This window comes from Triticum urartu, chromosome 4, assembly GCF_003073215.2.
Source record: "Triticum urartu cultivar G1812 chromosome 4, Tu2.1, whole genome shotgun sequence".
Taxonomy (NCBI): Eukaryota; Viridiplantae; Streptophyta; class Magnoliopsida; order Poales; family Poaceae; genus Triticum; species Triticum urartu.
The window spans coordinates 64,228,156-64,300,244 of record NC_053025.1 but is presented as its reverse complement, the minus strand read 5'-3'; positions in this window follow the sequence as shown (position 1 = coordinate 64,300,244).

Genomic DNA, 72,089 nt, shown 5'->3' with positions numbered 1-72,089 from the left:
AAAGCAAGGATAGAGCTAGGTATTGCCATCTTTGGTAGGCAATCCATAAGTAGATCTCATAATAGATTCATATGGTAATTTAATTTTCTTTCTAGGGAAGTGTTCCATGCCTTTCCTTAACGGAAATTGGAATCTAATATTTCCTTCCTTCATATCAATAATTGCACCAATCGTTCTAAGGAAAGGTCTACCAAGAATAATAGGACATGAAGGATTGCAATCTATGTCAAGAACAATAAAATCCACGGGCACATAATTCCTATTTGTAAAAATAAGAACATCATTAATTCTTCCCATAGGTTTCTTAATAGTTGAATCCGCAAGGTGCAAGTTTAAAGAGCAATCATCAAAATCACGGAAACCTAGCAAATCACACAAAGTCTTTGGAATCGTGGAAACACTAGCACCCAAATCACACAAAGCATAGCATTGATGATCTTTAATTTTAATTTTAATAGTAGGTTACCACTCATCATAAAGTTTTCTAGGGATAGATACTTCCAACTCAAGTTTTTCTTCATAAGATTGCATCAAAGCATCAACGATACATTTGGTAAAGGCTTTATTTTGACTATAATCATGAGGAGAATTTAGCACGGATTGCAACAAGGAAATACAATCTATCAAAGAGCAATTATCATAATTAAATTCCTTGAGATCCAAAATAGTGGGTTCATAGATATTTAAAGTTTTGACTTCTTCAATCCGACTTTTAACAATTTTAGCATCAAGATCTAAAGACTCCGAATTTTTGGAACGCCTTCTAGGTAAAGGTGGATCATATTAAGTCCCATCATTATCAAGATTCATATTGCAAAACAAAGATTTAATAGGGGACACATCAGTAACTTTTATATCTTCATCTTTATTTTCATGAAAACTAGAAGAACACGCTTTCACAAAACAATCGTTCTTAGCACGCATCCTAGCGGTTCTTTATTTGCATTCATCAATGGAAATTCTCATGGCTTTGAGAGACTCATTGACATCATGCTTAGGTGGTATAGACCTAAGTTTCAAAGAATCAACATCAAGAGAAATTCTATCAACGTTCCTAGCCAATTAATCAATCTTAAGCAATTTTTCTTCAATCAAAGCATTGAAATTCTTTTGTGAATAATAAATTCTTTAATATTAGATTCAAAATCAGAGGGTATCTTATTTTAAAATTTCCATAAGAATTGTTGTTGGAATTACCATAATTATTAGAGGAATTACTAGGGTATGGCCTAGGATTAAAGTTTCCTCTATACACGTTGTTACCAAAATTATTCCTACCAACAAAATTCACATCCATAGATTCATTATGTTCTCAATTAACGTAGACAAAGGCATATCATTAGGATCAGAAGAAACACTTATATTAGCAAATAATTTCATACTTCATCCATCTTTCCACTCAAAACATTAATTTCTTCTATCGCATGCACTTTCTTATTAGTAGATCTTTCAGTGTGCCATTGAGAATAATTAACCATAATATTATCTAGGAGTTTAGTAGCTTATCCTAAAGTGATTTCCATAAAATTGCCTCCCATGGCCGAATCTAAAAGATTTCTAGAAGCAAAATTCAATCTGGCATAAATTTTTCGTATAATCATCCATAAATTCAAACCATGTGTAGGGCAATTATGTATCATTAATTTCATCCTCTCCCAAGCTTGTGCAACATGTTCACGATCAAGTTGCTTAAAATTCATGATATCGTTTCTAAGAGAGATGATCTTAGCGGGAGTAAAATACTTAGAGATAAAAGCATCTTTGCACTTATTCCACGAATCAATACTATTTTTAGGCAAACACAAAAACCAAGCTTTAGCATGATCTCTAAGCGAAAAAGGAAATAGCTTCAATTTAACAATATCATTGTCCACATCTTTCTTCTTTTGCATATCACATAAGTCAACAAAGTTGTTTAGATGGGTAGCGACATCTTCACTAGGAAGGCCGGAAAATGAATCTTTCATGACAAGATTCAACAAAGCAGCATTAATTTCACAAGATTCAGCATCGGTAAGAGGAGCAATCGGAGTGCTAATAAAATCATTGTTGTTGGTATTAGTAATGTCACACGATTTGGTATTATCTTGAGCCATCGTGACAAGCAAGCAATCCAACACACAAGCAAACAAGAGACGGGCAAAAAGAGGCAAATAGAGAAAGAGAAGGAGGACGGAGAGAGAGGGCAAATAAAACGGCAAGGGTGAAGTGGGGGAGAGGAAAATGAGAGGTAAATGGCAAATAATGTAATGCAGGAGATAAGGGTTTGTGATGGTACTTGGTATGTTGACTTTTGCGTAGACTCCCCGGCAACGGCGCTAGAAATGGCTCGTTGTTGGGAGTCAAAATCTTGACTTGACCTTGTGTAAGCCTCCCCGGCAACGGTGCCAGAAATCCTTCTTGCTACCTCTTGAGCACTGCGTTGGTTTTCCCTTGAAGAGGAAAGGGTCAAAGTAGCGTAAGTATTTCCCTCAGATTTTGAGAACCAAGGTATCAATCCAGTAGGAGGCCGCGCACGAGTCCCTCGCACCTACACAAACAAAGAAAATCCTCGCAACCAACGCAATAAAGGGGTTGTCAATCCCTTCATGGTCACTTACGAAAGTGAGATCTGATAGATATGGTAAGATAATATTTTTGGTATTTTTATGATAAAGATGCAAAGTAAAGAAAGCAAAATAAACGGAAAATGAAATAGCTTGTTGACAGAAGATTAATATGATGGAAAATAGACCCGTGGGCCATAGGTTTCACTAGTGGCTTCTCTCGAGAACATAAGTATTACGGTGGGCAAACAAATTACTATTGAGCAATTGTCAAAATTGAGCATAGTTATGAGAAAATCTAGGTATGATCATGTATATAGGCATCACGTCTGAGACAAGTAGACCGACTCCCGCCTGCATCAACTACTATTACTCCACACATCGACCGCTATCCAGCATGCATATAGAGTATTAAGTTCAAAAGAACAGAGTAGCGCTTTAAGCAAGATGACATGATGTAGAGGGATAAACTCATGCAATATGATATAAACCCCATCTTGTTATCCTCGATGGCAACAATACAATACGTGCCTTGCTGCCCCTACTATCACTGGGAAAGGACACCTTAAGATTGAACCCAAAGCTAAGCACTTCTCCCATTGCAAGAAAGATCAATCTAGTAGGCCAAACCAAACTGATAATTTGAAGAGACTTGCAAAGATAACCAATCATACATAAAAGAATTTAGAGAAGACTCAAATATTGTTCATAGATAAACTTGATCATAAACCCACAATTGATCGGTCTCAACAAACACATCGCAAAAGAAGATTACATCGAATAGATCTCCACAAGAGAGGGGGAGAACTAAGTATTGAGATCCAAAAATCTCTTGGCGTAGGGTCCAAGTCCTCTGGATCACGTTCGTTCCAAAAATCACGTTCCCGAAGGTTTCATTCCGTTTGGACTCCGTTTGGTATTCTTTTTCTGCGAAACTCTGAAATAGGCAAAAAACAGCAATTCTGGGTTGGGCCTCTGGTTAATAGGTTAGTCCCAAAAATAATATAAAAGTGTATAATAAAGCCCAATAATGTCCAAAACAGGATATAATATAGCATGGAACAATCAAAAATTATAGATATGTTGGAGACGTATCAGAGGCCGGCACCTATGGTGAAGGTGGCCCCTGAGGAGCCGTCCTCGTCGACCGGCACCTGCTTTATCTCTACCTTGTCTTGGGTGAACAACTGCTTCTTCTTGGTTGGCTCAACCTCCTTGGCCTCGGAGGCACCAGTGCCGACGGGCTTCGTTGCCGCAGCGGTCCTGAAGGCAAGTTTGAGCACCGTCACGGCCTCCTTGGTGTCCCCCTTGATGGTGAAGACACCTTTGCTTCCTGGCATTTTCATGAGGTTGTAGGCTGGATGAGTCGCCGCCATGAACTGGGCCAGAGCTGGGTACCCGAGGATGGCGTTGTACGGGAGGCCGATGCGGGCGATGTCGAAGTCGACCAGCTCGGTGCAGTAGTTGTCGCACGTGCCAAAGGTGACGGGAAGGCGGATCTGCCCCAGGGAGTGGGCAGCGCCACCACCAACTCCTAAGAAAGGCTTGCTGAGGCTAAGTCGCTCGAGCGGCACGTGAAGGAGGCTGAAGGCCTCCATGGAGAGCAAGTTGAGGCCAGGGCCACCGTCAATGAGGGTCTTGGTGACGGCCACGTTGCAGATGGTGGGCGTGCAGAGCATAGGAAGCATGCCCGAGCCAGTGGTGGTGACGGGGTGGTCTTCCGAGCTGAAGGTGAGGTCGGCCTCAGGTGCGGCCCAGCCCGGCGGAGCCCCCGAGCGCGTGGAAGCGGCACCGATCTGGCGGAGGAACGGCTTAATGGGGCGCTCTGAAGGCGGTGCCTGCGAGCTGCCTAGTAGGGCCACGACCACGTGGTGCGCCGATGAAGCGTGGTGCGCCTGTGCCGCGTAGCACACAGTGAAGAGGTCGTGGAGCTCCTCCCAAGACGCCGCCTTGGATCCGGGGAGGTTGAGCAGCCAGGCACGCGGCTCGCCGGCGAGCGCCATGGGAAGCCAGTTGGCCATGACCTTGCCATCACCCTCGGCTTCGAGGACGGCCTCCTCGTACGCCAGCAGGAAAGCTGAGGGGTCTGTCGCACCGTCGTAGCGCGTCGACATCTCCGGCTTGAACTTGGGCAGCCACTTCACCCACCGCAGGGTGGGAGCCAGGGCTCAGAGCCCCCTGGCCCCATCTACAACACTGGCCGTCGGAGTCGGCAGCAGGGCGCCTGCCATGTGGGCGAAGCACGGTGTCAACGGAGCGCAGATCGATAGAAGAGAAGCTACGGCGCACCCCTACCTAGCGCGCCAAATGTCAGATCACGGGTTCCGGCAGACCCTTGAGGTTCGAACACTCGGGTGCGCGTGAAGGTTTTCTCCCTATCGATCCACGCCCTAGCTCTCTAAGATCTTGCGGACAGACTCGACGAACTCACAACACAGAAAGACACAAGATTTATACTGGTTCGGGCCACCATTTTGGTGTAATACCCTACTCCAGTGTGGTGATGGTGGATTGCCTCTTGGGCTGATGATGAACAGTAGAAGGGGAAGAACAGCCTCCTGAGGTTGAGGTGTTCTTGTGCTTGGTGAACTTGTTTGGGTGGGATGCCTCTCGATCTGATCTCAATCTCCTTGTGATGAGGTCGATCATCTCCCCTGTGGTGGCTAGTTCTACTTATATAGTCCCTGGTCCTCTCCCCAAATATTGAGCGGGAAGGGAGCCAACAACGGCCAATTTGAAGGGAGACAGCTAGTATAGCTTATCCTGACAAAAGGTGGTCTTTGCCTGCCAAAGGCTCTGGTGGTGACGTTGTCCTGGGCTCCATGGTGACCTCCGTCTTTCCGTCCTTCTGCTCTTGGTCTCGTCGCACCAATATGGAAACATTTGCTTGATGCCTCGGTACTCTGCGCCCGCGCTTGCCCCCTTGGCACCAAAGAGGAAGCAAGTACACTGCACGCTGGCGCCCGCCTGGTCTCGATCGTCATGGCTCACGTCACGAGGACCTCGTGAGCTTTGCCTTGCCTTGATCTCTCCGCCCCTCGTGAGCCTACCTGGCGAGTCCGCTCCTGAGGAGGTCTTGCGTCATCCACCTTGCAAGGCTTGGCCCCTCGCGAGGGTCTTAAATGCCTTGTTGATGAAGATGGGCCGTACAAACCTGCCAGCCCAGCCACGCCGTGGGCCGCAGGCAGGCAAGTCTGGGGACCCCCGTTCCTAGAACGCCGACACACTTCACATGTGTTGTTGAGTAGCAGGTCACACTTGGGAAATTCACTAAAATGTGCCCTACACCATAAATGTGGATCAATTGCCTCTAAGTACTTATATGCCTCCAAGTCCAGTTCCTTCATATCATCCAGGTTTTTATCCAATCAATCAAGTTGTAAGACCTAGCAATTGCCCATAGCTTGTTCTTTAATATATCTCCCTTCCATTGCTTGTTGAAGTTTTGATAGAGGTGCCTCACACAGAATCTATGCTCCGAGTGTGGGAACTCCGAATTCACTGCATTGATCAACCCCTTCTGCCTATCACTCATAATGCTCAAAGGTGTTGTATTTTGTTGTATTCCAAGATCTTCAATTAGTGTTCTAAGAAACCATTTCCATGTTTCCGTGTCCTCTTTTTCAACATAGGCCATGGCAATAGCAAAAATACAATCATTGGGTTCAAAGCCCACAACTGTCAATAACTTTCCACCGTACTTGGTTTTAATATGGCATCCATCTATGTAAATAATAGGCCCTGCTTTGCATGCATAAAGTGACATGTACAATGAACTGAAGCATCCAGACCGCAACTTCATGAACATGCAACTTCCTGGGTTCGATCTCCTTACCTCAACGGAAAAATCCCACAACACGTCAAATTGTTTTTCTTCATCCCCATGTATTTGCTTCATTGCAATTCTTCTTACTCATGCAAGTTTTCTTCTTGATGTGGTCATGTGGTAGTCTGTAGTCCTGCCGCACAAGGTTTGATTAATTCAAACGAACCGCACGCCCCTCCACCTCGCGTCGCGTCCCCTCGTGCGGTGCCAGGGGACCCCGATCCCGCCCCGCCCGCTCCTCCCCGCTCCTCCATTCTCAGCCGCCGCTGCCGCCGGCAAGGGCCACAGTGGCGGTAGGCCCTGCACTGCTGATCCAGGGCGGGTGGTCATCGCGGAAGATCCTATGAGGCAGAGGCGGCGTCTCACGCGGGAGGCCGGACGGCGGTCAGGGCTGCGCCCTTGCTGCACGGCAGCGATGGGAACCTAAATGGCCGACGGGGTGGTAGCCGTGGGCGCATGGGTAGCTCCGATGGCTGCGGATCTGGTGTCATGTCCAGATCCGTCTCGGTACAACCTTGGTTGGCCGGTGGCGCAAGGAGGACCAGTAAGTGGTGGCTGGAGGCTCCTTGCCGGCATGCCGACGGCGGCCCTCGTCTCCACGGTGAGGCTTCGTTCGGTTCCAGCAAGCTGCAAGGTTGGGGGATCCGACTTCTTGTGAAAATCGCGCCAACTTCGCTCTTGGCGGATGATGGCGGCGTCTATGATGTCGTTCCCTTCTTGAGGCATCATTGTTGCGGATCATGACACCCCACTCGTGATGCTCTGGGGGAAACCCTAGATCCGGATCTACCGAATCGGACGATGATGGTACCTTTGATGTCGTTGTCCCTTCTGAGGGCATTATTTTGGAGCAAGTGCTAGTTGGACGGGACAAGCGGAAGAGCGGTGTCTTATCCACCGCAAGGCCAACGGAGGATCCCGGTGGCATGATGATGCGGAGGTTCAGCGACAGCCGCGTGTGAACGGATATGTGCGGGGTGGTGGAGTTGCCTGGCGTCGACGACACGCTAGGCAAGGTCGATGGGTCAGTTTCTGCTCTAGAGATGGACCGGTGGAAGATGGCGGCGGCAGCCTCTAAGAGTGCCTCGGTCCGGTATGGGACCCAGTCCCGGTGTGTGGCTGGGCTGGGGCATCTGGCTTTAGATGTTAGGGTTTGGTGTGATGTCCATTTGGTATTAGGCCCAAATATTCGGCACACCTGACGGTGTCCTGGACTAGGGGGTACTCACCACGTCGTCTCCCGATCTGTTAGATTGGGCCGAGGACCCCCATGGCCGTATACTCATGGGCCAGTTCGGACAACTGCCGCATACATGGAATATTCCACAAGACTTGGTGGTCAAGACAAGGACTCCTCCCCACCAGCGTATTCGGCTAGGACTCTTGTTATCCTAGGCCTCTAGTGCATTATATAAACCGAGGCCAGGCTAGTCGATAGATCATATACAACAATCATACCATAGGCTAGCTTCTAGGGTTTAGCCTCTCTGATCTCGTGGTAGATCTACTCTTGTACTACCCATATCATCAATATTAATCAAGCAGGACGTAGGGTTTTACCTCCATCAAGAGGGCCCGAACCTGGGTAAAACATCATGTCCCCTGCCTCCTGTTACCATCCGCCTAGACACACAGTTCGGGACCCCCTACCCGAGATCCACCGGTTTTGACACCGACATTGGTGCTTTCATTGAGAGTTCCGCTATGTGTTCAACAAAAGGTTGATGGCTCGCCTGCAGATCAACTACGACTTCGGCATCTTCGTCACCAGCTTGACTGGTCACCTTGGTTCGACCAAGGACTGCGCCTACCTCCGATCGTCATGTTCGGATGAGGGCCTTTATAAACATCAACTCCGATCTCTATCAAGATCATGGAGGAATCATCCAGGGAGCCCGGTGGCTCAACGTCAACATTGCCCTCGGGCGACCGTGTTGCTTTTCTGGACAACAAACTTGTGTCCGCCGCCGCCACCTCCTCAAGTGTCTCTTTAACGATTGCTTCAGTGGAATTATGCAAAATTGAGTCTACAACAACCCTGGAAAATTTCGTCGAGTTCCGATGGAGGAATCTCTGTCAATCCACGATATACCGGAGCCCTGTCAAATCTGGACGGGAATCTGGACGAGTTTAGGGCGTGGTGTCCAGCTTCTAGCTCGGACGTCCTTTGGAAAATCCAACCGTTGATCGGCTGCGGAATTCCTATATCTACCACCTCTCAAACGTTCAGCTCGATCCGATCGTCCAAACTTCGGGAACCTTCCGATTAGTGCATCACTTTTCGGATCTGTTTTCTGCGCGAAAACGAATCCGACCCAAGTTCATCTTTTTTATGAACGGGATTTCGGACATCCTTTTTGAAGGAAGTTTTGCATGGGGTATTGTGTTTTCTTCCCGAACACATCCCACTAACTTTAAGATCTTTTAAACATGATCTTCAACATCATGCTGGTGCCAAACCAGTCCAGCAATATTGCTCCATGGCTGCCGACCTGCACTAGACACATCGTCACTTTGTTGAGCCGAGCTCAATTTCTTTGGATCATCATCTTGGCAAACCGAACAAGAGTCCGGCATCGCGAAGGATAAATCATCACCAACATCGCCGCCCCATGGATTACACGGAGCGGGCATACCGGCATCGTCGCACAGTCGCTTCATCAAGCCGGCATCGACCACGTCACGACCTGCATCGGCAGGGCCGCACTATTGCTTCTTCAAGCTGGTGTCCATCACGTCGACCTACTTTGACTCATCGGCTGACATCGAGGCTTCGACATCTCGGCTGGACCGGGGGCTTCGCTATCTCTTCATCAACCTACTCCGGACACTTCGGCGTCACTAGCCGACCAGCTCCGTCACGTTAGCTGGACCGAGGGCTTTGCCTCGGCGAGCCAACCTTTACCGGCATTGCCATGCCGTCGTTTTCTCGCCCATTAGGCAATGGGTGTGCGGATCGAGTCCCAATTTTCGGAATCACCTTCCTTCGGATTGCTACAACAAATAAACCAGGTGCTATTAATCCCAGTATTTTTTGCTTGTTTGGGTTCATTTTTCCCAAGGAATTATTACTCTGGTTTGTCCATCATATGTACACAGGTCTATCAAATGGTGGCCGCATTAACGACAGTCGCATGGTGGTTTGGTCAGTTTCCGTACATAGTCCGGCAAACGCCGCATCCGGAGCTCGGACCGACCTGTGAATTCGGGCTTTGCCACGCCTTTACCGCATCACGCCGACGCCCTGCATCGACATTGTCTTCGGCGCCAGGCCATATTTATTTTATTACTCACTTTGCATAAATTATTTATTATGCAACATTTTTTTTAATTATTCTTATTACTATTATCTCCGGTTTGCACTATTTTTTGTGCACAGGAAAATGATCCGGGGACTTCGGCGTCACTTTGCCGGTCTGCATTGACCGTGCTATGTCACCACTTCGGCGTGTCGAGCTCTTCGCTCCGCCACCTCGGGACCGGCTTGGGGGATGGAACCTTGTCCCACATCAAGCTCGGGCCGCGTCATCAATACCGAACACATTAACCAGCTAAGTTGCCTTCATGCTCAAAGTCTTAAATTTTTAACTTGTGTTCGGTTCGACCAAGCAATATACCTTTTTGAAAAAAAAAGTTGCTTGTAGAGAATTTCCTTGTCCAAACTTTGTTTGTGACGGACAAATTCAAATACCCCGTTTACTTGGGGGCTCCCTTGATGGAGCTTTACCTCTTGCATATGATTATACTTGTACGGCTTCGTTCCTTGTTCGTGTATTACGCCATAATATGCACCATATTGACCTAAGCGATTCGCAAGCTGGGTTGCCTGGCTCCTGTGCTTACCCCTACATTCCCGATTGTTCGGCTAGGGAGTAAAGGGAGCACCTCTGCGATCGTCATGACCGGGTCCTCCGAGCTCTGACCTCAGACTGGGTGAAGCCGAAAGCTAGCGCTCTTATTGTTTTCAATCATGGTCGGCACACAACGGAACTCATGAGTACAAAAAATCTATTGCACAAGTCTCATAGTAATAATGAGCACCGAAGAAATGTATCGGTGGGGGTACTATTTTCTTCGAAGATGCTTCTTACACTTCGTCTGTAATATAGCATAAGTTCCCAGAGCGCGCTTTGTCTGTTACAGCCTTATGGCCTGGTTGCCTGGTTATCGGAAACACTGTCGATATTCTCGACAGGTGGAGTACATAACACTTTTCGGTCCTTGACCGAAGAGGGAGAAGCCGACGGTCGGTTAAGACGCGTTTAAAGTTCAGTTGAACAAAGATATGATATAAGTACTTCGGTACATACAATCATTATACATAAAATCTTTTACCCAAGTAACTTGGGGGCTCTTAAAATTTATATGAGCTATTTTATAGTAAATGTGTTTTCTTCTTGGTCGTTGCAAAGTCTTTTTCTATCGCTCCTTTTTCGATGTGAGTGTGTGGTCAATAGCCAGATAACCCATTTTCTCTCTAGTGACCGCTCGAGTTTAGTTCGCTAAACTGGTCTAACGAGAAGCACTCCACCTTCGGGATAGGAGGCTGCAGCCGTAGGCTAGCCTGCTTGAAGTCTTGAGATCGGATGTGTAATATTAATGCATGACAGAAGCACAAAATTTTCCCCAATTTTCGGATTGGCACCGAACACTTGATCTTGTTCGGATGTCAAGTTTTTACTGACGTTTTTTTGGTTTTCCAAGCTTATGTCACTTTTAAACTATTTGTGTGTTTTCAGCACAAGTCTCGCAGTGCAATGCCGGACACCTTTATAGATTCGGCAAAAAATTCTCGGATCTCACTATATATGCATTGGTTTCGAATTGTGTCTTCGGTCAATAGTTGGGTTGCCCGGCTCCTGCCCTTGCCTCCTACATTCCGCTTTGTTCGGCTAGGTGTGCCAAGGGAGAACCACTGCGATTGTGCTTTCGGCTCACATGGTTAAGCACCTCAGTGGAGAAAGCCGAAAACTGACTGTCACAATAAGCGTAAACTGGTCAGCAATCCGATGACAGTGTTAAATGACGGGCCATTCATAACAATGGCTGAAGTGTTTACAGCTTGACCTCGACTGTCCCCAAACACTACCGGGGGCTATTAACTGGCCTACCAAACTAAATCCTCGATATTTTGCTCTTACATTAGAACTGAGGTTTCATGATCATGCTCAGCATGACAACCCAAAGAAAGGAACCGATAGCGGGACTATTTTCTTTGGAAGACATTTCTTATGTTCAACAATAATATAACATATCTCTCTACGTACCTTTGTTTATAAAATTGTATGGCCAGATTGCCTTGTTTGTCGTAAATCTTTGCCCTCATAAAGGCTTTATAAAGTAGGACAAACACTCCTCGGCTACTGGCCGAGGAGGTGGAAGCCGATGGTCGGTCAACAAAGTTTTGTACAATGCGGATTCGAGCATTAATGACGTAATGTACTTGGATACATAGAGTCATTACACATAATTTGTGATTTTACTATGGATATTGATCCTTAATTCGGCCACCCATGCCCGCATTAAGGCTCGGGGGCTACTGGGCTTCGGGCTTATTATTTACAAATATTAAAGGGGCACATCGATCCCTTGATCTGGTGTTGCCACCCGACCAGTGTCTCAGGGGCTACTGCATTGCCTATCCAATGTAGAAAATTTTAAGTGCAATACAGTTTTCGAGGAGATTTTAATCCTCAGGTTGGTCGGCCGCACCCAACCTGAGTCTCGAGGATTGAGCACGCCGCTTTTTGTGTCCCGAAGTATCCTGCCGAGCTAGGACTTGATCCTCGGGATGATTTTACAAATCAACCTGAGTCTCAGCGGCTACTGGGATCAGCGGTCTTACGGCATCCTTCAGGTGCATCTCGGGATTTAAACCGATACACACCTTGAGGGATACTGGCTATATATCTCGGTAGAGAATAAATTGCATCAATCAAAAATATTGACAAAAAATCGGCCCACAGTCGGGGTGGTGCACCACCTCGGAAGCAGTCCGGCATAAAGCTCGGGCCCTAGTGGCTGGCTCCATAGAGGGCATTTCCAGCATTAAGCTCGGCTAAACTCCTTCAACTTTTTTGGACCAAGATGATCTATGACATCTTGGATATAGTCCGGCGTTGGAGCTTGGACACAGTCCGGCGTTGGAGCTCAGATACATTCTGGCGTTGGAGCTCGGAAGCGGTCTGGCGTTGGTGCTTGTCTGCAAAAGATACCTCGAATGCAGTCCGGCGTTGGAGCTCAGACGCAAGAGGACACTGCCTCCCGGGAACAACTTCAAACCCGAGGTGTGGCATAAAAATAATAAGGCATTGATAAAGGACGGAAACTTAAAGGGGCTCCTCGGATACCAGACGTATAAACTTGTCGAATACATTTTGGCGATCCTCAAGATCGAAAATGAGAAGATTTGTTGAACCAGTTTTCAAGACCGACAGCCGAAGATGAAGAATAGTTCGGAAGAATCGAGGAGCATCCCTAACTTGAAGACCGGTTCAGGGGGCTACTAACGGTGTCCTGGACTAGGGGGTACTCACCACGTCGTCTCCCGATCTGTTAGATTGGGCCGAGGACCCCCATGGCCGTATACTCATGGGCCAGTTCAGACAACTGCCACATACATGGAAGATTCCACAAGACTTGGTGATCAAGACAAGGACTCCTCCCCACCGGCGTATTCGGTTAGGACTCTTGTTATCCTAGGCCTCTGGTGCATTATATAAACTGAGGCCAGGCTAGTCGATAGATCATATACAACAATCATACCATAGGCTAGCTTCTAGGGTTTAGCCTCTCTGATCTCGTGGTAGATCTACTCTTGTACTACCCATATCATCAATATTAATCAAGCAGGACATAGGGTTGTACCTCCATCAAGAGGGCCTGAACCTGGCTAAAACATCATGTCCCCTGCCTCCTGCTACCATCCGCCTAGACGCACAGTTCGGGACCCCCTACCCGAGATCCGTCGGTTTTGACACCGACAACACCTACATCAATGGTATAGGAGTAGCAACATGTGTTGCCTAGATGGTGGCTTCAAACTCACTCATGTATTACTTTGTATGGCCTCTGTGGAAAATTAATAAGATGGTCGTGTGCATCGTCCAGATGTAGAGGCCGGGGGTCTATCCTCCTTTTCAATAAAAATTAGTGTCATCTTTTCATCAGCTCTAAACTTCTCCAAATACCTCTTAGACATGTACTTGGCTGTAAATTGCTTAAGCTGCCACACTCTCACATGTATACATGCCCACATATCTCTTAACCACAAAACCTTTTGTTCTAATTTTAGGTGCTGCAAAGATGAACCAAGGACAACCTTCGGCATAATGAGCCCTTACTCTCTGTAGATCATTCATTGCATATTTGATGTTTGCTCTATTCTGAATACTGTACTCATTCAGTGTTGCCCTGAGATCAACGACATATGGGAATGCCATGCCAAGTTTGAAGTAAGGAGCAATCAGGTCATCAGCTCTAAAGTTAGTGAACTTCAAATTCTTCTTGTTTCCTTCTTCATCATTAGATGATGGAAGATCCAGATCATCAGTGTCATAATCACTGTCTTCTACACATTTACCTTTCTTCATCTTGTCTTTTACATCACAATGTGCTTCTACACCCTCATCCACCCACTCATCGAATAGGTCATCGTCATATTGGTCAATTTCATTATAATAACATATGGCGTCACAAGAGTCAGTGTCAATATCACTTTCATCTTGCCCTTGCGTCACTTTAGCCCACTTCTTACTTTTTTCATTGTTCCTATCTGTATTTGAATCTGAATACTGTCGAGGCACCTGTTATGCAGATTTAGTTGTGCTCTGCCTAAATGCACCCTCAACATACAGTGCAAAATGCCAAAACTTCGGCACCATGACAGTCATTCTAAGAGTGTCAGTGTCACGATCAATAATTCGTAACCCATCTGCCAAACTCTTCGCAGGCAGAAGCTAGTACACACCAACATTACTCACATCATATCCTAGTTCTTCCACAATGCCCTTAATCCACAGTGGAGACCTACTTCACACTGATCAACATACTTAATGCGGCCATCCATGTAGCACTCCATGCTGCCAAGACCGCAGAAAAACCCGTCATAATGTACCTCTAGCGAGAACAAATCGTCCTTTGGGCCTAACATTCAAAATCCAGAAATCCTAAATCAATTACTTGTACGACTTGAACTAGCAAAGATTAAAATATTACTGACCAATCTCACTACAAAATTACCAAATTAATTTCAAAATCAAATTCGGAAAACAAAGAAAAAACAGGGGGCTGGGGTTTGGAGACTGGCCAAACCGCGGAGGTGGTTCGCCCGGGCACGCCTCATCGGAGCCATCCAGGCCTTGTTGTCGAAGAATCAGGAGATGGAATGCCAAAGCTCGTTGGAGCTCCATCCATCGATGAGTCACTCAGATCCAAATCGTCGCCTCTGTGCTAATCACGTAGTTCTATGCCACTACTCATTTTTATCCCGATGGCAAAATCAAATGAATGACAGATGGGAAAAGATATGAGTCTTCAGTAGTATAGTGGAAAATAGCTTGGATTGCCACCTAAGGATGGGAAATTTACTGATGCTTATGCGAAGAGCCACCGGAACCATGCTTTTATGACAAACATGTAAAAATCAATTCCTGTCAAAGAGCTAGAGAAATGGATGCTAGGTCCTGTGTACTTCCTTCTACCAAGTCTTGCTATGATCAACACCATCCTTGGGTATACACTTATGCCCAAGTCTGGAGATGATATGATGATAAGAGGTTATTCCATCGACATGTTGCACATTGTTGATGAGATTGAGATGTTCAATGTCATGGATTTAATAGTGGAGACGGTGAAGAGGACAGTTGCATATCAGAAGCACTCTTGTGGCTATGCTCCTTATATTCGGATTCTTATCAACTCCAAGGTTGGTGAAAGTGAACTATCCCTAGGTGGTTTTGGTAATTCATAACAACATATAGCTCATTGAGCTAATGCTATTCCAAGATGACTATTTCAGGAAAGCTCAATGATTGGCATGGCATGGATGTGAAAGTGGAACCCTCAAAATGCTAAGGAAAAGGATTGGCTCAAGCTCAAAAGCTCAAGACTCTTCATTTTATATTTTAGTGAGCCAAGATCACATTGAGTCTTTAGGAAAAGCCAATACTATCAAGGAGGGATGAGGTGTTGCTTAATGAGCCTCTTGCTTCATGTGCTTAGTGATATGCTCCAAAACCCTCAACTACCTTCCCATATCCAAATGATCTAAACCCTAAGCCAAACTCGGTCCTACCGATTCTTTCTATCCGGCGCCACCGAGTTTCACTTGTCATAAGCCACTGCCAAACCCTAGCATGGTTCTACCGATAGGGATCTCGGTCTCACCGAGATGGGATTGCAAACTCTCTGTTTCCTTTCGTTAAACTTTTCGGTCTCACCGAAAGAGCGGATCGGTCCACCGAGATTGCAATGTAAATTCAGTGTTTCCTTTTTGTAACTTTTCGGTCTCACCGAAAGAGCAAATCGGTCCCACCAGAGTTTGCCTGACCAACTCTCTGGTTAGCTAATTACCAAAATCGGTCTCACCGAGTTTGTGTAATCGGTCTCACCGAGATTACGTTATGCCCAAACCCTAACCATATCGGTCCTACCGAGTTGCATGTCAGTCCCACCGAAAATCTCTAACGGTCACTAGGTTTACCTTTTCGGTCCGACCGAGTTTGTTGATTCGGTCCCACCGAGATTGGAAAACTGTGTGTAACGGTTGGATTTTGTGTGGAGGCTATATATACCCTCCACCTCCTCTTCATTCGTGGAGAGAGCCATCAGAACACATACACAATTCCAACTCATATGTTCTGAGAGAGAACCACCTACTCATGTGTTGAGACCAAGACATTCCATTCCTATCATATGAATCTTGATCTCTAGCCTTCCCAAGTTGCTTTCCATTCAAATCTTCTTTCCACCAAATCCAAATCCTATGAGAGAGAGTTGAGTGTTGGGGAGACTATCATTTGAAGCACAAGAGCAAGGAGTTCATTACCTACACATCATTTGTTACTTCTTGGAGAGTGGTGTCTCCTAGATTGGCTAGGTGTCACTTGGGAGCCTCCGACAAGATTGTGGAGTTGAACCAAGGAGTTTGTAAGGGCAAGGAGATCGCCTACTTCGTGAAGATCTACCGCTAGTGAGGCAAGTCCTTCGTGGGTGATGCCATGGTGGGATAGACAAGGTTGCTTCTTCGTGGACCCTTTGTGGGTGGTTGCTTCTTCGTGGACCCTTCGTGGGTGGAGCCCTCGTGTGGACTCGCGCAACCGTTGCCCTTGGGTGGACCCTTGTGGACTCGTGGACTCGCGCAACTGTTACCCTTCGTGGGTTGAAGTCTCCATCAACGTGGATGTAGGATAGCACCACCTATCCGAACCACGGGAAAAACATCCGTGTCTCCAATTGCGTTTGAATTCTCCAAACCCTTCCCTTTACATTCTTGCAAGTTGCATGCTTTACTTTCCGCTGCCAATATACTCTTTGCATGCTTGCTTGAATTGTGTGATGATTGCTTGACTTGTCCTACAATAGCTAAAATCTGCCAAGAACTAAAATTGGGAAAAGGTTAAGTTTTTATTTGGTCAAGTAGTCTAATCACCCCCCTCTAGACATACTTTCGATCCTACAAGTGGTATCAGAGCTTTGGTCTCCATTTGCCTTTGATCTCCATAGCTTTTGGTGGTCATAGCCTTGGTTTCACAACCTAGGAGAGTATGGCGTCTAGCGAGGGAAATTATCACCGTAGAGGTCCTTACTTTGATGGTACTAATTTTGCTAGTTGGAAGCATAAAATGAAAATGCATATTCTTGGACATAACCCCGCCGTTTGGGCTATTGTGTGTGTTGGTTTGCAAGGTGACTTCTTTGATGGGAAAGAACCAAACCGTGAAGCTACCGCGGATGAGTTGAAGATGTTGCAATACAATGCTCAAGCTTGTGATATTCTCTTCAACGGATTATGCCGCGAAGAATTCAACAAAATCAGTCGTCTTGAGAATGCAAAGGAAATATGGGACACTTTATTGATATGCACAAAGGTACCGACTCCGTCAAGGAATCCGAGTTGGATGTGCTTCAAAGTCAACTTGACAAGTTCAAAATGAAGGATGGTGAAGGTGTCGCTGAAATGTACTCTAGGCTTGCTCTCATCACAAATGAGATTGCCGGCTTAGGAAGTGAAGAGATGACTGGTAGATTCATCATCAAGAAGATTCTAAGAGCCTTGGATGGAAAATATGATACCGTGTGCACATTGATCCAAATGATGCCCAATTACAAAGATCTCAAGCCAACGGAGGTGATTGGAAGAATTTGTTGCTCATGAGGATGTCACTTAAGGATAAAGAGGAACTTCACACAATCAGTGGTGCCTACAAGCCTCATGTGGAAGCCCCTACATCATCAAGTGAAAACAAAACTTCAATGAAGAATTGAGCTTAATGGTGAAGAACCTTCACAAGTTCTACAAGAGTAGAAGCAAGATAGAAGCTTCAAGTCAGGTCCTACAATGACAAAGATCTTCTAGTCGAGAGCGAAACTAGCTACAGTTGTGGAAGACGGACACTATTTCAATGAGTGTACGGCTCCCTCAGAGAAGAGAGATTCTCAAAAAGAAGAAGCAAAGAATCCACCAAGAGAGAAGGTAGAGATGATCGTTAATGAACGAAGATACTCACGGAAAGCAAGATTCGGAAAGAGAAAAAAATCATCAAGGAGCTACACAAGACGAAGACATCAAGCTCATTGTTGGTGAATGGGTATCCGGCTCCGACTCCGACAGCCACTCCGAGAGAAGTTATCACTCCGACTCCGAAGATACTCAAGATGAAGGTGTTGCCGGTCGAGCACTTGTGTCAGCCAACTCCTACGACATATTTGACTCACCAAATGAAGGAATTTGAAGATGCTTCATGGCCAAAGTCTAAGGTAACACACCCGAGTATGTTGATTTCATAGTGATGAGATGACTTGTTAGGTGATGATTTGCTTGTTGACAACTCTAGTGAGATGAATACTTGATGAAACGTCAATTAATATGCTAATCAAGATTAAAACGAATGACAATGATAAGGAGAAGATTGAGGCTCTAACTAAAGAACTAAACACTCTTAAGTTAGCTCATGAAACTATCTTCGAAGATCATCGAGAACTTTTAAGAGCTCATGAGAAATTACGCTTTGAAAAGCTCAATCTTGAGCAAGAGCATGAGTTCTTAAAAGCAATCAATGATGATCTCCGCAAGAAAAGCTCTTCTTACATTGCCAAGCGTTTACTCTTATCCACTTACATGCCTCAAGTCAAGTCTAGTAACAAGAACAAGAAAGATTCTTCCTCTAGCAGTAACAATGATCATGCTAAATCCAATATTGTTGCTTCTAGTAGTTCTCTTGATTCCACTAATGATTCTCTTAGCCAAGTTACACTTGAGCAAGAAAATAGCTTATTGAAGGGAATTATAGAGAAAGGAGTGTACAAAAGCCTTGCCGGGAGTAAGCAATTCGAGGAAATTGTGCGCAAGCAAGGAATGCACCGGAAGAATCAAGGTGTTGGTTTTGAACGAAAGTTCAATGCCAATGGAGTTGAGTGGGAAGAAGATCAATACCCCAAGACAAAGTTTGTTCCTCAACAAGAGAAGTATGACTTCTTTCAAGGGGACACAAGCTCAAGATGATCTTCCACCACAAGACTACAAGCAAAAAGGCAAGGACAAGCTTCAAGAGGAAATTGATGCATTTGAAGAAGCTCCTAAGACCTTAGTCAAGTGGATTCCCAAGACTACTTCAAGTTCCACTTCATCAAGTACGACTACAACTCCAAGGATTCCCATCAAGATGGTGTGTGGATCCAAAAGAAGAAGAACTAGAGAGTTCTTGAGGGTGACTCCGCCAACATACTTCACTCTTATCATTTTGGCAAGAACAAGTGCAATCAACTTCCACATCTTGCACTAGTTCAAGGAGTCACAAACCCTCTTGTTGGTAAGACAAGGGACAAGGTAACCTAAAAGTTTTCATGGACATCATCTTGTGTGTGCATCACTCTATGTCTATGGATATCCTTGTTTGTTCCTTGTGGGACTAACCCATGTAGGTATTGAAAGTGCAATTCACTCAAATGGATAGCTCCAAGTGATCTACATCAACATTGAGCATCCACATCTTCAACATCTACATGAAGTCATCATCGACAAAACCCGAGGTTAGTTCATCCCTCTAAGGGGGGATATCACATCTAGGGGGAGCTTTACTCTAAGACTTGAGCTAAAGCAACTCTAAAGATGTGAACACAACAATGCTTTATGTAAAAGTGGTAACCCCACTTGAGCTTAAACGATGAGTATGACCTATGATCAAGTGTTCTCACTTGACTCCTAAGTCAATATACTCATATATAGATGACCTTGTCATCGCAAATTGCTTGATAGATGCTAGAATTGGTTGTGCATGCCTTGTCACATATTTCATTTGCCATCTTATTGTGTGAGCATGCTGGTTGCATATTTTACTCATTCGAGGACATCACTTGTTGTTTGATTGTTTGGTTTTATTTTCCTTTGCCAAGTGGTGGACAAGAATGCCTAAGAACCTCCTCTAGCTATCTATGCTTTTCTCGTCTCAAACTCTATTCATGCTACATCACAAAATTTGATCAAGTCAGATTCGAACCACTCTGTGTGAGGAGCGCTCGGAGTCCCCGATTCGTCATAGACTTAAACTTCCAAAACCTCTTTATGATTCTCGGTCTGACCGATACCCTACTTTCGGTCCTACCGAGATCATTAAGTTGATCTAGGTTTTCGATCTCGGTGCAACCGATTTGAACCATTTGGTCACACCGAGTTGCAACAACTGTATACAATTTTACATCTCGGTGCCACCGAGGTGTTCCACTCGGTCACACCGACAGGGTCGGGCTATATATAGTCACGGGCAAAAATTTGGAAATTTCTCCGAACCCCTTCGCCCGCGCGATAGCCTGCTCTGCCAACTTGGTCTCCGGATCATCTCCTCGCCGCCAGCCGCCTCCAGTCGCTGGTCTCCATCGCCGTCAACAGAATTCAACCCTGCCGTTGCCGCCGTAGCGAGTCTCCGCCGAACTAGGTATGGACTCGATCACAGTGCTATTCCCCGTCCGATTCCTAGTACATTGTGTTCTTAATGATTCTTGCCACGATTGAAACACTCCTATCCATTCAATGCGTTCATAGATTAGGTTTAATTCGGAAACTTTAGGGTTAGGTTTCCGCCGAAACCATCTCGGACCCACCGAGTTGAAAAACTCGTCCCACCGATTTGGCTTATGCCATTGCACAAGTGAGACTCGGTCTGACCGAGAATTACTTATCAGTGTGACCGATTTTGGAACTCTGTGAAACCTTAGCAGTCTTGGTGCCACCGAACTGTGACTCGGTCTGACCGAGTTCACTAGTTTAGGTGCCAAAACTGCTTTTGTATCACCGAGTTTAGAAATCGGTAGATCTGAGATGCTTTCAATGGGAAACTAAAACTAAGATTTTGAATCATTCTTTTGCAAAAATCTCTGCATTTTGTGATGCTCATCCACTCTACCTCATCTATAAACTATTCACAGGGTCAGCAGTCAGCTTGTTCATCATGTCAGACAGAGTGATAGCCAGAACATGTCAGAAGAGCAGGTGCCATGAGTGAGGGCACTAGTCCCTCAAGTCTTCAGATGATGGCAGCAGAAGTACCCTAGCAATCTGCCAAAAGCTGCCACCAGACAGAGGAAGAAGAGAACCTCAGAATCAGAGGATGAGGATTATGTGGCAGAAGAGGAAGCAACTTCAAAGAGAGTAGTGCTCGAGAAGGAACATGGCTCAGCTCAAGGCACAAAGCCAGGATTGAAAATCAAAAGGCCAGCAGGTAGGCAGCCTATGCCAAAGGCCAGAGCCTCAACTCAGATTCCTGAAAAGCCTGCAACCATAGAGCCAGTTGCTGCTGAAGGAAAGAAAAGGAAGGAAAGGGTCAAGAAGACCGTAGCCAGAGTGCTTGGAAAGGCTTCCATCATGGAAGAGAGAGGAAGAAGAAGAGGTAGCTGCACCAGCACCTAAGGCACCCAAGCTGATGGGTGATGCCATAAGATCAGGGGCAGCTGCTTCCAAGGCCAAGCCAGCTCCAAAGCCAAAGCCAAAGAGATACAAGAAGCATCCCAGCTGCTGAGAAGAACAAGGCCCCAGTGCCTGACACTGCAGAAGATGATGAAGAAGCAAGTTCAGAAAAGCTCAAGCCCAAGATCCCAGACCACAACGATGCTCATCCTGTGGCTGAGGATATGAAGCTCAGGAGAGACTCAGGGCTGAGGAAGTGGAGAGAAGCAGATCCGTATGCTTCAAGGAGGAGGACTGCTGTTGACTACAGGTTCCACACTAAGGAACAGCAGGACTTCTATGAGACAGTCTTATTGGAAGAAGCCAATTGTCTGTGATATGAGATGGGTTGATTGGCAGTACATCAAGGACAATGAAGAGCACTATCCTGGAGTGCAAGACAGCTTCAATGCTTGTGGAGTAGCAGACTTTGTTGGGCAGAAGCTCACAAAGTGGAACGAGGAACTTATTATGCAATTCTACTCCACGGCACACTTCTATCCAGATGGTAGGATAACTTGGATGTTTGAAGGTACGAGGTACCAATCTACAGTTGCTGAATGGGCTCAGCTGATCAATGCCCCAGAAGAGCAGGAAGATGACTTGGATGTATATGCCAAGAAGAAGATGGACCACAACTCTATGTCCAACATGTACAAGGAAATTCCAAATGAAGCACTTGATACTTTCAAGTTTGGCTCGGTGCATTATCTTCTGTCAGGGCTGCCAACTATCAATGGATTTTAGGCACACCCTTTTGCCCAAGTCAGGTGAATCACAAGATGATCAGAGGCCATGCGATCAATTTGCTTCATATATTTGATGTGCCACAAGGTCATGAGCCTCATGGTAGAGACCATTAAGAGGACAGCAGCAGATCAGAAGAGGAGCTGTGGATATGCCCCACAAATTCAGGAGCTCATTAACTCCAAGATGGGCACGGGCATATACTTATTGGACAAGGAACACCTGCCCATCTGTCCAGATTTTGAAGATAATCAAGTTGCTATGACTGAGAATGAACCATCGTCTGCACAAGCACAAGCCAAGAAGGAAAAGGCAAGGAAGGAGAAAGCTGCCAAGATGCCTACTCAAGAGGAGGCATCTGAATATTTTCTGAAAACCAAACAAGAGCAGCTTGGTTACTTGATTGCATCCACCCTGCGGATTGAGCAAGGACTAGCCACCCTAACTCAGAACCAGGCAAGCTTAGAGAGGATCATGGAACAAAAGTTCTATGACTTGGATGTCAAAGTGACAGAGATTCAGACTGCAGTGGAGCAGCTCCAGGATGACATGCAGGAGAGGAGAGGCAAGACTACAACTGATGCATTTGCCAGAGTGCCAAGAGCTCAGAGATCACATGCAGTGCCAGTTGCTGACACCAGAGCCACCACGTCTCTGCACCAGCTACAGCCTCAGTTCCACCAGCTCCAGCATCTACTTCAGCCTCAACTCCAACCACGTCTACAGAAGGCTTCGTCCTTGGAGTGCTCCGGACTCCACCACCACCTGAAGATCAAGCCTGAGCGTCGATCTAGCACTATGCATTTTCTAGGAACTTTTTGGTAACTTGTTGCCAAAGGGGGAGAAAAATGTATAGATCATAGGCTTCGAGAGAGAGTGTTGCTTTTTTCTCTCTTGCTTTATTTGGTGGTTTTTCGAACTTTGTTTGCTTTTGAGTGCTTGAGATACTATGCCGTTATCTGTGAGACATTGATGATCATGTGTTTGATCATAAGCTACACTTAATGTTTGCTTAATATTATCATCTTATCTATCTTATGTGATCATTCACTATTCTTGGTGATGAGTGCATGTATTTCATTCTTATCATTTTAAGCGCTCCACCAAGATGTATGTGACATGGAAGAGTAACCCATGACTCTAACTCTTTGTGCATTTGCAGTCCAAAGCAAATTTTAAATATGCACAAATTTAGGGGGAGCTCTTACTTATCACATACTTCTCAAAGCGACGATATATTTCATGCTTATTATCATTTGTCGAAGCTTTGATCTATATGTTGTCATCAATTACCAAAAAGGGGGAGATTGAAAGTGCAACTATCCCTAGGTGGTTTTGGTAATTCATAACAACATATAGCTCATTGAGCTAATGCTATTCCAAGATGATTATTTCAGGAAAGCTCAATGATTGGCATGGCATGGATGTGAAAGTGGAACCCTCAAAATGCTAAGGACAAAGGATTGGCTCAAGCTCAAAAGCTCAAGACTCTTCATTTTATATTTTAGTGATCCAAGATCACATTGAGTCTTTAGGAAAAGCCAATACTATCAAGGAGGGATGAGGTGTTGCTTAATGAGCCTCTTGCTTCATGTGCTTAGTGATATGCTCCAAAACCCTCAACTACTTTCCCATATCCACATATGACCTAAACCCTAAGCCAAACTCGGTCCTACCGATTCTTTCTATCCGGCGCCACCGAGTTTCACTTGTCATAAGCCACTGCCAAACCCTAGCAATTCGGTTCTACCGATAGGGATCTCGGTCTCACCGAGATGGGATTGCAAACTCTCTGTTTCCCTTTCGTAACTTTTCGGTCTCACCGAAAGAGCGAATCGGTCCCACCGAGATTGCAATGTAAATTCAGTGTTTCCTTTTTGTAACTTTTCGGTCTCACCGAAAGAGCAAATCGGTCCCACCGAGTTTGCCTGACCAACTCTCTGGTTAGCTAATTACCAAAATCGGTCTCACCGAGTTTGTGTAATCGGTCTCACCGAGATTACGTTATGCCCAAACCCTAACCATATCGGTCTACCGAGTGCATGTCAGTCCCACCGAAAATCTCTAACGGTCACTAGGTTTACCTTTTCGGTCCGACCGAGTTTGTTGATTCGGTCCCACCGAGATTGGAAAACTGTGTGTAATGGTTGGATTTTGTGTGGAGGCTATATATACCCCTCCACCTCCTCTTCATTCATGGAGAGAGCCATCAGAACACATACACAATTCCAACTCATATGTTCTGAGAGAGAACAACCTACTCATGTGCTGAGACCAAGATATTCCATTCCTATCATATGAATCTTCATCTCTAGCCTTCCCCAAGTTGCTTTCCACTCAAATCTTCTTTCCACAAAATCCAAATCCTATGAGAGAGATTTGAGTGTTGGGGAGACTATCATTTGAAGCACAAGAGCAAGGAGTTCATTATCTACACACCATTTGTTACTTCTTGGAGAGTGGTGTCTCCTAGATTGGCTAGGTGTCACTTGGGAGCCTCCGACAAGATTGTGGAGTTGAACCAAGGAGTTTGTAAGGGCAAGGAGATCGCCTACTTCGTGAAGATCTACCGCTAGTGAGGCAAGTCCTTCATGGGCGATGGCCATGGTGGGATAGACAAGGTTGCTTCTTCGTGGACCCTTCGTGGGTGGTTGCTTCTTCGTGGACCCTTCGTGGGTGGAACCCTCCGTGGACTCGCGCAACCATTACCCTTTGTGGGTGGAGCCCTCCATGGACTCGCGCAACCGTTACCCTTCGTGGGTTGAAGTCTCCATCAACGTGGATGTAGGATAGCACCACCTATCCGAACCACGGGAAAAACATCCGTGTCTCCAATTGCGTTTGAATTCTCCAAACCCTTCCCTTTACATTCTTGCAAGTTGCATGCTTTACTTTCCGCTGCCAATATACTCTTTGCATGCTTGCTTGAATTGTGTGATGATTGCTTGACTTGTCCTACAATAGCTAAAATCTGCCAAGAACTAAAATTGGGAAAAGGTTAAGTTTTTATTTGGTCAAGTAGTCTAATCACCCCCCCCCCTCTAGACATACTTTCGATCCTACAGTTGGTAACACATCTATTTGCTAGAGCACGTGCATTTTCCACTACAGTCAGAGCTTGGGGAGTGCACCGTCAGCATGGATCCAGCTGATCCAAGCTCAACTACTGCACATGAGCAAAGTCTAGGCTACTAGAGCTCCTTCTCAGGCTAGTGGGGCAGGTACATCTACTGCTCATGGCACCTTTGAGATGCCCAAGTCTAGGTCAGACCAGATGGCATTCCTATCTCAAGTCAGTCACCAGATCGAGCAAGGCTTAGCTTACCTTGTGAAGAAACAAGAGAGCTTTGAGGGGATTGTTGAGTCCAGGTTCCATGGCCTTGATTTCAAGATGACCCAGCTATCTACCGACTTTGGGAAGCTGAATGAAGCTTTTGATGCACATGACTATGCCTGAACTGATGACTCGGGGGAGAGGACTACCACTCAGTTTCAGACCCAGACCTTGGACCTCCACCATGTTGTCATCCTGGCCTTTGAGCTATGGTATTTGGTATTTTCTAGGGTAGGGCTTGGCTTGTGGGTTGGTCATCTAGACATGAATACATGATGTGTGTGTGTGCGTGTGCATGCGTGCGTGCACCTAGTATTTCGAGTCGACGAGTTGTTATGGGGTAGAGACTGTTGACGATTCGTGCCTTGCCGATCGACTAGTCGAGGTGTTTCAGTCGAATTCTAGTTTGTCTCGAAAAACAGTGGTGCACACACGTGCGGTTGGTGAGAATTGTACAACCTTGTCAAGCGAAGAAGCTCATTTCCACTGACCTTGAGTTGGGTACTTGGATGTGAACTTGGTGTTCATATTCCTAATCTCTATTCTTTGTTCACATTGAGTAACATACAACCACTCATTTACATAGTTATAGACTTGTAGATTTAGTCCCTTGATGTTGCTATGGTTACTTCACCTTGTGTTCCCATAGTGTTTGTCCAGAACTAGTTCCATTTGGCATCATGCACTTTAGGTTGCTGGATGATGCCATAGTGGTTGTCCAGATTTTGTTCTCTAGCTACTTGGCTATGTTGTTGCCTAGTAGCTCTTGCTTTGTGCATTGTTTGTTTCATGGTGTTGCAAAACTGTTGGCTACCATTGATATTGATGGCATTTACTCCTTGTTTATCTTTTATCCGCAGCCATGGACTTTGCAATGCAATGAGTTGTTCAGCCTGAGCGGTATGCCAAAGATGCTTATCTTGTTGGACTTGTTTTTTAGTTGGGATTTTGCTTCGAGACGCCAACACACTAAACAGAAGGATCTCGATGGTGCCGACTATAATCAAAGACACGAAGTTGCAGTTCTGAACATGGTTTTCCTGGTAGTTTACCAGGATGTACATTCTTACCACCATATAGATTCTTGCACTAGTAAATAGTACATTTGCTCACTGAGACAAAGTTCTGTACATTCCTTCTTCTTCATGAATGTAATTTTGGAATGAACAAGACAGATTGATTCTTTATTGAATAAAATTGTACTGCTAGTTTTCATGCGATTCTTCCAGACGTGTTATGCTACCGAAATTTCTAGTCAATATCTCCCGACTTGTAAAAATCTAGGCCTTTTGTGAAGATTTCAAACCACGGGGAGGTTTGCCGCAATTACTAGACCCTTTATTGTGAAGATCTCAAACTCTAGGGGGTTCTTGGCAAAGAAACTACGCCCTATTCGTCTTCCTTTGTTCCTTTTCCGAATTATCTCCTATACACACTTCTTGGGTATGGGGAGACTGCATGTGCTTGATGGTTCAACTATATCGACTCAATTGATACTTGTGTATTATTGGTAGTAAACCAAATCATGATAGTTCGTCACAAAAGCCAAAGTAAAATTTACCATTTTAAAGAAAAGTGACAGCATATAGTATGTTGTTCCTAAACTGCAAAAGGAAACATCTATCATGTTGAATAAAGTTTCTAATCTGCAAGTTGTAAGGATAAAATATAGAGAGGATGCAAGCATTGATAAGTAAGAAGAAGAAAAAAATTAACTCGATTGGGATGAAATATGTGAGCATGTTTGAGTTTTAAGGAGATTATCACTACAAAAAATACACTTCCGTGATGATACGTGTTTGTCACAGTAGGTCATGTTTTTTTCATGCATGTACATCCATGACGATTTTATGACAGAATCAAGATAGTCATACATGTGCTGTCGTAGAAGTGATCCATGACATTACCAAAATTATCATCACGGAAGTGTCCACTTCCATGATGATAAAACGCACGTCATAGAAGTGCTTTCGTCAAGGGTGACCAGCACGTGGCATCCACCGTAACGGGTCACCGTTAAGCTATCGGCGTCCGGTTTGGATCCGATAACCCGTTAACAGCCCGGACCAATGGGGATTTTCCACATGTAAAATCATCATTGGCTGGAGGAAACACGTGTCTGCTCCTCGGTGGGCCAGATGTCGTTCGTCCAATGGAGGAGACATGCCTATGATACATCGACACGTGGTAGGGCCCAATAGAGTCCCATATAGGTTAAAAAGTCTAGCCCAGTCAAAGGCACGTAGTACTTACTTAGGTACTAGTGGGCCAGCCCAATAATGGCATGTTTAAACATGGCCCATTTACGGCCCGAAGCCAGATCTCGCCCGTTAATTGTTCGCCGAATATCTGGGTCCAATTATGGCCTAGTGACTTTCGGCATATTAGAGGCCCATTGTAGACATGGGCCCATTTCAGCCCGGTGTGTCTTTTGGCCTGGGAATGGCCCATGGGTCATATATGGTCCGCCATGATATCTGGCCCACTAACGGCCCATGATAAAGGTGGCAATAGTTTAGCCTAACGTGACTTTGGGCCTATTAAAGGCATGTCGTATAATTTGGCCCGTTGATGCCTGTACTAAGCTTTCGGCCTCTTAAAGGCCCATGATATCAGTGGGCCAACTAAGGCCCGAGATATGTTTCGGCCTGGTAACGGCCCGTCATATAACTGGGCCAAAAAAGGCCCGGTCTACATTTCACCCAGATGAAGGTGCGTCAACGACTAGTGAAAATTGAGGCACAACATGCATTTCGGCATGCTAAAGGCCCATGGTTTCTTCTGGGCCATAACAGGCCTGCAAAATATTCAGCCTGTTTATGGCCCAAAGCTGCATGGGCCCAACTGAGCACTGGGTCCACTAAAGGCCCAACTAAAATTTGGGCCGAATATAGGCCGGCGTAAGTTGTGGGCCTGGCGCAAAGTGTGAAGGCCCCAATGGCCATTCGGGCCCAAGAAAGATGCAGTCCGACCCAATTGTGGCCCGCTAAAAACCCAGGCCCATTACAGACGAATGTTTTGGCCCAGTCAACTACATCAGATTTTTTCAGACAGCGAATGATGGCAGTAACTAGTAGGAATTAAGAACAAACCTACTCTATACAATAAAGAAATTACGACATAGTAACTTAGAATAAACCTACACTATGCAGTAAAGGATTTATGGTATATTACATCCACTAGGCATCAAAGTTCGCCACCAATGATCATAAAGCGCAACGAAGAAGCAGATTACAAAAACTGGGCACCATCGCAGTGTAACAAAATAATACTGAACCGAGACCACTTCCAAGACAGATCAAGAAAGGTTAGCCTTGCACGGGAACTGCCGCACAAGCTGCTAAGCAAGGCTGTGAGACCGGCCTAGCATGTCGGTCATAGCTTCCAGGTGTAGCTTTTTAGCAATGAGGTTCTCATTGGTGTTCTCCGCAATCTTTCTTAGAGATAGGACTTCAAGTCGAAGTTGAGTTGCAGAACGCCTTTCTGCTAGAACTTGGGACTGAAGAAGTCGAATTGATTCAGACAGTGAATTCTGTGAGCTTGTCTGACTGCTAGTCTCAAGTAACTTGAACACTACATCAAGACAAGACTTTGGGGTTGTCTCACTATCTTCAAGATGTTTTGCCTTCTTTGTAGCAATATATGTTGGGTTTGTCTCATAGCCTTCAGCAGACTTGTGCATGCCATTAGGCATATCACCCCGAAACAAGCAGAGAGATGACAGGTTTTGCACATGTATAAACAAAGATGATAATTGTGATGTCAATTCCATCCAATTTCAAATTAGAAAATAAAGAGTAAGTTCAAAATATCAATAGCATAATTTGGCATTGTTCATAATGCGGGGAGCTTCACCACACTACTGGATTACCATGTCAACATAACAAGCATAGATGAAGGGCAAAGACAACCATTGTATCTATTTTGGTTAATGTGCATGGCATGTTGTTCATATCATCAGCCACATCAGTAAGATAAAACAGGAGATGACAAGGTGCAAACGTGGCTGCTTCACCACACACTAGATTATAGGTCCACAAAAACAAGCATACATATAGGGAGTATTGAGTAACATACATATAGGTCCACAAAAACACACTAGATTACCACACACGCGCATACGTATGAGAGAAACGCGCATCGCTCAGCCCCCGACCACCCACCATAACCGGGAACTCCCCCGATATTTTCCTCGCCCTCGCTTCTACCACGGTTTTTTCCGTCATGGACGGCCCAAAGAATGTCATGCAGCTGCGTCTCCGGCCCGCCTAGGACGAAAAGCCCATTTTCTATCATGATTTTTTGTCATAGAAGTAGGAGCCCGCCACATCTATGATGATACTAGGTTTTGTCACAGTTATCGTCATAGAAGTGTCATAAGCACTACTACAGGATGCTGCTAACGCGACACTTTGATCAAAGACCCTTCGAGAAACTGTGTGCGATGCCATAATCGCAAACGGTGTTGTATGAAAACCGTCAGAAACGTATAAAACGTTTGTGATGACGGATGCATCAAACACGGTTCAGGTTTTAGTTGCTTGTGCGATGAAGGGCATACAGTTCAGTTCAATTAATTGTTTGCGATGAGGAGGAATAAAATAAATGGGCAGCCAGATGAAGGCGTGTGCGATACACAGCATACGGTTCACTCGGATGAACTGTTTGTGATTAAGCAACACAAAAGAAATGGGCAGCCAGATGAAGGTGTGTATGATATACAGCATATGGTTCACTCGGATGAACTATTTGTGATTGGGCAACACAAAATAAATGGTCAACCAGATCAAGGTGTGTGGGATATACGGCATGCGGTTCACTCGGATGAACTGTTTGCGTTGACACAAGAGTACAGAAATGGTTCAACTTAACAAGACGTGTGTGTTGTGCGATGGGATTGCATGCGGTTCACTCGGCCCTTGTCATCAGTGTGTGACCTCTGTGGCAACCGTTCGCTCCCCAGGCGCCTCTTCGTGTACCGTGGCAACCGTCCACCGACTCTTCGCCTTTCCCTCTCGATTTGGAACTGCTATCGCATGCTAGCTCTTCCTCCCTCCTCCATTTGCCTTCACCCTTCGTTCTGCCATTGTTTGATCGTCTTCTCCATGGAGGGAACAAGCTGGAAACGACCCCATTATTCTTGCCCCAATCTGAATGATGACGCGGTGGAGGAACTCATTGATCGGTGCGATGTCATCACCTCGGCTAGCATGGCAGGTTCGTTCAAGACCATTCTCGACTCAACTAATAACATCATTACAAGGAACCCAAGGGTTCATGAGCGGTTTGATCTCCCCTATCTTCTTTGCCGTGACACTGCTGACTGGCGCGTGGATGAGAGAAGCCTCGCCTTGTGTAAGTTGATGTCGCTTGATAATGATACGTATGATGTTAAGATGCCATCGCTTGAGGGCAAGGCTTGGGCAGGCGCAAATGGAGATTGGGTTGTTTATATTGGGTACAACTGCGAGTGGGAACTTGTGAATGTGTACACTCGTTACCGGGTTCCACTTTGAAAAATCTCAGACGAATGCCAGAGGTTGAGTACACCGGTATTCCACGTGAGTTCAAATACGATCATGCTGACTATTGTCTACGGAATATAGCAATTTGTCGAGTTCCCAACCGCTCTTGGGGTTATAGGAATGCTTATGTTATCGCTATCTTCGACAAGCTTGTTGCTGTCCTTCATGGTTCGACTCGATGGATATTGCTCAAAAATCAGTTTCTATACACGGATGAGTAGTGTGATGCAATTCAATAAGAGGGTCTTGTGTTTGCTGCCACCACTCGTGGCACTGTTTTTGCATGGAATCCTGATGATTTCGGTACGTTTGTCTTCCATCGTAATTATAATTGTTTCATCCACATGCATGCGGGTTAGCTAGTTTCCCTTTACTAATTAACCTTCTTGTGTTTCCAAGGTCCTGTGAACATTCCACCACCTATACTTGAAAATTTTAATCCCGAGCATGAGGACGAGCAGGACCCATATACTCAGTGGCGCATGGCAACTTATTCCGATGGATCGCCTCTTCTTGTCTGTATACGGGGCACTGCTGATGTTGTTGGGGAACGTAGTAATTTCAAAAAAATTCCTATGCACACGCAAGATCATGGTGATGCATAGCAACGAGAGGGGAGAGTGTTTTCCACGTACCCTCGTAGACCGAAAGCGGAAGCGTTTGCACAACGCGGTTGATGTAGTCGTACGTCTTCACGATCCGACCGATCAAGTACCGAACGCACGGCACCTCCGAGTTCAGCACACGTTCAGCCCGATGATGTCCCTCGAACTCCGATCCAGCCGAGTGTTGAGGGAGAGTTTTGTCATCACGACAGCGTGGTGACGATGATGATGTTCTACCGACGCAGGGCTTCACCTAAGCACCGCTACAGTATTATCGAGGTGGACCATGGTGGAGGGGGGCACCGCACACGGCTAAAAGATCAACTGATCATTTGTTGTGTCTCTAGGGTGCCCCTGCCCCCGTATATAAAGGGGCAAGGGGGTGCGGCCGGCCAGGAGAGAGGGCGCGCCAGTAGGAGTCCTACTCCCATCGGGAGTAGGACTCCCCCCTTTCCTAGTTGGATTAGGACTTGGAAGGGGGTAAGAGGAGGGAGAGAGGAAGGAAGGGGGGCGCCGCCCCCTCTCCTTGTCCTATTCGGACTAGGGGGCGCGCGGCCCAGCCCTGGCCGCCTCTCCTCTTCTCCGTAAAGGCCCACTAAGGCCCATTAACCTCCCGGGGGGTTTCGGGAACCTCCCGGTACTCCGGTAAAATCCCGATTTCACCCGGAACACTTTCGATATCCAAATAGGCTTCCAATATGTCAATCTTCATGTCTCGACCATTTCGAGACTCCTCGTCATGCCCGTGATCACATCCAGGACTCCGAACCACCTCCGGTACATCAAAACATATAAACTCATAATATAACTGTCGTCGAAACGTTAAGCGTGTGGACCCTACGGGTTCGAGAACTATGTAGACATGACCGAGACACGTCTTCGGTCAATAACCAATAGCGGAACCTGGATGCTCATATTGGCTACCACATATTCCACGAAGATCTTTATCAGTCAGACCGCATAACTACATACGTTGTTCCCTTTGTCATCGGTATGTTACTAGCCCGAGATTCGATCGTCAGTATCTCAATACCTAGTTCAATCTTGTTACCGGCAAGTCTCTTTACTCGTTCCATAATGCATCATTCCGCAACTAACTCATTAGTTGCAATGCTTGCAAGGTTTAAGTGATGTGCATTACCGAGAGGGCCCAGAGATACCTCTCCGATAATCGGAGTGGCAAATCCTAATCTCGAAATACGCCAACCCAACAAGTACCTTCGGAGACACCTGTAGAGCACCTTTATAATCACCCAGTTACGTTGTGACGTTTGGTAGCACACAAAGTGTTCCTCCGGTAAACGGGAGTTGCATAATCTCATAGTCATAGGAACATGTATAAGTCATGAAGAAAGCAATAGCAACATACTAAACGATCGGGTGCTAAGCTAACGGAATGGGTCAAGTCAATCACATCATTCTCCTAATGATGTGATCCCGTTAATCAAATGACAACCCATGTCAATGGCTAGGAAACTTAACCATCTTTGATCAACGAGCTAGTCAAGTAGAGGCATACTAGTGGCATACTGTTTGTCTATGTATTCACACATGTATTATGTTTCCGGTTAATAAAATTCTAGCATGAATAATAAACATTTATCATGATATAAGTAAATAAATAATAACTTTATTATTGCCTCTAGGGCATATTTCCTTCAGTCTCCCACTTGCACTAGTCAATAATCTAGATTACACAGTAATGATTCTAACACCCATGGAGCCTTGGTGCTGATCATGTTTTGCTCGTGGAAGAGGCTTAGTTAATGGGTCTGCAACATTCAGATCCGTATGTATCTTGCAAATTTCTATGTCTCCCACCTGGACTAAATCCCGGATGGAATTGAAGCGTCTCTTGATGTGCTTGGTTCTCTTGTGAAATCTAGATTCCTTCGCCAAGGCAATTGCACCAGTATTGTCACAAAAGATTTTCATTGGACCCGATGCACTAGGTATGACACCTAGATCGGATATGAACTCCTTCATCCAAACTCCTTCATTTGCTGCTTCCGAAGCAGCTATGGCTTCACACGTAGATCCTGCCACGACACTTTGTTTAGAACTGCACCAACTGACAGCTCCATCATTCAATGTGAACACGTATCCGGTTTGCAATTTAGAATCGTCCGGATCAGTGTCAAAGCTTGCATCAACGTAACCATTTACGATGAGCTCTTTGTCACCTCCATAAACGAGAAACATATCCTTAGTCCTATTCAGGTATTTCAGGATGTTCTTGCCCATTGTCCAGTGATCCACTTCTGGATTACTTTTGTACCTCCCTGCTAGACTTATAGCAAGGCACACATCAGGTCTGATACACAGCATTGCATACATGATAGAGCCTATGGCTGAAGCATAGGGAACATCTTTCATTTTCTCTCTATCTTCTGCAGTGGTTGGGCATTGAGTCTTACTCAACTTCACACCTTGTAACACACGCAAGAACCCTTTCTTTGCTTTGTCAAGGTATGTGCTTTGTGAAAGTGCAATTAAGCGTCTTGATCTATCTCTATAGATCTTGATTCCCAATATATAAGCAGCTTCACCGAGGTCTTTCATTGAAAAACTCTTATTCAAGTATCCCTTTATGTTATCCAGAAATTCTATATCATTTCCAATCAACAATATGTCATCCACATATAATATTAGAAATGCTACAGAGCTCCCACTCACTTTCTTGTAAATACGGGCTTCTCCAAAAGTCTGTACAAAACCAAATGCTTTGATCACACTATCAAAGCGTTTATTCCAACTCCGAGAGGCTTGCACCAGTCCATAAATGGATCGCTGGAACTTGCACACTTTGTTAGCTCCTTTTGGATCGACAAAACCTTCCGGTTGCATCATATACAACTCTTCTTCCAAAAATCCATTCAGGAATGCAGTTTTGACATCCATGTGCCAAATTTCATAATCATAAAATGCGGCAATTGCTAACATGATTCGGACAGACTTAAGCATCGCTACGGGTGAGAAGGTCTCATCGTAGTCAATCCCTTGAACTTGTTGAAAACCTTTCGCAATAAGTCGGGCTTTATAGACGGTAACATTATCGTCAGCGTCAGTCTTCTTCTTGAAGATCCATTTATTCTCAATTTCTTGCCGATCATCGGGCAAGTCAACCAAAGTCCACACTTTGTTCGCATACATGGATCCCATCTCAGATTTCATGGCCTCAAGCCATTTCGTGGAATCTGGGCTCACCACCGCTTCTTCATAGTTCGTAGGTTCGTCATGGTCTAGTAACATAACTTCCAGAATAGGATTACCGTACTACTCTGGTGCGGATCTTACTCTGGTTGACCTACGAGGTTCAGCAACAACTTGATCTAAAGTTTCATGATCATCATCATTAACTTCCTCACTAATTGGTGTAGGTTTCGCAGAAACCGGTTTCTGTGATGAACTACTTTCCAATAAGGGAGCAGGTACAGTTACCTCATCAAGTTCTACTTTCCTCCCAATCACTTTTTTCGAGAGAAACTCCTTCTCTAGAAAAACTCCGAATTTAGCAACAAAAGTCTTGCCTTCGGATCTGTGATAGAAGGTGTACCCAGCAGTCTCCTTTGGGTATCCTATGAAGACACATTTCTCTGATTTGGGTTCGAGCTTATCAGGTAGAAGCTTTTTCACATAAGCATCGCAGCCCCAAACTTTCAGAAACGACAACTTTGGTTTCTTGCCAAACCATAGTTCATAAGGTGTCATCTCAACGGATTTCGATGGTGCCCTATTTAACATGAATGTGGCCGTCTCTAAAGCATAACCCCAAAATGATAGCGGTAAATCAGTAAAAGACATCATAGATCGCACCATATCTAGTAAAGTATGATTACGATGTTCAGACACACTGTCGGTGTCAAAACCGGCGGATCTCGGGTAGGGGGTCCCGAACTGTGCGTCTAGGCCAGATGGTAACAGGAGACAAGGGACACAATGTTTTAACCAGGTTCGGGCCCTCTTGATGGAGGTAAAACCCTATGTCCTCCTTGATTAATATTGATGATATGGGTAGTACAAGAGTAGATCTACCACGAGATCAAGGAGGCTAAACCCTAAAAGCTAGCCTATGGTATGATTGTTGTATGATGAAGTTGTCCTACGGACTAAAACCCTCCGGTTTATATAGACACTGGAGAGGGTTAGGGTTACACAAAGTCGATTACAATGATAGGAGATCTTGAATATCCGCATCGCCAAGCTTGCCTTCCACGCCAAGGAAAGTCCCATCCGGACACGGGACGGAGTCTTCAATCTTGTATCTTCATAGTCCTGGAGTTCGGCTGAAGGTATAGTCCGACTACCCGAACACCCCCTAATCCAGGACTCCCTCAGTAGCCCCTGAACCAGGCTTCAATGACGATGAGTCAGGCGCGCAGATTGTCTTCGGCATTGCAAGGCGGGTTCCTCCTCCAAATTCTTCATAAAAGTTTTGTAAACACCAAGAGTAGTGTCCGGGTCTGTAAAATAAGCTTCCACGTATTGCCATAGAGAGAATAATATTAACACAAATCTAATTTGCTGACGTATTCCGCAGCATGACATCACACTACGGCCAAGCCTTTATTCGAATCGTTTTCACTTCTCCACCTCAGCGTGTTTTGCGAGGCGGTTTCCTTGGCACGTCTTGTCAAAGCAGAGATCGTGTCCCCTTTGTTTACGGGATTCTCGTTAATACGGACGTGGGTAACCCAACAGCGCGACTTATCACGGCGCTTGGGAGGCAAGCGAGTTTTACTAGGCTGGTGGGAACGCATAGCCGCATCCGCCCATATAAGGGAATAAGGGTCCACCTTTTTACCTACGCCTTCTTCCTCCTTTGCCTATCCATCTTCTGCGCACCCGAGCTCCAGCGCCCAAGCCCGCACTTCCTACCTCAACCCTCTCCAACAATGTCCGGAGCGGGAGGCAAGTGGATGGTCTCCTCCGTCACGGAGGGTCATGTCAAAAGGTTAAGGAAGGCCGGATACTTGTCCAAAGACATCGCGCACCGGCTTCCTGAGGAGGGGCAGCTTCTCCCCACCCCAAGGCCCCATGAGAGGGTAGTATTTCTTCCCCACTTCCTCCGCGGACTGGGTTTTCCTCTCCACCCATTTGTCCGCGGGCTCATGTTCTACTATGGCCTAGATTTCCATGATCTGGCCCCGAACTTCATCCTCAATATCTCGGCGTTTATCGTCGTGTGCGAGGCTTTCCTCTGCATTCGCCCCCATTTCGGCCTCTGGCTCAAGACCTTCAACGTCAAGCCAAAGGTGGTGCGCGGCAACCAGGCGGAGTGCAGAGGTGCCATGGCGGGCAAAATCGCTAACGTCCTATGGCTCGAGGTGTAACACCCTCGATGCGACTATAGCTCCCACGTGTCGAGGCACGACTTAGAGACATAATCGCATTGAAGGCATATGTCGCAAGTTAGGCAATCTTCACAACATCCCATGTAATAATAATAAAAGGGGAGATAACATAGTTGGCTTACACTCTCCACGTCAATCAAGTACATAAATAACATTACATCATCCTTACACTCAAGGCCCGACTACGGCGCCAAAATAAAAGAGAACCCAACATGCGACAACGGTCCCGTTCACCCCCAACTGGCCACCACTACTGATCATCGGGAAAGGAAACGTAGTATCGTTGAGAGTCTTCGTCGAACTCCCACTTGAGCTCATACGCGTCACCTGGAGCGGAATCATCAGGCCCTGCATCTGGTGTAATAGTAATCTGTGAGCCACAGGGACTCAGCAATCTCGCACCCACGCGATCAAGACTATTTAAGCCTATAGGTATGGCAAGGTAAAATATGAGTGGAGCTGCAGCAAGCGACTAGCAAGTATGGTGGCTAACTTATTCGCAAAGGAGAGCGAGAAGAGGAGGCAAAGCACGAGCGAGAAACTAGAGAACAACCTTCCAACACCGTGTCCACTTCCCGGATTCCGCCGAGAAGAGGCCATCACGGTAACACACTCAGTTGATTCATTTTAATTAATTAAGGTTCAAGTTATCTACAACCGGACATTAACAAATTCCCATCTGCCCATAACCGCGGGCACGGCTTTCGAAAGTTCAATCCCTGCAGGGGAGTCCCAACTTAGCCCATGACAAGCTCTCATGGTCAACGAAGGAATAGACCTCCTCCCAAGACGTTCCGATCAGACTCGGTATCTCGGTAATTCAAGACAACTCCGACAATGGTAAAACAAGTCCAGCAACACCGCCCGCTGTGCCGACAAATCCCGATAGGAGCTGCACATATCTCGTTCTCAGGGCACATCGGATAAGCTAAGCGTACGGGAGCCAACGTAACCCAAGTTGCCAAGGGACGGCCCCGCACGGTGCTCTAGGTTGGACCAACACTCAGAGGAGCACTGGCCCGGGGGGGTAAAATAAGATGACCCTTGAGTCCGCGAAACCCAAGGGAAAAGGCTAGGAGGCAAATGGTAAAACCAAGGTTGGGCATTGCTGGAGAAGTTTTATTCAAGGCGGACTGTCAAGGGGTTCCCATTATAACCCAACCGCGTAAGGAACGCAAAATCCGGGAACATAACACCGATATGACGGAAACTAGGGCGGCAAGAGTGGAACAAAACACTAGGCGAGAGGCCGAGCCTTCCACGCTTTACCAAGTATATAGATGCATTAATATAACTTAGCAATATAATGATATCCCAACAAGTAAATAAATGTTCCAACAAGGAACGACCTCCAATCTTCACCTGCAACTAGCAATGCTATAAGAGGGGCTGAGCAAAGTGGTAACATAGCCAATCAACGGTTTGCTAGGACAATGGTGGGTTAGAGGTTTGACATGGCAATTTTGGAGGCTTGCAAGCAAGTGGTAGGCATCGTAGCAACGGCATAGCAAAAGAGCGAGCAAACTAGCATAGCAAAGATAGTAGTGATTTCGAGGGTATGATCATCTTGCCTGCACACTTGTCAGAGTTGACTGGATCCTCAAGAGCAAACTCAATGGGCTCCTCGTTAACGAACTCGTCTCCCGCTCTACCCAAACAAGACAAACAAGCAACAAGGATACAATCAACCACGTGCAAACTCAAACAACATGATGCAAAGATGATATGCTATGCGGGATGCAAAATGCAAGATATGACAGGAAATGCATGAACCTGGCCTCAACTTGGAATTCCAAGGGTGCCACTGGAAAGATGAGATGAAATTGCTTGAAAACGATATAAAGAACGCCGGAATCGGAGTTACGGTTTGGAAATGGCAAGCGATTCAAAAATGACACCGGTCTGCGATTTACAGCAAGTAGGCATCTAAATGCAATGAAATGAACATGCTACAGCACCCAAACAAGACAATAAAATACATGGCAGGGAATAATTCAAGATGCTTAACAAAAGCCTAGCAGTGAGCTACAGCCAATTCATCCGTTAGGAGGTTCAAACAAGTATGGCAAAAACGCAAATGGTAAAACAGATCTCAGACTTAGTGAAATTAACACTTGTCTGGAATTTCAGATCATATAGCCCTCTTCGGAGCAACAAAACAACATGCTACAGTACCTGAACATGACAAAGAAAGACATGACATGGAGCTACTCAACAAGATTAACAAAAGTCCCTTAGTGACCTTGAGCCAAAAGGGATCACAAAATATACTAACAAGCACACGAACATAGCAAAAACATAATCAGTTTTCAGACTTAGTGAAAACTGGGACATGCTGAAACATAACTCACGAAGGCATGTTTACGAGCTCGATGCACTCACCACGGTGCAAGTCATGGCAAGACAAGCATACATCCATTAAGAAGGCACAAACATTTAGCTAGACATGGCAAGAACAAAGGCATAGCATGCACGGATCAACTACAATAGCATCGGCAAAATGGCAAACAAGTTGACGATCTGCCCAGATTCACAACGAAGCAAAAGTAGAGCTCGATTGACTCAAGCTAGGGTGCTCCATAATTGCAAAAAAAGGCATGGATGGATAGAGAATCACAATATTAACAAAACTCCTTTACTGATCATCCTCAAAAGAGGCACGGATCACTAGGAAACAGCAAGAACATATGACATCATGAACTAAATAATCCCAGACTTAGTGAAAACTACTAAGTCCCTGAAAACAGATTTACCGGGTGCCTCACTTTGCAAGCTTGCACAAGTCACCACACACATCCTAAAAATGCATGGGTTGCACCTCTCGAAAGATAACAAGATGCTTAACAAAACATATGAAGGACTCACAGGCATATCATGCACACAACAATCATGGCAAAAATGACAAAAGTCTAAGATGAACTAGCAGATCTGACAAATAACTCACGAAGCCTCCTACTAGCAGCATTTCGAGCATCAAGATGAACTCAAATGAAAATTATGCAATGGAATGAAATGATGTACTCGTCGAGACGAACATTTTGATATACTATATGTCCAAATTGGAGCTACGGATGCAGAGATATCACAGGTCAAAGATTGCATAAAAAATTAGGGTTCGGAGGGAAAAGTCAACCGTCAAATTTCGGATCTAAGATCTGCACGCTAGGCTCGCCGGCACGCACTGTTCACCAGAGCACGGAAGTCGAGGAGGGAGAGGCCGGGCGGTGCGGCGGCGGGGCCGGACGGCGGCGAGGACGGAGTGGAGCGGGGCGGCGCGGCGCCCGGGCAGCAGCGGCGAGGCGGCGGAGATGCGGGGCGGCGGCGGCCGGTGGCGGCAAGGGGCGGCGGCGAGGCGACGGGGCCGGCGGACAGCGTCGGGGAAGAGAGAGGTGGCGGGCGGCGCGGATCTGGCCCGGTGGCGGCGAGGGGCGGGCCTCCCGCGGGCTCGCCGGGCCGCGCGGAGGAGGAGGTCGGCGGGGACACGTGGCGCCTCCCGGTTGGCCGCGGTCGCCGACGGACGTGTCCGGCGCGCGGGGATCTCTTTTTTTAGGGTTTCGGAGAGGGAGAGAGATTTGAAAACGGGGGGGCTATTTATAGGCATAAGTGGAGCTAGGAGAGTCCAAATGAGGTGCGGTTTTCGGCCACGCGATCGTGATCGAACGCTCTAGATGATGGAGCAGAGTTTGGTGGGTTTTGGGCCAAGTTGGAGGGGTGTTGGGCTGCAACACACACGAGGCCTTTTTCGGTCCCTCGGTTAACCGTTGGAGTACCAAACGAAGTCCAAATGGTACGAAACTTGACAGGCGGTCTACCGGTAGTAAACCAAGGCCGCTTGGCAAGTGTCGGTCCAATCCGGAAATGTTTAATCCCCACACACAAAAGAAAGCTAGAAATGATCACCGGAAGAGAACGAAGCGCCGGAATGCAAAACGGACAACGGGGAAAATGCTCGAATGCATGAGACGAACACGTATGCAAATGCAATGCACATGATGACATGATATGAGATGCATGACAACGACAACAACACACGGAGACAAAGACCCGAACCCGAGGAAATAAATATAACTTAACGCCGGAAACGGCAAGAGTTGGAGTACAAATTGGGAAAGTTACATCCGGGGTGTTACCCGAGGGCTCCTTTGTGGAGACCTTGAAGGGGTGGCAGTCAGGGTGGTTTTACATCACCGAGCCACGCGATCCGAAGTGGATCACAGCCCCTGAATTCCGATCCGGACCCCCTACGCGGCTCACGTCCTGGAAGGAGACGAGCTTGTCGTGGGGCGACGAAGAAGAGTTAACCGGACTGCAAAAAATGCATCCAGTCCCTGGTGAACAAGTAGCTCAAGCTTGTTAACGTAATCCAGGTCATGCTCGTCCACCGGATCCTTCCGTGTCAAGAACGGTACTTCAATTTGTGGGAGTTCAACCCGGCGCAGCACCGCACTCTGAGCAGGCTCTTCGACACGACGTATGAAGATGTCTGGAGGGGGCTAACCAAAGGCGCCAAGGCTCCCACATCCGCCTCCGAAGACCGCGGATTCAGCTCGCAGCGTCCTGCTGGCGAGGTAAGATATTTCCATCCTTTACAGGATGTTAAGTTTTTTCATAGTTTGACTCTATGCGGGATCTAAACTCCCTCACCTTTGACAGGATTGGCGGGAGAAGTCCGGACAGATTAACTGTCCGGCTCCCTTGCCCGAAGACCCAGCCCCTGCTCTCCTAGAGAAGCTGTTGGTTCCGGTACCTTATGTGGTGCCGGAGAAGAAGTCCAAGAAGAAGAAGGCCAAGAAGAAGAAGGCCACGGGGACTTGAAAGAGTTCCCGGCATATGGTGGTGTCGGACTCGTCGTCCGACGAGTCCGAGACGCACTCCTCACGTGAAAACGAGGAGGAGGAGGAAGAAACCTCTCCCCCTCCAGCGGGGGGAGGAGAAAAGAGGAAGGCTGCCCTAGTAGGGGAAGCCGAGGGGTCCAAGAAGAGGAAAACCCCTTCGCCGGACTACGTCCCCGATGCCGACGAGGACGAAGAGGAGTGGCCGGACAGGGCCAAGCGTCCGCCGAGATCGTAAGTGTTCGGATACCAGAGTAACTCGTGATATTCCTTTTGTTGCACAGCTTTCCCTAATGTCAAATATAATCATGCAGTCCGCCCAAGGACGGGCTCGAGGAGTCGTCAAGCGGCTCCCTGGATTCATCGGACGTGAATTCAGTTCCGCCCGCTGCTTCCCCCTGTGCTGCGGATGACGCCGAAGTGGCGTCACGACAAGCTCCGGGGCAAGAGGAGGTGGTCCAGGAGGAGCCGCGAGGCGACCTCCCAGACTCCAGGAGTGAAGGGGACAAGACCCCCCTGGGCTCCAAGTCTGGCTTTAAGCCGGACACTGCGCCGGAATCATCAACGGTTCCGGACAGCGATAGGCGAACTCCTGCCAAGAGGAGCAAGCCTACTGCGCCGGCGTCTTCCGTCCAACCGGAGGCGCCGGACAATCTGTTGGAGGAGCTTAAGGGCGCCTCCATCGACGAGGAGCACCGTGCCATCATGAGTACGGTGGTCCAGAAGGTTCGGTCTGCCAAAAGCGGACTGACTGAAGCTTGTGCTAGCCTTCTAACAGGCTTCGAGGTAACTAAAAATATGTAAAAATATTACCGTATAGACAGTAGCCCCTGATGCTCTGTTTGGTGTTCGGAAAGAAAAGCCGAATAGAGGATCTATTAAATATCGCAGGAGTCTAACTAAAAAGGGGTCAATATACGTATGCAGGCTTCGTTGCTGGCCACCGCCGCACTGACTGCGGAGGTGGGTGCCCTGAAGCAGGGCCTCGAGCGGACCGAGCAAGAGCTCGGCCTTGCCAAACGGCAGCTCGAGGAGAAAGAAGGTAAGAGATACCTTATAGAAAAAAATGCCTATAGGAAGGCGCAATTGCAAAAAATGACAGGAGTATACTGCTTATTGTAGGGGCCACAACTGAGGTGGCGACCCTCAAGCAGGCGCTGTCTGAGGCCGAGAAGAAAGCGGCCACGGAGCGCGCCGAGCGGGAGAAATTTGAGGCACAGGTCGGCGAGGTGCGGCAAGAGCTTCAGGTTCTCATGCAAAAACATGAGAGTTTGGAGCTCGACTCGAAGACGCGAGCGTCCGAGCTTACTGCGGCCCTTAAAACTGCCAAATCTGCCCAGGCTGAAGCCCAGAAGGCCCTCCAGGAATTGGATGCGGTGAAAAAGATAGCGGCGGGTAAGGCATTCTATATGCAAAGCAGACATATAAAAGTAAATTACTTGTTACTTACCCGAATCCGGAGCTCTCCAGGGGCATTCGCAGATCTTCCCCGCAGCGTATCCGATGCCGCCGCATTCTACTGAGCCGAGGAAGGCAGCTCGACGGAGAAGGTGTTCTGGTCTCAGTACGCTGAGGCCGGACACCCTGTGCCCTTGAGCGACCAGCTGAAGCAGCTGGTCGAGCTCCACAAGGCGGCCGAACAGGCCCTGAAGGGCTTCATAGTTCGGCTGTGGCCTGGAGAGGCCCTGCTTGGGAGCTACTTCGGACTGGTGCGGCGGCTGGTGGAGGCTTGTCCAAGGCTCGAGGTCATCAAGCGTTCCATCTGCATCAAAGGTGCCTGTAGGGCCCTTGCCCGTGCAAAGGTGCACTGGGGTAAGCTGGACGGTGAGAAGCTTGTGAAGGACGGGCCGCCGCCGGGGAAGGAGCATCGCAAGCCCGAGAACTATTACAAGGATGTTCTTGCTGGTGCCCGCCTTGTGGCGGATGAATGTACCAAGGATGTAATTTTTGAATGAACTCGCTCGTGTTATCCTGTGCGCTGAAAACTTGTTCATATGCGCTAAGCAATGCTTGAATTTAAAATATTACTTTCTGCGTGGCCGTTTATCAAAAAATTGAGAGATGGCCAGTCGTCGGCTTCTGCCCCCATGCCACTAGTGCTGGGGTGTTCGGGATAAACCTGAGCGCTCTTTTTCCCATGATTGGGTCCGTCGAGGGAGGTGGTCAGCACAACGAACAAGGCAATCAGACTATAATGCTTGAACACTCTCACTTAGCCATAGAACTCTATAATTTTAAATTTCGGTGAAGCCCCTAGTACTCGGAAGACCGAGTTCGGGGCGCTATCCATGCCTTGGCCAGACAAAGCCGGTTCCTCACTCGAAGCGTCATAAGCCTTTAAGGACTCAAAAAACCTCTCGAACAGCGACCGGTCTCTCGCCTCATCATGACAGTCAGTTTTAGCTTTCTCCACTGAGGTGCTCGGCCCAGCTCAGCTGGGGCACAATCGCAATGGTTCTCCTAGTGCTACCTTAGCCGATATAGCGAAACGTAAGGCACCAAAACATAGGAGCCGGGCAAACCCAACTATTGACCCAAATCATGATTCGGAGCCGATGCATATAGTGCTATAAGTTCGGGGTGCCGCACTTGTGAAAGTGGACGGACTTCTCACGCCATATTGATGGGTACTAAAGCCCCTGGCGTATTTTGCCGTACCACAGTGTACGGATGCCGCATGTTATTAATAAACATATATATAAAAATAGGGTAATGCAAAAAATAGACAAAAAGCTATGCATTGTTTATAGAAAGGCTGCTATGAAAGCGGAACGATACAAATAGTGCGATAAGAAAAATAAATTGGACTATTTAACATGTCCTGGCCAGGGGCAGGCCGCGGAATTGTATTAAATAACAGGTATACTGCTCGCAATAGAGACCACCTGGGAGTTCCATAATGCGGCGTGGCTTGTCTGCTTCCCTGGATCTTGCATCGTTTGTGCGGCAGTTGAATTGCCGAACGGGTCGTCCGAAGTATGGAGTCCTGAGAGTAAGAGAAAAAAAGAAGGAATCCAGCAGCCCCTGATGCGGTTTAAGCCATATTTTGGGCGTGCCGTGATAGTGCCCCTTCCCCTGTGCCCATGGTATTTCAAGAGCGTAGTTATGTACGTGAAGCGCTGGTTTCGCTATATCGCGAGGGCTAGGGTTGGGGCTGCATTGATACGCTAGCTCGGAACGTGCCAGGCGGTCTTGTTGTAGGGTACTCCGGGCGCGCTTGACAGTGTCCGGCTTTTTGAAGGCCGAACTGGAGAATTGCCTAGAGAGGCTGCTTTGTACTTCTGCTGCGAGCGCTGCCATGTGCTCCTCCGTTCGGAGGGAGCGTTCAGTGTTCCCATTGACCGTGATTACTCCTCTAGGGCCTGGCATCTTGAGCTTGAGGTATGCATAGTGCGGTACCGCGTTGAATTTTGCGAATGCGGTTCGCCCGAGCAGTGCGTGATAGCCACTGCGGAACGGGACTATGTCAAAGATTAACTCCTCGCTTTGGAAGTTATCCGGAGATCTGAAGACCACTTCCAGTGTGACTGAGCCTGTACAGTTGGCTTCTACACCTGGTATGACGCCTTTAAAGGTCGTTTTGGTGGGTTTGATCCTCGAGGGATCTATGCCCATCTTTCGCATTGTATCCTGGTAAATCAGGTTCAAGCTGCTGCCGCCGTCCATGAGGACTCTTGTGAGATGAAATCCATCAATGATTGGGTCTAGAACCAATGCGGCGAAGCCGCCGTGATGGGTGCTAGTGGGGTGGTCCCTTCGATCAAAGGTGATCGGGCAGGAGGACCATGGGTTGAACTTTGGGGCGACCGGCTCCATCGCATATACGGCCCGTAACGCACGCTTCCGCTCCCTTTTGGGGATGTGGGTTGCGTATATCATGTTCACCGTCCGCACTTGTGGGGGGAATCCCTTTTTTCCACTGTTGTTCGGCGGCCTGGGCTCCTCCTCGTCGTCGCTATGCAGCCCCTTGTCTTCGTTTTCGGCTCTTAACTTGCTTGCCTGCTTGAACACCCAACAATCCCTGTTGGTGTGATTGGCTGGCTTTTCGGGGGTGCCATGTATCTGGCACAAACGGTCGAGTATTCGGTCCAAACTGGACGGGCCATGAGTTTTTCTTTTGAATGGCTGTTTCCGTTGACCGGATTTGTAGCCTCGGAATCCTGCATTAACTGTCGTATCCTCGTTGCTGTCGCTGTTAACGCGGCGCTTTTGTTTGTTCCGACGCGACCTGTCACTTTTGTCCTTGGTATTCAAATTACCAGTGTTCTTGGTTAAGTTGTTACTGCGAGCTAGCCAGCTATCTTCTCCCGCGCAAAAGCGGGTCATGAGTGTCGTGAGGGCTGCCATAGATTTCGGCTTTTCCTGTCCCAGGTGCCGGGCCAGCCACTCGTCACGGATATTATGCTTGAAGGCTGCTAAGGCCTCTGCATCCGGACAGTCGACTATCTAGTTTTTCTTTGTTAGGAACCGTGTCCAGAATTGCCTGGCCAATTCTTCTGGCTGTTGAATTATGTGGCTTAGGTCATCGGCGTCCGGTGGTCGCACGTAAGTGCCCTGGAAGTTGTCAAGGAATGCGTGTTCCAGGTCCTCCCAAGAACTGATTGAGTTTGCTGGCAAGCTGTTAAGCCAATGCCGGGCCGGTCCCTTAAGTTTGAGTGGGAGGTATTTGATGGCGTGTAGATCATCGCCGCGGGCCATGTGGATATGAAGGCGATAATCCTCGATCCATACTGCAGGATCTGTTGTGCCATCGTACGATTCGATGTTTACGGGTTTGAAGCCCTCAGGGATTTTATGATCCATTACTTCATCTGTGAAGCATAGTGGGTGTGCGGCGCCTCTGTATTGGGCTATATCACGACGCAACTCGAAGGAGCTTTGTCTGTTGAGTTCGGCCCGGCCGGATTCATTGTGTCCGGAGTGACGATCACCGTCACGTGCCGTGGGGCGCCTGCGCGATCCGTAGATCGATCTTGTTTGCCTTGCCTTGTCCTCCAGGATGTCGCGCAGGTCGGGTGCATTTTCCCGTGCCTTAGTATGCTTAACGCGGCGTCGGGGCATGGCTTGAGTGGAGGGCCAAGAGGCCTCTCTGTCGCGGCCACGAGGTGGCCGGTCGGCCATGTCATGCGCTGGTGATGTAGGTGCTTCCTCCTCTAGTCGGGGTAGCAGCCTGCGCTTTGGGTAACTCTTGGAGGGGCGTTCGAGTTCATACTCTTCAGCCGCAAGGACTTCAGTCCATCTGTCAGCTAGCAAATCCTGATCAGCTCTAAGCTGTTGCCGCTTTTTCTTGAGGCTGCTTGCCGTGGCCATGAGCCTGCGTTTAAAATGCTCTTGTTCGGCAAGATCCTCTGGCACGACGAACTCGTCGTCGTCGAGGCTTGCCTCGTCTTCGGAGGGAGGCGTATAATTATCGTCCTCAACCTCTTGGTCCGCCGCCCTCTCGTGAGGGCTGGCTTCTCTGTCCTCTTGTGCCGAATTTTGCTGGAGGGGGTGTTCTTCGGCGCTGTCCGGAGTAGTATTATCTCCCGTGCCGGAACCACAGTTTTTGCTTTGGCAGGATTTAGAGCGGCGCCGCAGACGCCGGCGCTTGGGCTGTTTCTTAGAGGTATCGTCCACCGCTGTTCCATCGCCATCTCCATCCTTTGGAGTGTCCACCATATATATGTCATATGACGAGGTGGCCTTCCAACGCCCTACAGGTGCTGGTTCTTGTTCGTATCCTGCATCGTCGTCCATGCCGTCGATGTCTTCGGAGTCGAAGTCAAGCATGTCGGTTAAGTCGTCGACAGTGGCTACGAAGTGGGTGGTGGGTGGGTTTTGAATTTCTTCATCGTCCGTATCCCAACCTTGCCGACCGTAGTCCGGCCAGGGCTCTCCTGATAAAGAGAGAGACTTTAGAGAATTCAGGATGTCGCCAAAGGGCGAGTGCTGAAAGATGTCCGCGGCGGTGAACTCCATTATCGGCGCCCAATCGAATTCGATCGGCGGGGGCGCGGGGGGCTCAGAGTTTGGAGAGGAATCCGGCTCCTCGGAGTCATGGGTCATGCGGAGTGCGGGGCTGGAGTCCGGCTCGATCGCCTCTGAGATCGCAGCCCCTGAGGCAGCGTCCAACCGCTGATCCTCGATTGGCGCAGAGGGCTCCAAATCAATGGTCAGAACCGATGCGTGTGCGGCCTCCAAGGCGTTGTTCGGCGGCAGAGCTATATCATGCCCATCGAGACAGTGCGGCACGCTTGGCTGTGGCTCGAATCCGTCGAAGATCAAGTCCCCGCGGATGTTAGCCGTGTAGTTTAGGCTTCCAAACCTGACCTGATGGCCAGGGGCGTAACTTTCGATCTGCTCAAGGTGACCAAGCGAGTTGGCCCGCAGTGCGAAGCCGCCGAAGACGAAGATCTGTCCGGGGAGAAAAGTCTCACCCTAGACTGCATCGTGGTTGATGATCGAAGAAGCCATCGGGCCTGAAAGCGACGACACAGAGGAACTCTCAATGAAAGCACCAATGTCGGTGTCAAAACCGGCGGATCTCGGGTAGGGGGTCCCGAACTGTGCGTCTAGGCCGGATAGTAACAGGAGACAAGGGACACAATGTTTTACCCAGGTTCGGGCCCTCTTGATGGAGGTAAAACCCTACGTCCTGCTTGATTAATATTGATGATATGGGTAGTACAAGAGTAGATCTACCACGAGATCAAGGAGGCTAAACCCTAAAAGCTAGCCTATGGTATGATTGTTGTATGATGAAGTTGTCCTACGGACTAAAACCCTCCGGTTTATATAGACACCAGAGAGGGTTAGGGTTACACAAAGTCGGTTACAATGGTAGGAGATCTTGAATATCCGCATCGCCAAGCTTGCCTTCCACGCCAAGGAAAGTCCCATCCTGACACGGGACGGGGTCTTCAATCTTGTATCTTCATAGTCCTGGAGTTCGGCTGAAGGTATAGTCCGGGTACCCGAACACCCCCTAATCCAGGACTCCCTCACACACCATTACGTTGTGGTGTTCCGGGTGGCGTGAGTTGCGAAACTATTTCGCATTGTTTCAAATGAAGACCAAACTCATAACTCAAATATTCTCCTCCACGATCAGATCATAGAAACTTTATTTTCTTGTTACGATGATTTTCAACTTCACTCTGAAATTCTTTGAACTTTTCAAACGTTTTAGACTTATGTTTCATTAAGTAGATATACCCATATATGCTTAAATCATCTGTGAAGGTGAGAAAATAACGATATCCGCCACGAGCCTCAACATTCATCGGACCACATACATCTGTATGTATGATCTCCAACAAATCTGTTGCTCTCTCCATAGTACCGGAGAACGGCGTTTTAGTCATCTTGCCCATGAGGCACGGTTCGCAAGTACCAAGTGATTCATAATCAAGTGGTTCCAAAAGTCCATCAGTATGGAGTTTCTTCATGCGCTTTACACCGATATGACCTAAACGGCAGTGCCACAAATAAGTTGCACTATCATTATCAACTCTGCATCTTTTGGCCTCAATATTATGAATATGTGTATCACTACTATCGAGATTCAACAAAAATAGACTACTCTTCAAGGGTGCATGACCATAAAAGATATTACTAATATAAATAGAACAACCATTATTCTCTGATTTAAATGAATAACCGTCTTGCATCAAACAAGATCCAGATATAATGTTCATGCTCAACGCTGGCATCAAATAACAATTATTTAGGTCTAATACTAATCCCGAAGGTAGATGTAGAGGTAGCGTGCCGACTGCAATCACATCGACTTTGGAACCATTTCCCACGCGCATCGTCACCTTGTCCTCAGCCAATCTCCACTTAATCCGTAGCCCCTGTTTCGAGTTGCAAATATTAGCAACAGAACCAGTATCAAATACCCAGGTGCTACTGCGAGCATTAGTAAGGTAGACATCAATAACATGTATATCACATATACCTTTGTTCACCTTGCCATCCTTCTTATCCGCCAAATACTTGGGGCAGTTCCACTTCCAGTGACCAGTCTGCTTGTAGTAGAAGCACTCAGTCTCAGGCTTAGGTCCAGACTTGGGTTTCTTCTCCTGAGCAGAAACTTGCTTGCTGTTCTTCTTGAAGTTCCCCTTCTTCTTCCATTTGCCCTTTTTCTTGAAACTGGTGGTCTTATTGACCATCAACACTTGATGCTCCTTCTTGATTTCTACCTCCGCAGCCTTTAGCATTGCGGAGAGCTCAGGAATTGTCTTATCCATCCCTTGCATATTATAGTTCATCACGAAGCTCTTGTAGCTTGGTGGCAGTGATTGGAGAATTCTGTCAATGACGCTATCATCCGGAAGATTAACTCCCAGTTGAATCAAGTGATTGCAGTACCCAGACATCTTGAGTATATGCTCACTAACAGAACTATTCTCCTCCATCTTGCAGCTGTAGAACTTATTGGAGACTTCATATCTCTCAGTCCGGGCATTCTTTTGAAATATCAACTTCAACTCCTGGAACATCTCATATGCTCCATGGTGTTCAAAACATCGTTGAAGTCCCGGTTCTACGCCGTAAAGCATGGCACACTAAACTATCGAGTAGTCATCAACACATGACTGCCAGGCATTCACAATGTCTGCAGTTGCTGGTGTAGGTGGTACACCTAGCGGTGCTTCCAGGATGTAACTTTTCTGTGCAGCAATGAGGATAATCCTCAAGTTACGGACCCAGTCCGTGTAATTGCTACCATCATCTTTCAACTTTGCTTTCTCAAGGAACGCATTAAAATTCAATGGAACAACAGCACGGGCCATCTATCTACAATCAACATAGACAAGCAAGATACTATCAGGTACTAAGTTCATGATAAATTTAAGTTCAATTAATCATATTACTTAAGAACTCCCACTTAGATAGACATCCCTCTAATCCTCTAAGTGATCATGTGATCCATATCAACTAAATCATGTCCGATCATCACGTGAGATGGAGTAGTTTCAACGGTGAACATCACTATGTTGATCATATCTACTATATGATTCACGCTCGACCTTTCGGTCTCCCTGTTCCGAGGCCATATCTATTATATGCTAGGCTCGTCAAGTTTAACCTGAGTATTCCGCATGTGCAACTGTTTTGCACCCGTTGTATTTGAACGTAGAGCCTGTCACACCCGATCATCACGTGGTGTCTCAGCACTAAGAACTTTCGCGACGGTGCATACTCAGGGAGAACACTTATACTTTGATAATTTAGTGAGGGATCATCTTATAATGCTACCATCAATCAAAGCAAGATAAGATGCATAAAAGATAAACATCACATAAATCAATATAAGTGATATGATATGGCCATCATCATCTTGTGCTTGTGATCTCCATCTCCGAAGCACCTGTCATGATCACCATCGTCACTGGCGCGACACCTTGATCTCCATCGTAGTATCATTGTCGTCTCACCAATGTTATGCTTCTACGACTATCGCTACCGCTTAGCGATAAAGTAAAGCATTACAGGGCGATTGCATTGCATACAATAAAGCGACAACCATATGGCTCCTGCCAGTTGCCGATAACTCGGTTACAAAAGATGATCATCTCATAAAATAAAATTTAGCATCATGTCTTGACCATATCACATCACAACATGCCCTGCAAAAACAAGTTAGACGTCCTCTACTTTGTTTGTTGCAAATTTTACGTGGCTGCTACGGGCTTAGCAAGAACCGGTCTTACCTACGCATCAAAACCACAATGATAGTTTCTCAAGTTGGTGCTGTTTTAACCTTCGCAAGGACCGGGCGTAGACACACTCGGTTCAACTAAAGTTGGAGAAACTGACACCTGCCAGCCACCTGTGTGCAAAGCACGTCGGTAGAACCAGTCTCGCGTAAGCGTACGCGTAATGTCGGTCCGGGCCGCTTCATCCAACAATACCGCCGAACCAAAGTATGACATGTTGGTAAGCAGTATGACTTATATATCCCACAACTCACTTGTGTTCTACTCGTGCATATGACATCTACGCATAAAACCTGGCTCGGATGCCACTATTGGGGGACGTAGTAATTTCAAAAAAAAATCCTACGCACACGCAAGATCATGGTGATGCATAGCAATGAGAGGGGAGAGTGTTGTCCACGTACCCTCATAGACAGAAAGCGGAAGCGTTAGCACAATGCGGTTGATGTAGTCGTACGTCTTCACGATCCGACCGATCAAGTACCGGACACACGACACCTCCGAGTTCAGCACACATTCAGCCCGATGACGTCCCTCGAACTCTGATCCAGCCGAGTGTTGAGGGAGAGTTTTGTTAGCACGACGGCATGGTGAGATGATGATGTTCTACCGACACAGGGCTTCGCCTAAGCACCGCTACAGTATTATCGAGGTGGACTATGGTGGAGGGGGGCACCGCACACGTCTAAAAGATCAACTGATCAATTGTTGTGTCTCTAGGGTGCCTCCCTGCCCCCGTATATAAAGGAGCAAGGGGGGTGCGGTCGGCCAGGAGAGAGGGCGCTCCAGGAGGAGTCCTACTCCCGATGGGAGTAGGACTCCCCCCTTTCCTAATTGGATTAGGACTTGGGAGGGGGAAAGAGGAGGGAGAGAGGAAGGAAGGGGTGCGCCGCCCCCTCTCCTTGTCCTATTCGGACTAGGGGGAGGGTGTGCGGCCCAGCCCTGGCCGCCTCTCCTCTTCTCCGTAAAGGCCCACTAAGGCCCATTAACCTCCCGGGGGGTTCCGGTAACCTCCCGGTACTCCCGTAAAATCCCGATTTCACCCGGAACACTTCCGATATCCAAACATAGGCTTCCAATATATCAATCTTCATGTCTCGACCATTTCGAGACTCCTCGTCATGTCCATGGTCACATCTGGGACTCCAAACCACCTTTGGTACATCAAAACATATAAACTCATAATATAAATGTCATCGAAACGTTAAGCGTGCGGACCCTACGGGTTCGAGAACTATGTAGACATGACCGAGACACGTCTCCGGTCAATAACCAATAGCGGAACATGGATGCTCATATTGGCTCCCACATATTCTATGAAGATCTTTATCGGTCAGACCGCATAACTACATACGTTGTTCCCTTTGTCATCGGTATGTTACTTGCCTGAGATTCGATCGTCGGTATCTGAATACCTAGTTCAATCTCGTTACCGGCAAGTATCTTTACTCATTCTGTAATGCATCATTCCGCAACAAACTCATTAGTTGCAATGCTTGCAAGGCTTAAGTGATGTGCATTACCGAGAGGGCCCAGAGATACCTCTCCGACAATCGGAGTGACAAATCCTAATCTCAAAATACGCCAACCCAACAAGTACCTTCGGAGACACCTGTAGAGCACCTTTATAATCACACAGTTACATTGTGAAGTTTGGTAGCACACAAAGTGTTCCTCCGGTAAACGGGAGTTGCATAATCTCATAGTCATAGGAACATGTATAAGTCATGAAGAAAGCAATAGCAAGATACTAAACGATCGGGTGCTAAGCTAACGGAATGGGTCAAGTCAATCACATCATTCTCCTAATGATGTGATCCTGTTAATCAAATGACAACCCATGTCAATGGCTAGGAAACTTAACCATCTTTGATCAACGAGCCAGCCAAGTAGAGGCATACTAGTGACATACTATTTGTCTATGTATTCACACATGTATTATGTTTCCGTTTAATACAATTCTAGCATGAATAATAAACATTTATCATGATATAAGGAAATAAATAATAACTTTATTATTGCCTCTAGGGCATATTTCCTTTAGATGTTACTAAGGAAGCAGGTGTTGTCTTGTATGGTCACACTCTCCGGACCTATTCCAACATCTGTTGCAGGGTATTCGGGATGGATACTGGTGTACTAACGCCAACACCTTCTCCCTGGTTCATTATTGAAAGTCTTGGAGGAAACTCGTTCTTCCTTGGACAAAACTATCCAATGATGGTGGAAGGCGATCCAGCTGCTGTTGACACAACATTACTACCATTTATGACAAGCAAATGTATCTATACCTCGGACATTACTATGCTTCCCTACCGTCCCAATATGGGTATTGAAATAGGCCGCTTCAGCCTGGATGATCAGTCCTGTGTTGGTCTCGAGATTGACAGTTGCTGGCCCTTCCCAGAGAATCACTTCTGGTTCAAAGCAAGTGTTTCCAACACTGACGAGTGGTTGAGCTGAAGTTCATTTCATCGCTTTGTTATTTGTTGTGTGAGAAAAACTTTACTAGAATTTTTTGTTGGAAATGATCTATAATCTAACGTGTATCCTCGTTGTCATTGTGGGTTGATGACTTGTTGTATGTAATCAATGGTACATTTGCATATGCGTCCATGAACTCACGGCTGCTAGTGGTGTCCATATGAACAGTGCTAGTGATTTTAGTTGCAAAAATTAGATAGTGCTAGTGATTTCTAGCTGCATATTTTGACAAATCGCAGTGTTACAAGGTTGACAAATGGCAATGTTACTAGATAAACAAATGTCCGTCTTTCCAGTTTGAGAAATGGCAAGATACCCAAAATGGCAGATATGCAAATCTTACCCAATTGTTTGTACGTGGTTGCACCCGGGCATGCAAAACAACCGTTTGCGTTGAAGGGATGCAGAAATCCTGTTCGGCACATTTTCCCTTGGCTTCCTGGGGAAGCTGTTGGTTTGCATACGGGTGTTCTAACTAAAATGTTTGCGATGAGTTTTATATTTAAAAACCGTTGATGTTTTTTTCAAAATAAAATTGTTTGATAAGTCCGTACATTAAGAGAAAAACGCAAGTTCGTTCAAATCATATCTTTCATTCAGTCACACTTCGAATTTATATTCATATGATCGAGAATTCGAGATACAGTATTAAACCCCAAAACAACTATTTCCGGCAGCGACGGTCCTCCGTGACGCCGTTGTTGAAGTCTTCAAGGTAGCACAAAATGTTCTTCACTTGTAAATCAAACATCATGTCGTCGCGCAATCGATGGGCGGGGCGCGGGAGGACGGCAACTGGCGCCGCTGAGAGGTAGCGGTCGATGGCAGCGTCCCATGCTCCTGAGGGGGGCGCACGGGCACGGGCACGGGCGTGGCAGCTGCAGCCAACCGCATGGGGACCGGCGCCGCGGTAGGTGGAGAGGTGCACACAGGTGCCGTGGATGCAGCCAAACGCACGGGGGCTGGCGGCATGATGGGTGGAGGGATGCGCACGGGCACGGGCGCTGGCGCTGGCATGTACACGAGCTCGCGCGGATCCGCGGAGACCTCGTTGACGCCCGCGGCTTCTAGCTCAGTGATAGTGCTCGGCGACCAGCCCGTGAATGCTACGGGGATGGTCGCTAGCACGGGCGTGTGGATGGGAGCTGGGACGGGAATGGGGGCAGCAACCGCCGTGGCCAGCTCGTTCTGGGCCATGTCCATGAGGCCCCATTCCTCCTTATATTCTATCTCCTCCGGCTCGGAGTCGACTTCACCAAACTTGAAGACTAGTGGCAGATGATCATTCTGCGCCATGGCGGTGGAGGTCTGCGGGGGGGAGGGGAATGGGAGGTGAATGGTAAGGCCGCCCGTATTAAATAGCGGCTCGGGCGCCATTAATGGAGAGGAAGGCGGGTGCCCCTGGAAGTCAAAGGGCTCGCTTCCCAGTGAGCCTGCGCAGCGTAAACCACGCTCGCTTCCCGGTGAGCCTACGCATTGGAGGACGGCTTGCACGCCTCTCAGTTAGCCTGCGCACCGGACTGCGCTCGCACGCCTCCTGTTCAGTCAAGGTCAAGCAGCTGCCCGCACGGCACCTTCTACAACCATTAAAACGAAGACATGTGGCGTCACGTGAATGGTTAACAGAACGCACACGTTTTGAATTATACAAACGTTTGAGATATTAAGTGGCAGCTATTTTTTCAAAATGCCTTTGTTGGCTGTCATTATTCGAGTGCGCCTTCTCTCAAGATGGACACGAAAATACCACATCATGTCGGGCGCCATTCCATGATAGCATGTCAAGTTTCATGAATTTCAGACGAGTTTTGGATTTACTAGAATTAAAAACCAGACATCTCAATGTTTTGTCGGCAATCAACGGTGCCCTGGTGTTTGAAATTCATTCCCATTTATTGCATGGGACCTAAGCATGCACCCAAGGACACAGATTCAACCAATTTATATGCACTGGAGCATGTGCATGTAGTTCAAATTTTAATTATGCACATAAATGCATTGAAAATTCAGTTAATGCATAAAAATGTCCAAAAGAACCCCGAAAAATCACAAAAATTGACACAACACTCCTGTTGTTCTATGTTGACACGAGAAAATTTTGGAAGCAATAAGAGGCAGTGGATATCGTTTCATCCCCAAGGGTGGGATGTCCCCTATCGGAACCATGATGCTTGTTGTGAGAAGCTCTGGTTTGTGAGAAGCATATACCCAAACCTGCCCCAAATGGGACAAAAATTTTACCACGGCATGTTGATGCCGCTCCATGAAAGCATGCCAAGTTTCATGAATTTCAGACAAGTTTTGGATTTACTAGAATTTAAAAACGAGGCATCTCAATGTTTTGCTGGCAATCAACGGTGCCCTGGTGTTTGAAATTCATTCCCATTTCTTGCATGGGACCTAAGCATGCACCCAAGGACACATATTTCATTTTTCAACCAATTTATATGCACTAGAGCATGTGCATGTAGTTCAAATTTGAATTATGCACATAAATGCATTGAAAACTCAGTTAATGCATAAAAATGTCCAAACGAACCCCGAAAAATCCCAAAAATTGACACAACACTCCTGTTGTTCTATGTTGACACAAGAAAATTTTTGAAAGCAATAAGAGGCAATGGATATCGTTTCGTCCCCAAAGGTGGGACGTTCCCTACCGAAACCATCGTGCTTGTTGTGAGAAGCTCTGGTTTGTGAGAAGCATATACCCGAACCTGCCCCAAATGGGACAAATCTTTTAACACGGCATGTTAATGCCGCTCCATGATAGCATGCCAAGTTTCATGAATTTCAGACAAGTTTTGAATTTACTAGAATTTAAAAATGAGGCATCTCAATGTTTTGCCGGCAATCAACGTTGCCTGGTGTTTGAAATTCATTCCCACTTCTTGAATGGGACCTAAGCATGCACCCAAGGACACAGATTTGATTTTTCAACCAATTTATATGCACTAGAGCATGTGCATGAAGTTCAAATTTTAATTATGCACATAAATGCATTGAAAACTTAGTTAATGCATAAAAATGTCCAAATGAACCACGAACAAAAATTGACACAACACTCCTGTTGTTCTGTGTTGACACGAGAAAAATTTTGAAAGCAATAAGGGCAACAGATATCGTCCCGTCACCAAAGGTGGTACGTTCCCTATCGAAACCATCATGCTTGTTGTGAGAAGCTTATACCCCAACCTACCCCAAATGGGACAAAATTTTCACCACGGCATGTTCATGCCGCTCCATGATAGCATGCCAAGTTTCATGAATTTCAGACGAGTTTTGGATTTACTAGAATTTAAAAACCAAACATCTCAACGTTTTGCCGGCAATCAACAGTGCCATGGTTTTTGAATTTCATTCCCATCTCTTGCATGGGACCTAGAAATTCACCAAAGGACACACATGTGATTTGTCAACCAACTTCGGTGCATTGGAGCATGTGCTTGTAGTTCAAATTTGAATTATGCACATAAAATGCCTAGAAAACCAGTTAATGCATAAATATGTCCAAACAAACCCCGAAAAATCCCAAAAATTGACACAACACTCCTATTGTTCTATGTTGACATGAGAAATTTTTTGAAAGCAGTAAGAGGCAACGGATATCGTTTCGTCCCCAAAGGTGGGACGTTCCCTACCAAAACCATCATGCTTGTTGTGAGAAGCTCTGGTTTGTGAGAAGCATATACCCGAACCTGCCCCAAATGGGACAATTTTTTTAACACAGCATGTTAATGCCGCTCCATGATAGCATGCCAAGTTTCATGAATTTCAGATGAGTTTTGGATTTACTAGAATTTAAAAACCAGACATCTCAACGTTTTGCTGGCAATCAACAATGCCATGGTGTTTGAAATTCATTCCCATCTCTTGCATGGGACCTAGAAATTCACCCAAGGACACACATGTGATTTTTCAACCAACTTTGGTGTATTGGAGCATGTGCTTGTAGTTCAAATTTGAATTATGCACATAAAATACCTAGAAAACCCAGTTAATGTATAAAAAGGCCAAACGAACCCCGGAAAATTCCTAGATTGAACACAACACTCCTGTTGTTCTATGTTGACACTAGAAATTTTCAGAAAGCAATAAGAAGCAACGGATATCGTCTCGTTCCCAAAGGTGGTACGTTCCCTATCAAAACCATCATGCTTGTTGTGAGAAGCTTATACCCAAACCTGCCCCAAATGGGGCAAAAGTTTCACCACGGCGTGTTGATGCCGCTCCATGATAGCATGCCAAGTTTCATGAATTTCAGACGAGTTTTGGGTTTACTAGAATTTAAAAACCAGGCATCTCAACATTTTGCCGGCAATCAACAGCGCCTGGTGTTTGAAATTCACTCCAATCTCTTGCATGAGACCTAGAAATTCACCCAAGGACACACATGTAATTTTTCAACCAACTTTGGTGCATTGGAGCATGTGCTTGTAGTTCAAATTTGAATTATGCACATAAAATGCCTAGAAAACCCAGTTTATGTATAAAAAAAGACCAAACAAACCCCGGAAAATTCATTCCCATTTCTTCCATGGGACCTAAGCATGCACTGAAGGACACAGATTTGATTTTTCAACCAATTTGTATGCACCGGAGCATGTGCGTGTAGTTTAATTTTGAATTATGCACATGAAATGGCTAGAAAATCAGTTTAATGTATGAAATGTCCAAACGAACCTTGAATAATTCCAATTCTTTTATGACACACATACAGTTGCATGTTCACTTCAGATAAAAGGTCTAACAATTCAAACACCATCCATTGCCGTTGTGACCCCATTATGTAATTCAAATGAAGATGAAAAATCAAGTAGATCACACACAGTTTATTATCAGCAATCGTGTGAGATGTAGTACAAAATATCTTGGAGCATCGTCGGTGTATAGTATGCCTATGGCTTACGCGAGAAGGTGCGTCGGCTATAGTCCACAGCCGGCGTGTCAAGCACACTAACTTGCTCCCCCAAAACTCTCGCCTCTGCGTCCCTCTCTGCTTCAGTCCCTTGATTCAAATTTTCAGTAGCCCCGGCATTTTACTCTCGCCTCTGCATCCCTCGCAATCTCAAAAATATTTGCTCGCCCTTGATCCAAATTTTCAGTAGCCCCGCCTTGTTACTCCCGCCTAGTAAAATTTTCAGTTGCCGTAGTATTTCCTCAAACACAACCTCCGCTCACACAAACACACACAACCCTCGAAACCATTGGTAGGTCGCCGCCATCGCCGGCACCTCCATCCTCAACCTCTGCCTATGTGTCGGGGAGCTCGAGTAGCCAATGGCCAAAAGAGGTTTATCACGGCCTTTTCGCCCACGCCGGCGAGGTGGCCGCCAAGGTGTCCCCGCTCGTCCTCCGGGACCCGATCTGCCCGCCGCCTTGCCCCTACGCCGGTTCGAGGACTTCCCCGTCCTCCCCCGGACCCGGCAAGCCGACGAAGTCCTACCTCGGGGTCCGGCAGCGGCGATGGGGGACGTGGGTCGCCGAGATTACAGATCGAGAGACCCACACCCCGCCGGTGGCTCAGTAGCTTCCACATGGCCGAGCTCGCGGCCATGGAGTACGACCGCTGGCAGGTCCGCTACCACGGCGCGGCGGCTAGGCTCAATTTCCCCTTCAGCACACATCCGGTCCACCTCGTTCCGCCGGAGCTAGGGGTGGTGAGCTCAGCTATGGCGCGGGAGGACCGCGAGGCATGGGAGCGTCTCGAGGCCGAGGACGCCGACAAGGCCTACATGCAAGAGCTCCACCGGAAGCACCCGGAGCTCGTGGAGGCGGAACAGGTGATCTTTGCCAGCGCGGAGGGTGGCGAGGTTATTGTGCTCTCCTCCGATGATGAGGTCGAAGGCGGCAAGGACAACGGCGCGGAGGGCGGCGAGGTTATCCAGCTCTCCTCTGATGGCGAGGTCGAAGGCGGCAGCGGCGCGGAGGGCGTCGAGGTGGGCTCCCAGGACGAGGTGATCGACGTCGATGAGTGGAGGGGTGCCTTCCACAACGACCCCGACGACAGTACTTGACCGGACCCGGCTCGTGGCACACCGTACATGACGAGGAAGGATTTGCTCGACCTCTACTTCGACCGAAAGTAATTTAGCTTAGTTTAAATTTATGTTTTATTGTTCGGTATTGGAAAACTATCTATGTTTATGTTTGAATGCATGCTACTTTTGGTTGAACCTGCTTTGAACTTGATCAAATTGAAGTTTACAACCTTAAGTTTAGGGGATCGACTAGAAAAGGCCAAAAATTGCTGGAGTATATATATATCCACTAAGGGTTTTAGTCCTTTAACTTTTTAAGGATCGCCTAGAGATGTCCTTATGACTTGTTTATTTCAGTTCTTCACAATGTGATGCTCTCTATATGTGCAACTATTTGCTATGCAGTTCAATTTCATCAATAACAGTTTCAACAATACCACTATGAATTACAATATTTGGTTGCTGTTAAGGATATTGAAGTTAATGTGCCTTTTCGTTTTCAATTGTTGTTTAGCAACATGCATTGTACCGAATGACTAAATATGCAATCCCAGGCTACATAGCAACAAGGAAGAGTGTTACCTTAATGTTCTGATGATGTCTAGATATACATGTAATAAAATCTTATATAATGGGATGGATAGAATGTTGTAGTACATCATTTTTCAATTGTTGTTTAGCTTCTAATATTAACTTGGTGCTTTTAGGTACATATATCATTGCCAAAGATCCACACTTCGACCCTTTCTGCGCATGGCGCAATGAGATATTCATGAACCAGAATCAAGTGAGGAAACTGATAAAGATTGTTACTAAAATGGGTCAAAAGATGTCAATTGAACTATTTGTTTACACTTTATGCAAGACAACAGTGAACTGCAGGATGGTAAGTAAGAACCCTATAGCCTTCTTTTTACTGCCCGTAATGAGTTCTGTTAGATGACAATATCTGAATCTTTTTTATTTTGCAGTGCATCCTGAAGCAGTTTACTCAATATTACCCCTCAAACTACATGATTGGCGGTCGGCCATCACAAGGGGTTGGACTAGAGTCCTGCATGCCTTCTGCATCCAGGATTAGCAACTGAAATGTCTGTCGCCTCTTTCTTTACCATCTGTAATAGTACAAGTATAGAACCCTGGTACATCATTCTTTATTTGACGCTTCTATAATTCTTAAACATATGTACCTGTGAATCGAATAATGCATTGGTTGCTTGAACCTGATGGATATGAATAAAGCTATAGCCTACTTTCAAGTTTAAATTAGGTACAATTTTAAATAGCAACAATTAAATTCGGGCAAAATTATGTTGTGCAGGTCATTACGGCACACACGGTTGGTAAAACACAAACGTTTGCGATATACACCATAATTCGAGACGGTTCACAGAGAGGAAACGTGTGCAAGCATGCACACAGTTGCCGTTCGCAAATCATGTGTGATGTCAGACACTATCACATACGGTGCCGGAAAACTAAATGTGTGTGATTGTCTACCTATCGTACACGGTTTATAATCATGAACTGTTTGTGATGTGCCAGGCATCGTAAATCTCTCATGCCTAGAATCTGCCTGGAAAGCTCCCGTGCCTAGAATCTGCCTGGTTTTAGGCAGAACCACAAAACTCCGACTGCGATGGCAATGCGAGCATAGACGAGTAGCAAGTATGAAGCATTTGGGATATTCGAGATATCGAAAACAGTTATACAAGGACAACTGTATGCATCAAGGCTCCCTATCCCCGACGGTTTCTCGGTCGTGTGGGAAGGACCCCCTATCGCCAACACTCACTTGGAGACGGTTCCATATGCCGTTGCGAAAAGGGGTTAAAAATCGTTTGTTTAGGACCGACGCGCACCAGTGAAGCGTGACAGAAAAAAATCATTCGGCCCAAAATGTCACAGATGTGTCCTTTTTTTGTAGTGAAGTAGGGACTTATTTTTGAGAAAGATCTTTAGATACTTACAATGGAGAAGGAGTAGGGCCGGGGGTATGCTACCTCTTGAGCATGCTTTGGTTTTCCCTTGAAGAGGAAAGGGTGATGCAGCAAAGTAGCGTAAGTATTTCCCTCAGTTTTTGAGAACCAATGTATCAATCCAGTAGGAGACTACATGCAAGTCACCTAGTACCTACACAAACAATCAAGAACCTTGCAACCAACGTGATAAAGGGGTTGTCAATCCCTTTGTCAATCCCTTCACAGCCACATGCAAAAGTGAGATCTGGTAAAGATAATAAGATAAATATTTTGGTATTTTTGTTATATAGATTGAAAAGTAAAGATTGCAAAATAAATAGTAAAGTAGAATTACAGATCGGAAACTTATATGATGTAAGTAGACCCGGGGGCCATAGGTCTCACTAGTGGCTTCTCTCAAGATAGCATATATTACGGTGGGTGAACAAATTACTGCAGAGCAATTGATAGAAAAGCACATAGTTATGAGAATATCTAGGCATGATCATGAACATAGGCATCACGTCCGTGTCAAGTAGACCGAAACGATTATGCATCTACTACTATTACTCCAGACATCAAGCGCTATCCAGCATGCATCTAGAGTATTAAGTTCATAAGAACAGAGTAACGCATTAGGCAAGATGACATGATGTAGAGGGATAAACTCAAGCAATATGATATAAACCCCATCTTTTTATCCTTGATGGCAACAATACAATACGTGTCGGTTCCCTTTCTGTCACTGGGATCGAGCACCGCAAGATTGAACCCAAAGCTAAGCACTTCTCCCATTGCAAGAAAGATCAATCTAGTAGGCCAAACCAAACTGATAATTCGAAGAGACTTGCAAAGATATCAAATCATGCATATAAGAATTCAGAGAAGAAAATATTGTTCATAGATAATCTTGATCATAAACCCACAATTTATCGGATCTCGACAAACACATCACAAAAAGGATTACATCGAATAGATCTCCAAGAACATCGAGGAGAACTTTGTATTGAGAACCAAAGAGAGAGAAGAAGCCATCTAGCTAATAACTATGGACCCGAAGGTCTGTGGTAAACTACTTACACATCATCGGAGAGGCCATGGTGTCGATGTACAAGCCCTCCGTGATCGAATCCCCCTCCGGCAGATCGCCGGAAAAGGCCCCAAGATGGGATCTCACGGGTACAAAAGGTTGTGGCGGTGTAAAAGTGGTTTTGTGGCTCCCTGGATGTTTTCAGGGTATAAGAGTATATATAGGAGAAAGAAGTAGGTCGGTGGAGCTCCGTGGGGCCCATGAGGGTGAGGGGCGTGCCTACCCCCCTGGGCGTGCCACCCTACCTCGTGGCCGCCTCGTTGCTTCCTTGACCTCCACTCTAAATCTCCTGGATTGCATTTGTTCCAAAAAAGATCCTCGCGAAGGTTTCGTTCTGTTGGATTCCGTTTGATATTCCTTTTCTGCGAAACACTGAAATAGGCAAAAAAAATAGCAATTTGCACTGGGCCTTCAGCTAATAGGTTAGTCCCAAAAATAATATAAAAGTGCATAACAAAGCCCATTAAACATCCAAAATAGATAATGTAATAGCATGGAATAATCAAAAATTATAGATACGTTGGAGACGTATCAGGGTAGTCGGCTGTATAGCCACTTCCGAGTCGTCAAGGCCCGCCTGATAAAATACTCCATCACCGAACTCTATGTATATATCCGGATCCTCGCAAAAGTCAGGGTCTTCGTCGTGGTTGTGATCCTCTGGCTGTGGGGCAGGACAGTAAATGTCCTCGATCATCTTCCTCTATGACTGTTTTATGACAACAAAGAACAACTTGATTAGCATGCTGTGAAAACAGTAAAGCAACACGGATAATCAAAATCTTACCCATTCAATGGGGTTGTACATGAAATAACCTTCTCGGCAGTTTAAGAGGAGGAAGTCTTCTTTTTCACCCTTATACAGATCGGCCAAGACCATGGCCAGTTCGGCCGGGGTATCCGGACCCTTGCGTCTGTAACATGATGTGTCGTCTTCTCTTTTGTGGCACCATAAAGGAGTTACTCTGGACTGGAGAGGCTGGATACATCTTTTTATTGCATGGTCATGACTTCGATTATCGAGAGCTCGGTATGAGCTAATAATCTGACCTTGCTGACCAACCTTTTTATTTCCGCACTGTCTTCCTCCTTGGGACTTCAGTGACGCCAGTTGAGGCATTTCTTTAGAAGAGCGCTGGAAAATTTAGGGAGGCCGCGCTGAACTGGGTCCGGCAGTGGGACATCATCGATATAAAACCACTCCAAAGACCACTCTGGGTATACCTCTTTGGGAGTTCCAATAGGGTAGCTTGATCCGGATATACGCCATACTTCGGCGCCGCCCACTTCAAATATAGAACCTCCTCGATGGCGGGGAACGAGGCAAAAGAACTTTCTCCATAGTTCGAAATGGGCCTCGCAGCCCAGAAACAGTTCGCGGAGAGCAGCGAACCCTGAGATGTGCATAATCGAACCTGGGGTGAGGTTGTGCAGCTGGATGCCGTAAAATTCCAATAGACCCATGAGAAAGGGATGGATTAGAAATCCTAAGCCCCGCAAAAGGAATGGAACGAAGCACACCCTCTCCTCCTTATTGCTCCTCCTTATTGGGATTGGGGAAATTTTCAGTCGGCACGTCGTTGCCAATTGAGGCTAATCCTGCTCGTACAGAGACTAGATCTGCGAGGGGGAGATATCCCTGCGTCTGGAGTCGACTCAACTGAAGATGAGACACTGAGCAGCTCTACCAATCACCCTATTGAGGGCCATGGGGGCGTTGGCCATGTTTTGAAGCTTTTTCGTGGCTAGTCTTGGTGTTTTCTGCACGATGTGGATGGCACTTGGGGAATCTGACCTCTTTATATAGGCACCATCCCTGTGTGGCCGGGCGTGTTCTTTTTGATAAAAAAATATTATGGACCGTTCGCATTTGCCCAGTGCATGGAAATCGAGGCGATAGGGGAGGAGTCATAAAGGAGGAACGGGGAAGCCGGGGACAAAGTATTATCCTCCCAATATATAATGAAGAACCAACCTTGCAAAAGCCGAAGACATAAGCCGGATACTGCATCGACATTTGAAGGCCGGTTCGGGGGTTACTGAGAGAGTCCTGGATTAGGGGGTCCTCGGGTGTCCGGGCTATTCGATATGGGTCGGACTGATAGGCCGTGAAGATACAAAGCAGAAGGCTTTCCCCCGTGTCCGGTTAGGACTCTCCTGTGCGTGGATGACAAGATTGGTGTCCAGATATGTAATTTCCTTCCTCCACAAACCGACTTTGTACAACCCTATGCCCCTCCAGTGTATATATAAACCAGAGAGTTTTAGTCCGTAGAGGCTATCAGAATTCTCATAGGCTAGACAATTAGGATTTAGCCATTACGATCTCGAGGTAGATCAACTCTTGTAACCCCTACATAGTCAAAAAAACTCTTGTAACCCATATACTCATCAAATACAATCAAGCAGGACGTAGGGTTTTACCTCCATTAAGAGGGCCCAAACCTGGGTAAACATCGTGTCCCCCTTGTCCCTTGTTACCCTCGATCCTCAGACGCACAGTTCGGGGCCCCCTACCCAAGATCGGCTAGTTTTGACACCGACAGCGAGTACTTGTCACCCTTGTGGTAGGTCAACCTCTCTTCTCAAAACCGTGATACAGATTCCCGAACCGGGTTAACACTTAACCCAAGTTGAATGGAAATGCTTATCGAATCTGATCACTCGAGAGGGCCTAGAGAATATCTCTCCTTATCGGAGGGGAAAATCCCATCTTCGTCAACCATGTCTCGTGGCATGTCTCACAACTCACCCAAAAGCTACCTTTATAACTACCTAGTTATGGAGTAGCATTTGATAGACCCTAAGTGAGTCGATCCTCATCTCGATAACATGTGAGGACCTCAGGTCTATGACATGGCATATAGATTGTACTTGATACTAACATATGAAAATATCTCGTTGCGTCTCAAAGTGGGTCTATCCAACTCGGTGATCTCCATCCCTGAGTCCATACTATCAGCTCAGCAACTCTATGCCCATGACTTCTAAAACATAGTCATCAACCGAATCATATACTAGTCAAAGGGTATGTGTCCGCATAACTTTATCAACTAGGGACTATTAGAACAATCATCATATAATATATAGTTTCCCAAACAAGACACGTACTTATTGATACATATCATATTGATGTTCAAGGACAATACAAATGGCTCATGAATACATCAGGAAATATCATCATCATAGATTGCCTCTGGGGCATATCACCAACATTTTAATTATCTTGCAAATACTTGGTAGGGCCACTAACGTATTGCACATCCTCTCATGGGTTTTGATAACTCAGGGTCACTACTTAGGGAAAAGGCAGGAAACTTTTTTGCTATCCAAACTGGATCTTAAAGGGTGTCAAGGATTTTACTGTCACCTCAAATTACCTCAACATCCCAACCTTTACCATGATGCTTTGTGGCCATACAAGGCGGAAAATGTTGAGTGGGGCCCCTTCACAACATTCACGAAGGCTATTAAATCAAACATTCAATAGAGAATCACGTATCCTTATAAGCATTCAACACATATACATATGAAGGTTCATCCATATCCCTGAGAACTAAGGGAATTACTCACACTTAGAGATAGCCAACATCCTATGAATAGTTGTGACAAACATGGATGATAAATCAGAGTAAAACACGTAGGGATCCACTAGGGTTCAGTATTAAAACAGAGTGGAGATGGAATGGTGAGGAGGATTATGATTGTAATGGTTGATGTCGACGTTTCCTTCCATGAGATGATGGCAATGGTTGAACTCTCCTTGTCGATTCCCCCGTTGGATACCTTTCGAAGGCTAGGGTTCTACGTTCTGGAGTGGTTTCTGGCAGTTGTGGGATCTGATCCATGATTTCATTGCACGGGGACGATATATTGGACTAGGTGGTGGCGGCGATGTCTAGTACAATCGCTGGTATGAGGGTGTGTGGTCGTACTGTACATCATCAAGCGTGTTGGACTCCTTTCTGAAGCATCTCTTGCCTCTCCCAATTGCTTCATTCTTTATGGTAGTATTACATCACGTTAATTGACATGATTTTATCGGCATATATTGGCATTCTTTCTTTATACCCCCAAACACTTCCGTGAGTGGCATCCTGGCGAAAACAGACAAAAAGAGGTGCGTGAACGAAGTAAAATCTGGTAAAGCCTGCTACTAAAGCACAAAAAGGTAAAAATAACTTGTTTTTTGGAATCATGATGCACATGAGCCAAATTATCCCCGTGCGAATGGGGTGTCCAGAAGGTTGCATGCTACCCCATGCGCACGAGGTCCAAAGAGCTGATCACCAGCCCGTGCGCATGGGGTCCAGCGACCAGCAACTTTTGGGCACACACACCCTCCTTAGGCACACCGAGAGAACACGACGTGGATGGGTGTAAGGCACTTTCTTGGTGGTAGGTGTAGGAGGGCTCATTCCCACACTGTGATTCTCCCACCTTTACCCCTCTTGATAGTGTGGTTGTCCTATGACTCAAATCAAACCAAATAAAACCTTCGAGTTACCGAAAAATCACAACTTTGATAATTTTGAAATAGGGGATCAATAATCCATCATAAACATCAAGGAACCAATGACCTGATATAAACCTTAGCAACTATCATTATTTCCACTTAGCACATTGTCATCACAACAAAATACCATTAAGAGATAAATGCACCTTCAACAACTGCTTTCCTTCCTTTCCTGTATGCAACTTTATTCTCATTCACATGCAATATATATTCATTTTTGCATGGAAAAATATACTAATTTTTGTATGTAAAAATGTTTTTGCAATCACAGAAACCAGGGAGTAGATCCTCATTCACATGGAAAATTTCACACATTTTCACCATTTTCTATCTCCACATGCTCATTTTTTGGTGTTGGTTTAGATGGGGGTGTTTGCTATAATGTGGGAGGATAAATTCATGCCAAATTGTCTCCCATATTCATGGTAATTTTTCCATGTTCAAATGCTTTTTTTTCTTCCAAATTCCACTACCCCCTATCATCTTGTTGACATGCCTATGACGGACCTATATCTATAAATACAGTATGCTCCCTAATTTTGAAGCTCTCTCATTCAATTGAGATGTTTAATTTTGGATTTGGTTCACGATTTTGATTGAGGTTATTTTCAATTTGGTCCATGGTTTTTATTCAACCGAGGTATTCATTTTCTCTAATTTTTGAGCTCTCTCATTCAATTGAGGTGTTCAATTTGCAGGTTTGGTTCACGATTTTGACCGTGTAAATGATTTTGATTGAGGTTATTTTGAATTTGGTTCATAGTTTTTACTCAAATGAGGTGTGCAATTTCGGATCTGTTTCACAATTTTACTGGGTCAATGATTATGATTGAGGTGTCCAATTTTCAATTTGGTTCATGATTTTGATCAATTCAATGATTTCTCATATCAATTGGCAACAACCGGCCTATAAAAACACATGAGCCCCGCGCACCCTCTCATCACCTGGCAAGAAAGAATCATCAACATATGACATTGTAGCACTAATATAGTACATGTGGTCGCCACCGTAAGAAACTTCTCCACATACATGTGGGTTTATTAGCAGATAACACATAACCACTCCTCTAGAAAGGGCCCACCAAAACACCGCATTATAAAAAAATAAGACATGCAACATCATCCCTCTCACGTGCGAAACCCAATAAAACATTTATGAAATCCCTACAACACTAACGGCACAGCAAAGTGCACACAACTCTTTTAGTGCATTACCAATTCTCATGGAAAAAATTCCCCTACCATGCATGAATTGCCCCATGGTTTTGTTTATGGAAAATCACCTTCTTTTCTTAACATGGCAAATCTAGCCTAATTTAGAGCTCTAGTTCCCCTCTGATTCCACTTGGGATTGATGGAAATTGAGAGGGGGTGGGATGTGGGGAAGGTTTTGGGTGTAGATTATTACCTCAATTTTCGTGATCCACTAGTTGACCCCCCCCCTCCACCCTCAATTCGAGCGCTTTGGTCAATTTTTCCATGGCGACTCAAGAGCGGAGTAAGAACCGAGGGGGTGGAGGACCAGATCGCAAGGGAGGGAGGAGGGGTATTTTTGTTCGCTGGGATCCCCCAACTAGCGTGATAGATCGTTCGCTCAGATAATCAATAGAAGCTGTGTTTTTTTACGAACAGTAGCGAGCGCTACGTTTCATTCATGAAGAAGAAGACCACATAGCCCAAAAATCACCAGGGAAGCAAGATTAGATGAACATGTCACACTGAAAAGAAAGAAAATAACATGAGATCTACAAGGATGCAAAGAGTCGCCGGTCGCAATCACAAATCTAATGAATCAAGCAGAGGCTTGAGCTTGGCCGTCTGGTGGCCACCCGACAAACATCCTCAAGGAGAAGTGCTGACAGGGAACACGGGGATCCAAGATAGTTCGTGGTCTCGCTAGCCGGGCTTCATATGTGAGCATCAGGCTCTTCCGCAAAGCTGGTCGATCAATAAGACCATAGCGCACAAGAAACAGAAGAACACCTCCGAGCCGCTAGTTCCCACAGCCGAAAACCTGCTCCAAGACGAGGGCCTCAAGATGTGCACGACACACAGTGCCACCATCATTCGATCCGAAAAGCAACCAGATCGAGGGTTGCCCCTGGAGCATTTGAGAAGGAACACGACATAGCCCTTGATGACGCCTTCAGGAGGGCGACGGTTAGGGGTGGATTAATGAGTTTCTTGGCTCGTTAAGCTCGTGCTCGTTAAGCTTAATGAGCAAAAGATCATGCTCGCCTCTATTCATTAAAAGCTCGTTAAGCTTGTGAATGCTCGTCAACAGACTACAATATGTGTTAGGCCAACTCCACCGTGCGACCCTATCCTGTCCGGCCCTGTCCGTTTGGGGTAAAACGGACAAACGAGGCGGCCCAGCGTGCGGGAGCGAACGGACTTTTGTCCGTTTTGTGTCCGCTTTTGACCCATCCGCGGCCCAAGTTTGCACCGCTTTTGGGGTGAAACGGACACCACGCGGATGGGCGGGTCGTCTGCGTGTGTCCTCCCCTGGCCCGCCCGTCGGTGGCACAGGGCGGGCCTTTTTCTATCCACCCCCCTCCCTCCCTCCGGCCGCACCCCCTCCACTCTTCCCCACTCTTCCACTCACTGCCGCCGCCGCCATTGCAGCCGTGCAGTTCGGACGCGAGCTCGCCCAGCCCCTTCCCCTCGGCGCCACCGAGCTACCCAACCACGGCCACCTGGTGTGCGCACCCGCCGGCCGGATTTGGGGTGGATCCGGTCGGTCTTGAGCTCGGTCGGCTGTGGGAGGTGTTGAGGCATATCTCTCTCGAGGTAGTTTTGGTGATTGATGACAACATGTTTGTGGACTAATCATGTGTGTTGAGTAGTTCACAGATTCATCCTTGGCATGAGATGTTTTCTTCCCTTCGGAGTGTCATTCAAGACGGTGTAGCTCTTTCGCTTCTCTTTTGGTGGACTAGTTGCGTCCGTACTATCAAGAGGAGGTCCGCTGGGGTATTGCATGGGTGGAATCAACACGTACACTGCAGCTTCTCACCCTCCGAGCTCTTCCACTTCATAGAAGAGATCTCTCCTCTTTTCTATGTCCTGTCTGGGTTCCAGCGGTTGTACCGCGCAACCCAGCAGTAGTACCGCTGAGGAGCCACAAGCGACAGTACCGCTCTGCAGCGGTAGTACCGCCCGTGACTCCACAGTAGTAGTACCGCTGGGGTGCCTGGCACCACCGCCTCGTCCCCAGCCTCTTTGGAGAGATCCTTTCTCTCTCTCTCTTCTGTGTCCCAGCGATAGTACCGCACTACCAGCGGTAGTACCGCCGAAGGGTCACAAGCGGCAATACCGCTCCGCAGCGGTAGTACCTGTCGGCGTTCTGGGAACGGGGGTCCCCAGACTTGCTGCCTGCGGCCTATGGCGTGGCTCAAAGGGGGGCCCAGCACGGACCATCTTCATCAACACAGACCCAAGACCCTCGCGAGGGGCCAAGCCTCACGGGGCGGACGACACGGAGCTTCCTCAGGCACGGCCTCACCAGGCTGGCTCGCGAGGAGGCGGAGAGATCAAGGCGGGGTACCTCACGAGGTGCCCGTGATGCAAGCCATGACGACCAAGGGCGCCAGGCGGGCGCCAGCCCGTGCAGTGTCCTCCTTTCCCCTTTTGTGCAAAGGGGGCAAGCGCAGCCGCGGAGTACCGAGGCATCAGGCAAAGGTTGCCGTTTCGGTGCAACAAGACCAAGACCAGGAGGACCGCAAGATGGAGGTCATCATGGAGCCCAAGACGGCGTCACAACCAGAGCTTTGTGCAGGCGAGGACCAACTTTAGTCAGGATGAGTGTACTAGATGTTCCCCTTCAAAATGGCCAATTGTTGGCTCCCTTCCCGCTCAATATTTGGGAAGAGGCCCAGGGCCATTGCCTATAAATAGGACCAGCCACCCACAAGGATCGGGGTTCGGGTTTGAGGTAAAAAGGAAGGTTAGAGACAGAGATCGAGGATCAAGGATCGGATCAAAATCAGAGAGAGAGAAGGGTGACCGAACTCCTCCTAGCAGTTCGTCCCCCTCCAGCAAAGAGCAGACCCTCGCGAGGTTGTTCTTCCTTGTATTGTTCATCATCATTAGCCCAAGAGGCAATCCACCACACCACACACTGGAGTAGGGTATTACACCACAACGGTGGCCTGAACCAGTATAAACCCTGCGTCTCTTGTGTCATTCTTTCCATAGCTTAGATCTTAGCGAGGCGGAGGGGTGCAGGTAGGTAAGAGGCGAAATCTCCGCGCGCACCCCAGTGTTCGAACCTCAAGGGTCTGCCGGAACCCGAAATCCGACATTTGGCGCGCCAGGTAGGGGTGCACCGGAATTCGTCTTCCACCACCCCGTTCTCCTCCGACCATCGCGCCCATGTCTGACGCTCGTCGGGCCCGCGCCGAGCGCCGGGCCACTCTCGCTTC